Below are 72,089 nucleotides of genomic sequence, written 5' to 3'. Positions count from 1 at the left end.
GAGTGCTAACAGAAGTGCATCTGCACTGAACTCCATCAAGATATAAAGCACAGAGTTTTGTGTGGTCAGGGTAGAATAGTAAAGGTCATCAGGTGAAGGTGCTCCTCACCCACAGATAGAGGGAGATGCTGTCACCTTTCTGTAAATACAGCTGAGGCTTTGAATGGAAGCTTTTAATCAGTGTGTCATGTCTGAATGCAATTTTCAAGGGGAAGAGAGTACATTATCAGGAGCACAACAGTCAACAGAACACCTTTTGACATCTGTTGAAACTGATGCATTACTGCCAGGAGTCGTGTTACTTATACTGATTAACCCAAATGACTTTTCAAGCAATTTCAACATCGCTCACACATATCCAAGGTCAGAATAAAATCAGTATAAGAGATAGTGAAGCTTCATCAATCAGTCTGTAAGTATGGAACATTAAATGGGTTGGCCATGCTCTTCCACTTTGTAGTTAATCAAACAATCAATCAATAATTATTAAACAGTATCATGTGACTCTATGCATGAAGAGGTCTTTACTGAACGTCTTTATTATATTATTGAGAGACACCCAACATTATTCCACCAGAAACAAGAACTTGTCGATGGTGGCCGGAAAAAACTTTCTTCAAACAGCGAGATCCCTCGAACAGAACCAGACTTATACGTGAGCAGCCATTTGTCCCAACTGGCAGAGGACGTCAGAAGGAGGGAGTGATAAAAACAGACAGACAGGAAGATATTTACACAACAGTAACACCAGGTCATTCAGACTTATGGTAACAATGTCATTATGAATAATACAAAATGACTAATATTACCATTAATAACTGTAATAAGATAAAATAAACATAAATGCAAACAACAATTGTTACAGTTGCATGAAGCAGGTTCAAAGTCAATCATCAGTGATCTAAGTGATCCTGCAGGAGAAGGAGCACAAAAGCTCTGAGGAACGTATAGTTATTCACATGTTTCAATGGGACATGAATGCACACAGTGTGAAATGTTGTAACTGTTAAAAGTGATGTAAAATATTATCTATTGTTCGCCCATCTGTGAAGAAATATGACAAACGCCAAAATGTCTGCATTCCTTTTAGTTTCTGTGAAGTCTTGAGTCTAGAAACAGAATTATTCCTGCTCAGTATGAAGATTATTTCACTGCATGGGAAGTCTGAACAGTTCTTACTCTTCTGTTTCTGTGTGTGTGTGTGTGTGTGTGTGTGTGTGTGTGTGTGTGTGTGTGTGTGTGTGTGTGTGTGTGTGTGTGTGTGTGTGTGTGTGTGTGTGTGTGTGTGTGTGTGTGTGTGTGTGTGTGTGCCTGCATGTGTGCGTGCTTGAAAACATGTGATCATTATGCTTCCAGATTGTGAATCATTATTTTAACACCAGAAGCACAAATTAAAACATCTCAGTTTGTTGCTATTCCTGACTCTGCCTCTTAATCAGAGCTGAGTGGCAGATTTGAATTAATTTGCATTCTGAGTGAAGGAAACGGAGCTCGGAGATAAATACATGTTGACATGAGACGACATTCAGCAGACTCTCTTTTAAACACCACACACAGTTTACTGTCAAATGTAATTCAAGTCCTTCTGGGATGTTACTATACACATGCATACATTACATGCAAACATGCAGGTACACAAACATTGGCTCAATATCAGTTGTTAACATCTAATTTAAAGGAGATAGCAAGTAACGGTAACAGCTCTGCTCCATTAATGCACAATAAAAATCAATGGATTTCACGTAACAGAAGATCCAATTAGTGAACAATGCTTCTCTTTGTTGCGTTCATGTCTGCGAGTACATCAGAGAGAATGTTGTTTTTATTTTAGTAAATTGTGATCCACCGAATCATTAAGCTGAATTTACACGCACAACTTCTTAACATAATTAAGCTTACTGTCTCAATTTAGCGACTGTAATTCTTTACCTTGAATTAATCTGAATGTATGCTGAGAGGAAGGTGCATATTCCTGTTGCTTATGTAATTAATTTTTATTTAATGTGGCATTATTTTAAATTTACCCTTTGAATGTTCGCTTGTTTCAAAATATTTTTAATCTGAAAAAAAAAATAAAATGTTTCTGCTATCAAGAAAAGATCATGTTAAGTTGTATACCTCTTTAACAATTTGTATGTTTTAATGAGAACTATAAGGAAGGTTAGGTTGTCACGGCGACAAGTGACACTCATTACAGAGCTGTTCCCTGATTGGTTCAGACAGTAGGTACAAGGGATTTTTTTTTTTTTTTTTGAGCAAAACAACATATTGGTTGGTCTTTGTTTATCATAAATTAATATTATGACTGTAGGGGTATATATTTTTTCATCTGCCCTTTGCATTGAAGATGTTATGACTTAACAGGTGTGAACTCATCGCCTAATACAAAGTTAAAAACTCTCCCTGCTGTCAATTTTCCACTCTACATAACTCTATAATATTATATTAACACCTTAACTTTGCCTTAACCAGATCATCTATTTCAGTTTGTCTTCAATAGCAACCCTAATAAATATTTTTTATTGAACTTAAGTCATGGTATTATACATCAGTCAGTTAAGACTGGTTTAAGAATGAAAAGCATTGTTGAGGTCATTGCTATCATTGATTATGATGCTTATGATAATATGGTATAATGAGGGTAGATGGTTACATCATTGACTGGACATGCAGAAGGTGTGCTGCAGGTTGAACTTCAACCGTCTCAATAAGCCTCCACTTATTTATATAATGTCTTTATAGGCATGAAACATATATTCAGGTTAGCCATGATCATCTTTGTCACATTAAATGCCAGTATAACTGTGCAATCTGGATTACATAACCTAAAATAGAACTATGTCTAACACTGGTGGAGGTATTCTTAAAATCAGGGATAGATATGGGGAAAAAAACGACTATAGTATCAGTGCTTCTTATATTAGCATTTTACATTATGACACATCATTGTTTTGGGGTGGCTGTAGTTTTCATTAAACTGTAGAGTAAAATTATCATATCTAATAGCCTATGTCATCAAGGCATCTTATCCAAGCACTCCTCTAAAAGCTTTTCTTCGCCGGCTCCTCTGATCCCAGATCACCCTTCTGCAGGAGAGCAATCAGCACTTTGTTTGTTCCTGCTTTAGTGTGTGTGAGCTCTGTAATGAGTCCGTATACACATCCCGGCTGTGGTTGGTTTTCTCTCTAAATACACAGCGTAGCGTGTTAGCAGCCCATTTAGCTTAAATGTATTCAACTCTGCGAGTCATTTTGAACTAAAGAGCTGTAGTGAAACCATTTGATCTGATAACAGCCAAAAGTATGTGAAGGTTCTGTTATTGAATGGTGATCCTATTGGTTGGAATACAATGACATTTTAGAAATTAGATGTTCCACCATCGTAAAAGCACAAGTGTGTGAGCGCAACCTTGTTTCTTTCTTTTTCTCCAACATCTCAGAGTCGACCTGCACAAAGCCAGCAGGTCCCAACACTGTCTGTAAATAGAACCTACCTGAACTTTCTTTAGCTCCCTGATACCATTTGACTTAATCTCCATTCTTGGGTCACGTTATGAAACATGAGGTAAGATAAAAAGGTGGTGGAATAGTCTTCATCCAAAAGAGTGGAGGGTGTAATTAGAGCAGTTGATTAAATTCTCAATATGCCGCATACTTTTGGTCGTGTAGTTAGGTGATGTCTGAATTATCCTGCCAGCGTCAGACAGCAGAGACTGCCTCATTAAAAAGTCAATTATGTGATCCATAGTTGTGTGAGTGATAGAGAGAGATTGGAGGCCTGAGCAGTTTGTCAAGTGATTTGTGTGTGTTGAGTTTTTAAGTGGTAAACTATTCAAGCTCCCAACCTGTACACACAAACAATCACTGTCTTCCTTTTTGTTGGTGTCCACTGACAAACAAACACACACACATACACACACACTACTTCTCTCTCACACTTTGCTTTCCTCTGACACACACAGACACACAAAGCCCTTCTTCCTGAGGACAATGGCTGTGCAGCGAGGTGAGACTGAGAGAGGAAAAAGCATTTATCCGAGCGGAGTAGTGCTGATGACCCTCCCTGCTGGCTCTCTCTTGCTCTCTTTCTCCCTCGGGGCGAGCACAGGAAGCTTTTCTGTCGGCAGGAGTGGGGGAGGGGGTGCCGGGTTAGCAGCAGGCGGACCGCTGTCACACCACACACAGCTTTTTCAGTACACAGGCTGTACTTTTGACATGTGTCTACTGACATTACCCATGATGCTGCCCTCCTCCCCCTCTCCCCTGGCTAGGGTTGTCTCCTCGCCTCACAGGGGTAATGGTGTGTGAGACAGGTCGAGAGAGGGAGAGGGAATATGTTGTGTCTGTGTGTGTGTGTGTGTGTGTGTGTGTGTGTGACAGAGACAGAAACTAGAAAGGGAGCTTTTTGCTTCTGCTGTTCTAGAAATCACCAGTTTGACTGTTTTGCTATATGACAAGTTTTCTGTCAAGAAGAGCTCAGTAAAGTCCATTTTATTTTTTTGAGGGTGTATTTACAAATACTTTTATTATTAACTTTATTGATTATTACCCCGAGTAGCTTCAGTGTTTGTGCATCTCAGTGTTTACCTCGGCACATCAGGCAGCACAGTGCAGAGAAGATGTTTACAATCAGTCAATCAATCAATCAGTCAATCAATCAATCAGTCAATCAATCAATCAATCGTTCCATGTTATTTGTATAGTGCTATAACAAAAGCTATCTCAAGACACTTTTTATGTATTACTGATTGTTATACAAGATTTGCACTAAAAAAAAAATATATGAATATAAAAATTCCAAACCATTAACCTTAAGAGTGTAACTTTCAGTCGTAGTGTAAACCAGCAGTGACAGAGTTGGCTGATAAGTCTCACCGGCTCAATCCAGTTTTCAAAGCACTATTCTACTCAGTCTGATGTTTTGACCGCTGCTTTGAATTCCTGTTTTTGGAACTCTCTCTCCTCCGCTCTGCTCACACACTGAATGGACAGTTTCCTCTTTTGCCTGTCGCTTTGCATAGAGCCCATAGAAATCCCAGGAACAGGCTCACACTCATTTGCCTGTCACATTAACTTGACACCTCACTTTAACCACTGTGACCCCACCTTAACAAATGACCTGTTCATACAGCACAAAGCCTGCTGCCTCTCTGACAGGCTTCCGGCTTCATGTCACTTCTCCCTCTCTACACTAGCCCCCTCTGACCTCCCCTTCCTCCTCTTTTATCTTTGTTTTCTCTTAGAAGTTTGTCACTTTCTTCGTCATTAAAAACTAGCCTGATTTATAAATACGTTGAATTAAGTATGAAACATAAAAACATGCTATCGCACCACAACCTCTAATGCTATTTGAATACAGTGGCTCTTGTTTTGAAACAGAAAACAATTCATTCATTTAAAGCACGTTAGAATATTTGAATATTCCTGTGAAGCACTTTTCAAACCAAAAATACAAAGTGCTTAACAAATCTAAAATATGTCTACAATAACTATTAACAGTTTTTCACTTTGTAATTTAAAAAACTCAACAGCATCCTAAGAAGAATGAAAATGATGTGTCTTTTCCACATTAGGAAAAAATAAGTAGTCTTATAGTATAGTAGTAAAAAAGATGCATAAAATGACACAGACGTTCATCTTTGTAAAAACACCTTCAGGCAGAGACCAGTCTGTGAACTTGACTTCAGTTGAAGCTTTTTATGTGACAGTTGCAGCGTCATGTTACAGTTGAACAGGATACATAACGACTAGACAAAGACATATTTACCAACTTTATAATTTAGAAGTAACTCTGGGTCTCATTTGTTTAATGTATGACTGACTTACATGTAACCTACTGCTGTAGGGATTCATCTGAGTGACTTTGAAGGGTCAGCTTATACACATGCAGTCAATGGTCGTCTATTTCTCAAATCTACTACGGTTAGTTTCTTCATAGAAAACATTTGAAATGTAATTCTACATAGTCAACAAGTTCCCATTAAATAGAGAAGCATTTATCTAATTTAGTTTTTGTTTGAGGCTACCTGTGGAGTCTGAAGTCCAACACACAGCAGCTCAAATGTTGCCATGTTATACCGTTGTACTCCAGGTTGTTGGTCATATAAACGTTGACAATCTGACAGCTGTTTTAGATTTCATCATTCACTACAGAGACAACGGACACTGTAAATCCAGAGAGCGATCGGACCATATATCATGTTGGAATACATGTTTGATAAATCGTTAGCTTCCATCTGATTGTAGCTAACGTTAGCCTTCAGCCACTTACTTGCTAACATTTATGTTTGATGGTGAGGGATATTTTGGAAAAAGCACATGTTAATTCAAGATATTAATGTTCATTTTGAACACGTTTATTTGAGCCTGAAGGAAGTCTCACTGGATGTATTCATCATGCATATCTATCTTCAAGCTCCACTGTTATTTTCATGTTGCTGTATTATTGACGGGTTCATTAGTCCAACAATTCATAGATAAGTTTAACGTTTGCACAAACAAAATGAGTAACCATGGAAGCTGGAATGTAACAGCATGACATGATAACAACATTTGAGCTTCCCACCCTGAATTAGACGTCGCAGGAACATTGGCTGCTGTGGGAATATGGTCTATAGATTAAAAAAAGTGAACTGACTCTGTGTGGTTAAATTGTGAAAAGATGAAGTGAAGAAAATGTGAAGCGGGAATGATTAACGCAAGAACTCGTCAGTATTGTGTTAACTCTTCATGCCATGTTTCACTGAACACTTTCCCTCTTAGTCTCCTCTAAAGTGGCACTTTTGCCCTCTGATCCTAATTATCTGTGAGGACGTCCTTGTTACAGCTCACACTGATGGAGGAGGAAGGAAGGAAGTTTATAATCATGTTCAATTAGTGCTCCTTCACATTTTATCCCAGCCCTTACACTGGGCTAATTACTTATTTGTACCAATTATTTGCTTTGCTGAGCTTGTTAACCCTCATTTTCACCTTTGCAGTTCGAGCGATTTGTGGAAGAGAAACGTTTCACAGTTTCTCTTTCAGGATCCATGAAATGAAACAATGATCCTCTGTCTCTTAACGTTATCACATAGTAGATTTCTAACTGTGTACTCTGTGTCTTACTTCTTCCTCTCACCCCACCCTTATTTCTCTCATCATAAATGATTTCATGTGCATTCAGATGAAGCATCTCCCTAATGACATCAGAGTCATGATAATGAAATCACCAACAGCATGTGCATTTCTCTGTAACAAAAGACAAACAAGAAACAAAGAACACAGTATATTCCTCCTCTTTGTTGTTTCCACCTCTTCACTAAGAGTGGGTGATATGGGAGCTGATTGATCCTGTAGTCAATCGTCAGGGTGTCTTTGTCTTTGTTTCCCTCAGGCATCATTCTGCTGAACTTAATATTGATGGAGCAGTTTGACATTTTGAGAAATATTCTAAACAATTATTAGAAGGAACTTGTACAAATTTACAGACAATGATTTAATATTTCCATTAGTGAGCTTAAGAAGTGCTGACAGGTGGCTTTTTGTTACCTTTGAGGTAAATAGACTAGTTGTTTTGAACAAAGCTAAGCTAACAGGCTGCTTCCTAAAAGCTAGATATTTACCTTACAAATATACTCATACAGATCAATCAAAGACATTTCATTCATTTTATTTAGCAAAATATGTTTTTGCATTAAGTGAAAGGCATATTTGTTAAAATGTGGATTGAATGCTTTTAGTATAGAATGAAAAACACAATATTTTTATATCAATCAAAAATAGACATTTGAAATCTGCTTGTGTGGAGCTCATATAATCATAATGGTTTGGGTTTCAATTTTAAAAAAAGCGCCTAATTCATAACAAAAGTTATCTCAAGACACTTAGAGCAAGTCGCGAGCGTACTGTTTATTTAACTCGTGTTAGTTTTTTATTAATAGTGTAGAGAAATTCACAGGATGAAGGTGTTAGTACTGCTGTAACAATGAACAATATAAACTAAGACAGAGCAACAGTTGATTGGGACAAAGTGACTCAGAAAGTGGATTTAGATTTACACTAAGTTACTAGCTATAAATCCTGATAGGGTTCAATGTGTTCTCCAACATGTAGTGTAAAGTATCAAATCCAAATTCAATTATCGGTTCTTCAAATCAACACATCCCTTATATAATCATACGTCACGTCATATGTTAGAAGCATCAGATCTTAGTGATAGAAGTGTTGATCACGAATCGATAAAGTTGCATTGTAATGTGGGCTCATGTTCTTCTGGTCACACCCTGTAAACACATCAACACCATCACACTTGATATTCAGAGTACATTCAGGGAGCTGTTAGCTTTCCACAGGAAGCCTCCACCCTGACAAATAATTGATCAAATCCAGTTTAAGCATTGTTCTCACCAGGCTGTGTGATCAAAGACCAAAGGAAAGGCTTTTATAGCAGTAAAAGCATTGAATTATACATTAAAATATAAAAATACACACACACACACACACACAGCTCTCCTCTAATTTGAGCCCCTGATCCTGAGTGGGCTCTCGTGTCCGGCAGAGACTGATGAAAGCTTCTCATCTTAAGGACGGGTCAGAAGATGGAGAGCGGCCTGAACGCTATCAAAGGAACCCAAATGACCTCTGGGAACTGAAGCACCGGCGCTCCCTGCCTCTACACAAGCTCCCTTTAATCTCCACAAGCACTTGGTTATCCAGTGAGTGATGGAGAAAGGAAAGAGCTTCCCGCCTTTTATCTGCTCCTTTAGCAAAGAAGAAAAACACTCTTCTGTGTTTTTCTTCAGGCTGCTCGGTTCAGCCCTGTCAATGTGCTTATATGAGCAGATCCTGACGACAGGATGCACAGAAAAAGGAAGAAGAGGCTGGGAATGGAAGGGAGAAAAGTAGATGTTGGAAGTGAAATTTCAAAACATAAAAGGCTGTGTTGGTGTGAAAGGAAAGATGGGAGAAAAAGAGAAATGACTGATCATTTTGGCTCTCCATTTTGTCTTAGGAAGAGATGAAATCGGAGGGCTGTTGGGTAAGGTGAGCAATATATTCGCCTTGATGCTGAAATGGGCCGATGAGAGAATTGTTGAGTGCAAAGCGTCCCTTTTTCCTTCACAGTAAAAGCTCTCGACTGTCAAGAGTACAAAAACACGTTGCATCAGGTTGTAGGCCGAGCCTTTTTATAGGCTGACAAACAGCTTTCAACAGCACGAGAAGGAAAGTGTTTTTATGAATCGGTTGAAATGATGAGAAGTTTAAATGAAAATGTGTCTTTTTATTTTTTGTTAATGCATCAAATTCAGAAGAATGCATAAAAAGTTATATATCTTAACATTCCCAGTGTTGCCTTTTTCATGTTGAGTCAAAACAGCTGTGACTCACAGCAGGACTGCTTTTCTGCTATGTCAACAAGACAAGAGCAAACAGCCAATTTAGATTTGTATCTTTAGGGCGTTACCTTTATAACCGTGATACAGAAGTTGTTCATATTTTCAAAAAAGATGTCTTTAAAGAATACTCTCCCGCCAATATGTACATGCTTCTTTTCTGTATTATTTCAGTCGGTTACAGTAGCTATAAGTCTCTCTTCTGTACAAACGTTTTAAGTTGTTATTGCTAAGTTTTGAGTGTAAAAGTTTTTGGCTCCCTCGGCTCAGTGAGAAAAAACAAACAAACACAAAAAGACTCAAGTTTGCACTTAAAATGACCAAAACATGACAGTGACTTGATTGAACTCCACTTTTCTGTTGGAGCAGAGCGAGGATTTTCTTGCTGCACAGAATCAGACAAGAAGACGAGACTGTGAATGTTGCCCCAATAACTTGTGTTGACTTCAGTCTGGAGCTCCAATTTAGACGGAGCAAAAGCAAATCTAGTAAGTTTAAACAGAAAACACATTTTTTTTAAACCAAATTCTGCTGCGATTACATTTTCCATCAACAAACATGGATATCATTTTCATGATCACGTCTTGCACGCATTGTTCTTTTGTGGTGTCCAGAAATCATTTATTCATGGTTTGGTTATGTCGAAGCACTTTTTGAATGTGAAGAAATCTTCTTTTGTTTTGGTTAAATATTAAAGAGTCCAAGTTTCCACATGACAGGACATGTTAACTTTTCCATATTCAGTTTTCTCTCAATATTTAATCAAAACCACTTGACTTTTCTTAACCTCAACTTTACATTTCTAAACCAAACCACGTATGTAAGCCCTGGTGTACGGTCAACTGTGACCGCCTTTTTTATGACGTGTGGTCATTAAGAGAATGTCACTTTTTGACCTGGAAAATCTCTGGAGCATACAGAATAATCCACATAGCTATAATGTTTCCTGACTAAACGATTTCAAAAATATATAAAGACAATTTCTTGCAAGCAGGATCTTACACAGATGGCTGCCGCTTCTTATGTTGAGGTATTTGAGGGAAATATGTGCATGTATACATGCACAGCTCAGCCATATGTACAAAGGCTTCAGCCCACGCAGTCAGCTCAAATGTGTGGTAAAGAAATCTCCCCATATTGCCTCTCTAAGCACTAAATCGCCCTCCCTCTCTCTCTCTCTCTCTCTCTCTCTCACACACATACACAGTGAGAAATCACAGCCTTACAGCCAGCTCCCCCACAAAAGTGAAAATGAATGCACTTGCCACCTGTGGTGGGAGCAGAACAAGAGAGTGGGAAAGGACGTGGGAGAGGAAGAAAGAGAGGAGAGAAGGAAAAGACATGGCAACTGTTCAGGGCGATGAGTCAGTAAAACAGGATTCAAAGACGCTGACATTAATAGTGCACATCATGAGTAATTCTATGGAGGCCTGTGCATGACAAAATACAAAACAGAGAAAGTCAAATGTCACAGTTTCATAACCACATGCTGATTGTGAGACATTTCATCCTCACTCATCTCTGATCTCAGCACAAAGCAACAAATTCCCAAAGTGGTTTGTCTGATTCTCAGGTGTGTGTGGGAGTGTGAGAAATCTGAGTGTGACTAAATGTGTCTGTGTTGGTGCTGTAAACCAAGTGAGGCAACAGAGAAGTCACTCAGTCCGTGTGTGCGTGTGGTTTGGCAGGCCACACAGACCCTGAGCTGTGTGTCTCATCCCTCCCACCAGCAGGCCTGAAACCACAAACCATCCCGTCTGGAAACAAAGCCATTAACTCACAACAATCATCTCTGTCTCCCTCTCACACCTTTTAGATCTCGTCTCTCTCTCACACTTCACCACTCTCATACCAGTGTGTCACAACCACCACTTTAACTGTTCCCATTAGTTAAACATTACACCTGCAGGAACTACTTGATTTCTCTGTTAGAACTGGCAATTGGTGTCCGTTTTGTTTTATAAGCAATACATGTTTTTGTATTAGCAGCTGAGAACCAAATTAGACTGTTCAGACCAGCATTTGATCCAATATTTACACTGGTAGGCAAATGAGAAGCAACTCAAGGGGTTGTTATAACCTGCAAGATGAGAGTCACATGACTCTCATCTTGCATATTCTACAGTATGTTGGCTTTTGTACAGATACCTATAAGGGGCGTAACAGTAGAGGTCACATGTCTGTCCGTAACCAGGAACATGTCTTCTTTTGTGTGGGCTGTTTCACAACGGTTGCCATAGTTACGAGCACTGCCGCCACATGGATTGGGGAGTAGACACCGTCTTTTGTGATTGCTTTTTTATCCACTCAGACGTACCGGTATTCGTTTTATTTCTGCATGCACTGAACCGTGACAGTTCGGGACCAATACAAATACCGTTACACTCCTTATAAATAAATATTGTATTTATGTTCAGTATACAGGGAATTTTTTGTTATTTCCATTCTTGTTCTAATGCCTTCTTATTGTTATGTTTATTTTTCTTCAGTCAGAGAGAAGTGTATATTATAGAAATATAGTATTTGATGATCAACCTGCAGCTTTTCATTATTCCTTCAACCCTGACTGTCTTATATGAGCTTTAACTGAGAACATGCTGGCAGACTAAAAGTATCTTTTCAGTTCAGATGCGAAGAACAAAGAAAAACCAATGTTCAAATACAATTTCAAAGGTAAAATGTACTCGGCTTCAGAGTAGTTCGTAGATTCAGGGTGCAGGTTTATTGGTGCGTGAAATCAGTAGACTTTAAGCTGTGGAAGGGTCACTTCAACTTATCGACCTCAGAAAGTCATATTGGACTTTCAGGTGGGGGGGGGGTCATTGCTAAGGACATACTTAAAACTGACTGACTGGTGTACTTTACTGATCCCAAACTGGGAAATTGTGGAATCCCATAAAGCCTGCCTTGCAAGTTGTATTGTTTCCTTAAGCTTTTATCTAAATTGAATAACAAACTACTTTCACTCTGGTTTTCTCTCGACAGACATCAGGATGGAATCAAGGGACATACGCAATGAGGTTTGACCTTCGCAAATTAATTTATGCTTACATGTAATCCTCTTCTGCTTGTGCTTTAGAGAAACGAGACAGTGTTAAGTGGCCAGACTTTTTCTTGGTCAGCAGTCAGCTGTTAATTAGTGAGCTTTAGAGCTGCTGGTAGACGGACTGTAACGCAGCCAAGCTAGCAGTGTTTTTATTTTTTATGCTTTGATAACCATCTCTTGAGCTAACTCAGCAAACAGACACAAGTGTGAATTTTAATTTCCCTCCCATGTTTTGTTGTTGCAAAAAGCAAATAAGCATTTACCCAAAATGCAAAACCTCCCCTTTAAATGTTGGATTCAGAAGCACACAGGAAGCATACCTTTACACCTTTATGGGTAACATGGTCTATAAATAAACTAGGAAGAGGGCCATTCTACAAAAACAGTTTTATTGATTTATTAACAACTGTACATTTCTTTTCAGTGCTGACAGCATTTGCTACATACTTTGGTGTGATTCAGAGGAACAGGCGATTTTTGTCCTTTCTAATTTCTGTTGTTTGAAATGCTGACAGGATCAGGAGCACAGTGTACAAACCAGGAATAATCAGCGCTGTCTTAATGTCAACATTAGAGGACCTCGATTACTTCATGTGTTACCTTCCTCATGAGTTACACGGCGTTGCCTCCCCATCACAGTTGTCCAAACATGTTCCAGGAATATTGATAAGATACAAAGAGCAAAAAGAGTCCAACAGCACAGATTGGACTGTTTGAGTTTAGTCTGTAGCCAAGAAATCCATGGTGCAATTCAACATCCATATTACGTCAAGTTAGTAAAAAAAAAAGCACATTATCATCCAGTTTGTGCCTGCAGCACTGCTTCTGCTGCCAACTGAGGTCCAAGGGTTAGGCTAAAGATTAAATGTCCCCTATCTCCTGTAATCTAACAAGGTAAAACAAACAGAGAGAAATATAGCACAGACAGAGATGTACACTAAAAACATTGTTTTATAAGCATGAATTTAATTTACATCCATCTCTTCTCCTGAATCATAGAGTCCCGCTCGGGGTGCAAGGTGGTCCAAACCAGCTGAGGCTCTGCCAGAGTTAAAGGACTCCACATTTTCATAGTTCGGTAAGAGCACGGTGACAAAAGGCCATGTTTAAATCTCCACAAAAACGTCCTACTTGTAAGATTCATGCTCCTCTGTTTGATTTCTTCAAAGATCAGCCGGGAGAAGGGGCTTCAAAAAAATTGAAGAGAAAATTTATGTTCAGCTCCCCCACTCAAATATCATGGCATATCACCAAGTGGGCAAAAAACCCATCACAAGTACACCCAGGACATGAAAATATATATATTTTTTATAATATATATAAAATGTCTTTTATTTAATCCGATATGTACACTTTTCACAAGACATCTGGGGAACAAGGGTCTCAGAATTGAAGCGCTGCTTCATCCGATTTAACCAAACAATTCTAAACAAAAAAAAAAAAAGAGCAAAAATTCTGAAGTCACAAAAAGAGTTACCAAAAAATAAAGCCTCCAATGGGAAAAAAAATATCTTTCCAGCAGTTATCCTTAGGCCAGCAGCTCCGTCAATTCCTGTCAGATGACCTTGCTTAACCTGTAGTCTATCGTAGCACGTTGAGGTCCACAGATGGTTGGTCAGAGGAAAGTAAAGTAATCTCAGTAGAAGTGCTGAAGCAGGAGCCTCGTCTGTTCAATAGATGACCTCGTACACTGTTGCCTTCTTGTCTCCAGATCCAGTCACGATGTATTTGTCATCTGCTGAGATGTCACAGCTCAGGACGGAGGATGACTCCTTTGACTGTGGAAGCAAAAACAACAAAAGCCATCAACACATCGTCCTAATATGCTGCTATTGTTTCTCAAGATAGTGGACCATCACTTGTACTTAATTTGTGGAAACTCAGAAAAGAGAGATTTGTTCTGGAAATCAATCCATGTGACAACAATTACATTTTTTAATTAAGAAAATTAAAGTTATCTTATCTATTTCTTTTTTTAAATCATGCTAAAATCTCCTTCCCTTCCACATTTAACCAGTTAGTTTCATGAAATGCAGATAAAAGTTTAGAAAAAGCGCCAAACTTAAAGATGAGATTCAGAGAAATGTGTTGTGAAATGGGACTGATACTCAACTCTAACTGTAATATTCCGCTTTAACTTTGATTGTGGATTGTTTGATTGTGAAGTGTGTTCATGTTTGTCATAGTTACCTGGAATATGCTAGCACCATAAGGAGTCCTCCATGCGTTCAGCAGGTTGTCCTTCCCTGTGCTCACAAACCATTTACCTGCAAACATAGAACAGACAGGTTGAGAAAACAATCTGAAGGTGTGTGTGTTCAAACACACACACAAACATATTCTGGTTTGTCATTCAAGGCTAACACAAAATAACAGCACACATGTGACCATGAAAATCTTTTCAATGACTAACAAACCTCACAGAGGGAAGTACAATTACATGAATCGTCATAAAATACACATAATGAAGCAGAATCGCACCATTTCCGCCCTGATAAGTATTTTAATCAGCCTCTGATTAATTACACACTGACTAGTTGGCTAATGATTTAATTAGTGACAGCAAGGGCTCTGAAGCAGTGAGCATCATTTTGAATGCGTGGCAGTGATACGAGGCTGTGCTCAGGGGGTCTTGTGAGGGGAAATGAATACCGACAGTGCTGGTTTCTGAAATAAATAAGTGAGGCAATAGTAAAAGCTAATTTGTCAGAGCCTTAAACTTGAAACCAGCTGGTCTGCCCGACAGGCACATTGATTTAAACGGAAAAAGCAATTACTAAAGTCTCTAATGAGCAAATAACAGCTTCATTGTTAATACAGTTACGAGCTTTCGCTGTGTGCCGTTTCCACTGCAAAGAGTGTCAGGAGCAGTGATCTGACATTCAAACACTGAAAACAAATTCTCACAAATAAACAGCAATCACACTATCACTATCACCACGCAAGTGACTAATTAACAGGAGGACAGGCGCTGAACTCTTGAAACATTTTCAACATGTCATTGTTGAAGAGAGAGGTTGATTCAGAGACAGAACAGCCCACCAGTGAAAGAGTTCAGTATCTTCATGTCCAGGCCAATGCTGATAGAACATTGTGTACTCCTATGGAGGGGTTCAACAAACAAGTTCCTATCCATGATGTTCAAAACACTACTGAAGAGATTCACTCTCACTTTCTGAATTCCAATTCCCCCAATGAGAATCCACTTAGAAAATTAAAGAAGAGCCACCAAACCAGTCAAAAAATGTTTTCATTTGAAGTTTGATGTAAATCTTATTGCTCTACATTCTGGTCTTACAGTTGTTTCAAAGCCTTTAGTGCCACTTCTCTATTTACTTTCTCTCAGAAGGAGGCATATTGTCAGGTATACAAAATCACCTGACAATATACCTCTTAATATGCCTTAGTTCTTAATCATATTACACGGCAAGAAGATGTCAATTACAGTTCTCAAACCGCATGAATTGTCAAGCGTTGGACCAGGACAGAGCTCAAAACAACTTTCCCCTTCAAACAAAAATGCCTGAAGATGTTTGTGTTCCCCAAAGATCAGTGTCTTTCCACACATATTTAAAAGAAGACCCTTTGTCTGTTACTTACCACAGTAAGCAAACTTTAGCGAGAGGACACAGCTTTCATGCAGGTGCAGTTGGTACTTGTCAGGCTTGGTGTGGTGAAGCACCTCCACATTGCTGCTCTCCATACCCACAGCCAGCCATTCTCCAGTAGGACAGTAGCCCAGCGAGAAGATCTGCAACAACGATTACGTTATACACTCTAAAAAAGTCTGTTTTGCAAGAAGGGACAAACAAGAAGATATTGCATCATTCTCATATTTTATTATCGTAAGCTTCTCTGTACCTGTGAGGTAAAATCATGTTGTTGGAGCTGTCGCCCCTCCCTTAGATCCCAAGAGCGGACTGTGTTGTCAAGTCCCCCAGTCCACAATTTGGTCCCATCATGAGAGATGTCAATGCAGCTGGCTCCATCTGTGTGGCCCTGGAACTGCCTGCAACAATCCAACAAAAGAAACGATGGATTCAGAAGATGCTCTAATCTAACGAATGTCCAAAATTAAAATGAATGGATTGATTCTTAACATTTTCTGTGTTGGTAAAATCATATCCTCAGAGCCACAGCACTTACCTAACGAGGGTCTGGTTATGGAGGTCCCACACAGCGATATTTCCATCTGAGCAGCAGGAGAAACAGACCTTGGCGTCAGGACTAATGGCCAGGGCGTAGCAGGCCGGAGCAGAAGAGGTGAGCTCGGCCTTAATGCGGGGTGTTTGTGAGGCAAGGTCCCAGATGGTCAGTGTGCTGGCCTCACCACCCACTATAAGTGTGCGGCCGTCAGGCAACAGCTTGCAGGAGCGGATGTAATTGTCCCTGTTCTGAAATAGAAACAAGTATTGTCACGATCTAAGTCACAGGACATCATTAATCTTTAAATCTTACAAATATCTACATGAAGAGGACAATTAGAGGTTAAGAACATACTAAATTACAATTCTGTTGAGCAGGTCAAGACCATCTCTGCTTAAACTTAGGGAGAGCTTTCTTTGACAAGTCAAGTCTTAAGACTCCTGCTGACTCCTCTGTATTTAAGTGAAGATGTGGGTGTCAGCTTTAACAAGAGATGTAGGTAGTGTGTGAGGCTGCTGCTGTTGGCTTGGCTCCAGGAGAGCAGAAAGAAAGAGATCAATAAGACTGCTGAAGCTCTCGGTCAAATTAAAACAGCACCCTGATGGCTTTATAAGACACAACTGCACTCTGGACGCACCTTAAGGGTGCTGGAGGCTCTATGAGTTGAACGGCATGAAGCCGCAGTATCAAAATGAGAAATGGGAGGCAGTTGGGAGGAAGTAATGAGCTGGGTAATGGCAGACAGGGTCGGCCAATCAGAACATCATTACTCAGCAGGCTTTTTTTCTCACCAAGGATTATTTCAGCACAGCACAGAGATACTTTGCTGAATTATTCACATCTCTGTCAGATGGGATCTTGGGGAAAGCTATGATGGGATGTGGAGTCAGGCTACATTTGATGCTCAAGATAATCTTAATGAGGGAGGAAGTCTGCAGAGACCTCATGAAACAAGAACATTATGTCTCTGTTCTAGTTGGACACCTTGTTAGCACTTTGAAATGTCCACTTTAATAACACACAACTCTTGCACAAACATTTCACATTTTCCACAGCCATGACTTTTCCAAAGATAATACCAAGATTAGTTACCAGGCAGTCGAGTTGGGACACCGGGCTCTTGCTGCCTGGTTGGCTTATGTCCCAAATCTTGACACAACCCTTGCCGCCAGTGTAGACATGGCGCGTTGGGTTGCTGATGGTAACAGCGCACACGACTTCCCCGTGGCTCAGTGTGTTAATCTGGCGAGCATGGCGTGGGATGCCTGGGCCGATCAGTGCATCTGGAGGGAAGGGCACGGGTTGCATCTGACCATCCGCACTCACGTGAAAAGAATACGCTCTGCAGGGGACAGAGGAAGGAAAAGACTGTCAGTTAATACAAATTAAATGCTATCTGTTCCCAAAAAGGCTGAAGACAAATTTCAGATACTCACGGTTTTCCTCCAGAAATGGATGTAAGGCTGGCTGGCAGCCCAGGAGCTCTCATGTGAGGATGAGGGTCAAACCCTGCCTGTAGGTAAAAGAGGAGAAAAAAGTAAAAAATTAAATAAATAAAAAAACAACTAGTAATCTTCAAAGATACATTAGACTACTAAGCTAATATTCAAATTGAAAACTATGCTTTGCTTTATCTGATAACACCCTGAGGAACTCTTGTAGGAATCATTTGCAGGAAAATCCCTTGAAAGGAGCAGATTCATCTTCATTACATTCAGAGAAGCTTTACACAAGGCTACAACATCCTGCTTGCTAATGCTAATGAAAGCCTGGGAGACTTTTAAACACGGAGCTGCATTTTTTTTGGGGGGGGGGGGGGGGGCTTTTTAAAGCCTTTAGAATGCTAACTAGCTAAGATCAAAGTAAAGCAGCGCGGCAGTCTTTGTACTCTCTCATTATGTACACACAACAAGCAGCAGCCAGCCGAGCAGAAATATTCACTATGAGTTATGGAAATACAGGATGAATGCTCAAGTTTCTGAAAGTCATACTTCAGGACTGACTCTACCACCTAACACAGAGGAGGATCATTCATAATGCTGTTGGTGAGGACTTCTCATGTCAAACTAACAGAGGTGGAATATATGAATGAATGAATAAATGTGCAGATGAAGAGCTTCATTTATTCAGTTCATATACGCAAGTATATATAGATGCTGGTTTACTTACAATGGGAGAGCGTCCATAGGCGGCAGCAGCTGCAGCACTAATCTGTGGTGAGATGAGACCTGGATAGACGCCTGGGCTGGTCAGGGATCCATTCATCTCATGATGGCCCATCATAGCAAATGGGGAGGCATAGGAACCCGCGATGGACAGAGGTGTACGCAGAGCAGGCGCAGCTGGAAAGGAGAAAGGACCATTTGGATAAATTCATACTAAACCATGCAGAAGAAAGGCACAACAATTAACATTTAGAAGCACTAATTACAATAAGCCAGGTTTTTTTTCCTGCATAGAGAATTTTTTGGAGACCCCAAACAGATTCAACCCAGCACCAAAAGAAAATCACCAGCGGCAAAAAAATAGACAATTAAAATCCTCTCTGAATGTTTTTTTTTTAAATAGCAATTTGTTCTTTTTTTTGACAGAGTCTAGACGCTCTGCTGACACCCACCAAATGTGTGTAGATTTTCTTTTTGGCGAGTGAATTTCACAGAGCTATCCACTACATGGCGGGTAAATGGTTATCCCAACAGTCATGTAATATCTATACTACGACACAGCTGCAGCCACATTTCCCTGTTCCCCTGCTGTCTGCAGACAAAGTATCGTGGGAGCACCATGAACTACACCAGCATACGTTGCTGCACAAAACCCACACACACACTGGAACGCCAGCCACGAGCACGCACCTCGTAGTTCAACTGTACAACGGCTGTCCGCCAAGAGGACTATAGCCTTTGTACATGTGGAACACGAACTAACCACTCGGCCACCGGTGCCCCCAAAATGGCCTTTTTGTCAATCAATAATGCAGAACAGTTGTTTAAAAGTATGATATTAAAGATGTTTAACATACCAAGTGCCTCCATGCCAGGTGGTTTGCCCATTGTGAGGGGCCTTAGTCCTGGGGTGGTGCTGGTTCCTGGTGTGGGGGCCTCATTTCTTGGCGTCGGTGTGTTGGACTTCAGGCTTGGTGTGGAAGACTTGTCGTTCTAAAAACAGAAGAACTCTTTAACCTGTGGTTGTGACCTTGTTTTGTATCCTCTTACTGAAGTTGGAAGTTCACTCACTCTTTCTTTCAGCCACACTAACACTGAATACTGAACACTCAACGCTGTCCACACACATTCACAGTGAACCGTAAAAAAAAAAAAGTATATCCAAGTGAGTCAAAAATAACCCCACTGCCAGGGAAATCCAGAGTGACAATCTAAGTGGACGTGCTCATGGTAATCCAATCTAACACTGACACTTCATTACAGCCCTGGTGTGTGTGTGTGTGTGTGTGTGTGTATGTGTGTGTGTGTGTGTTGTCGGTAGGGGCATAAACCTTAGCTTAGAAGTCAAGCTTGTTAAGAATGGCTAGACTAGCAAGATGAAGGACCAAACGTTTTTTCTCATAATTAATCCATCTTTCTTCCTCTGTAGACAGAGGGGGGAGTGGGGGGGTTTATCTTGGTGACACACACTAATGAGGGCAGAAAGAAGCTGGTGTCATGGGAGGTGGAGGGGAGTAATGTGGACTATAAATCTATCCTAATCCTCCTTGAAGTGGGTGTTGTAAAACCAATGCATGAGGATTGTTTTAGCCTGGTTAGGGAGAACTTCAGTATTAGAGAAAATGGGGGGGGGGGGGGGGGGAAGATGAGTAGAGGCAAAAAAAGAAGGAGACAGCAGTTCCCTCACTGTGGTGTCTCTAGGTTATTTACAGCCTCGGGTAAGGGAAGAAATGACCATTTATTGGGTAAGCCATAAAGGAGATTGAGAGGAGTGAGCCATAAGGTTTGATTTCCTGAGAGTGCATCCACCCTCTGCCCCCTTCAACCCCTCATAGCAGCCGCCCGCTAAGCCTCCTGCGTATAAGTCCTTCACACAGACAACCACTTCACTTGACAAATGCCCTTTAATCTGTCAGCTCACCCTTCACCCCCTCCACTGTAACCTCCTTATTTTATCTCCTCCCTTAGACTAGTGTGTCGCTCACACTCACATGGGCGTGGTCCTTTGCTTTGGAGGATGGAGTGCTGCCTGACGATGCGACAGAAGCGGGGCTGTTGGGGGCAGCATCCTTCTTCAGGACTCTGGATTTATCCAGGCCGTTTTCTGGAGGAGAGTGAGCAGGGCTGACTCGAGGGGTAGCCGGATCCTGCAAAGTTAAACAAGACAGACAGAGAGCGAGGCTGAGCAAACAAGAGCGGAGGAAAGCCACTGGCATGTACATGTAGGTCAAACAAACCGGGGCCTCATGTGCAAACACAGATAAATATACTCATGCGTGCTCTTACTCTCCCTCACACACATACACACTTTTCCTTCACCTGTCACTCCCTTTTCTCTTTGTGTTCTTTGTCTTATGTTCTGCATGAATGGCAAAAGAAATGCAGCATGTGAGCACACACTCATTGCACATACACAACTAATATTATGACAGACTTTTTGGCAGTGCTGTAAACGTGTTGAGGCCCTGACGGACTAACTGCAAAAGAACATTGTTTAGTTTCTGTGCGGCGTTCACACTGTGGAATGTGGCTGAGCAGCTCAGTTCAAACAGTTCTTACCTCATTGGAAACATCCACCACCAAGTCGTCACTTTTGTCTCCATCACTGTCCTGAAAGAAGGAGTGACAGACTTTACTGCAGGAACAACAACAGTGGTGAAAGACAATCAGCATAAATAACTGCTGTCAACTTGTCTGGCTTCTAGATCAAATAAAAGACCATGGTACAGTCAACTATGTCATCTGTATTTGGTAGGATACTGTATACTTGTTGGAAAATAATTAGATTAGCATTTAATTGGAGTAAATTCATTATAAATATTATGCTTGACCACTGTGTATTTAAATACAATAAGAGACAACATTTTTTTACTCCTTTTTAGGACACTCCCAGCAAAATAATTAGGAATTTACTGACCCGTAAAAAAAAAGTTTCCAAAGGCCATATTGTTTATATAATGAAATCACAGGCAATAGATTGGTTTGCTCGTAAATTTAAACTTTTCCTAAGGAGTAACAGTTTATCCGGAGTGGCCTATTAAAGTTTACACTCGCAACAAAAACAACCAGTAAAAAAAATTCAGGATCCAACCAGCAGCTAGAGTGGGAGAGCTGAGAACTCATCTCTGTGAAATTAAAGAAAACCTAAAGACAAACACTCACATATCTGCTCATGCTGTCTTTGTCATCCACTTTGCGTTTCTTGGAGTCCAGACTGTAATCTGAAGAGCCGCGGTGCTTCTCACTCGCTGCCCGCAGGCTGTCAGACGGCGACACCGAGTTATTCTGCCAACAACAAAAACAACAACATGCAGGCACGTCAGTCTCCACTTTACTCTGTGTGCTTTACCGTTGACTTCCTGAAACAGACTGTCAATAACCACATAATATATAACATACAAAAATATGCTTCAGCTCGTATGACTATTAGTTTAGTTGCAGCGTGTAGAAGTGCAATTGCAGAAGAAACTGTGAGTCTTAGAAATGATTAACTTCACTGTCGTCTTAGGATTCAAGATTTTAACTATCACAAAGTAATATCCACTACTGTACTGACGTTATATGCCCTGTCAAGTAAGCGTTTGGGGCTTAGATGCAATACTTAAAACTTCGGCAACTTAAAACTACCAAAATGGTGTATTTTAGTCCAGCCACTGCTTCGGGGCTTTTTCTTTTGTTGAAGCAGTGACAATATTGACTGTAAAGCTAAACGCACAATGCTCCTGGACTGAGTTGTGATAGAAGGTGCAGAAAAGGATTCTGGGACAGCTTAGCTCTGCTGTTGCTGCCTGGGCAATGGAGCAGGGTGGAAACAGATGAGACAGCTGAGCACACACAAACACACAAAACACCGCTGGGAGACAAAAGCATTAAATCACAAGCTAGGTGATACTTAATGGAGCAATATGTAACTGTGACATGTAGCGTTCAAAATTGGTACTGCAGTCTAAATTCAAAACATTGGAGAGAGCTGTCTCTCCCTTGCCCCCTCCCGCCTAGAGTCGATCCACATGCGGGATGCTACATTTTTTTTAAGATTTATTTTTTGGCTTTTTGTGCCTTTATTTGAGCCATAGGACAGTGGATAGAATCAGAAATGGGGGAGAGAGGAGTGGGGAATGACATGCAGGAAAGAAGCCACAGGTCAGATTTGAACCTGGGCCACATGCTTGGAAGACTACAGCTTCCACACATGGGGCGCGCGCACTAACCGCCACCAGCGCCCCAACATGCGGGATGCTATGTGGGGGACACAGAAGCATCAGTGTTTAACCAGCTCTGTATTGGTCTTGAAACCTTAATGTGGTAACCTCTCCCTCTATTTTTCAAAAGCATCTTCAATATTTATCCTTGTTTTGCCTTGTGTCTGGTAGTGGAGCTTATTAAAAGGTTTTTTTTTTTAGGTCGGGTAGAATAATTCATATCTGAACCAGTTTGCTTGCCTGCCTCCATCACTGCAGCACCTGTGGATATGTCGCGATAACTGGTCTCATATCTGGCTGATAAACGAAGGTCCAAAACAGCTGTGTAGGGGTGCCTTAAAACCGCCCAGCTTCTCTGATCAAAAAAACAAACCATTCAGGTTCGGAATCCAAACTTAAGAGGATGTACTGGCTGCTGTGCTGTTAACAGAGAATCCAACACTTCAACATAGCATGTTTCATTAATGTCTGATGATACAGAAAGGTCATTTCATAATTTGATTCAGTAGATATCTTGCATATTGCTCCTTTAATGCAGGCTTAGTAGAGGTGAAGAGGGAATGTGAAGATGAAGCAGAGTGCTTCATGGGATATCGAGGTGTGTGTGTATACACACAACCTAACAACTAATCCTCTCATACAGCCTCTCAGTGACCTGGTCAGAGACACACTTGAAACACCTCTCACTATTCAAACCAAACAGCTTACTAGCTTACATTCCTTCTTGCACTTTGTCTCTAGATGATATGGAAGTACGTACAAACATAACAAAGAGTGACCAGGATCTTTCTGTGTAACTGTAAAAAATGTCTTAAAGACTCCCAGACAGTCTGTGTGTTTGTGTGTGGGCTGTGGCCGTTCAGTGACAAAACAGCAGAGAATGACAGCAGAGTTCATGAAAATCAACCAGAATTTAAAAAAGAAAAAAGAAAGGAATAAAGAGGCCATTGAAAGAACCTGGACAAGTGTGCAATGTGAAGACACAAAGAGGGTGTTGCCAGCAGAGAAAAGAGCCATGAAAGAGGCAGAGTGAGAAAACGAGAAAAAAAAGAGGAAGAAAGACAAGAGAGCAAAACAGGAAAGGAACTTGGCAAGCCATGAGAGCGTAGCAGTGTGGCAACGAGTTCTCCCCACTAGTGGGAATGCCCGGACAGGCTGGCACTCTCTCAGAAGCTGCAAACGGGGTTTTTGTAGTCTGGGCACTGGTGTGGAGGGCTAGCACTGCCAAACAGGCCGACAGGCAGAGAAGGAGGGGGAAAGGAGGGGTGAAGCAAGCAAACCCTGAGGCCATGCCACACTGTCAGGCAGCTCAACAAATCCCTGCCTTCAGAAAGAGGAAGACTCGGTTAAAGAGGGAGAAGATGTGTAACTTCTTGGTTGCAAATTAGGGGAAGAGAAAGATGAGTGGCAGAGAAAAGGGAGAAGTTGAAGTCTAAGTGAAGGGATGACAAAAAAGGGAGAGATTGAAAATACGTAAAAACAACACTTTGGGATGTAAGTTGTTTCTACCATTTCCACATTTCTCCTTCTCAGGTCAAAATATGGAAATCCATTCAGCTGCTTTACGAAAGTATGAGGATGCTGCCTGTCTGTGTGGTTGAGCCTGTGACCTTTAAAGGATTCCTTAGACTCAATAACCCTGCACTTGCCTGCAACTCTGGGATCAGATGACCTGAGACAACAGGACAGGACGTGCGAGTGTGTGGGTGAATTAGAAAGAAGATCAGGTAAGGTAGCACTGGCAGCTGCTCGTCACCATACGAGACGGGGGAAGAGTTTGGGTTCCCTTCAGACATGAGTGGGCTCATTCAGGATGACCAGTCAATGGGAACTCAATCTGGCCAAGCAGATCCAGCAGGTCGTCATGCTCCAGCTCACTGAGAGCTTTAAGCCAGTCCAATAAACAAGGACTTCAACATGAGAAGGAGAGAGAGCGAGACAGAGGAGGATATGCTAGGAAACGAGCAAATGAGTGAGATAAGAGGAAGGAGAGAGGACAGAAAATAAAGATGTATGTAAAAGAAGAGGAGAATGGTAGATAAAAGGGAAAAAAATGGAAAATGAAAAGCAGTAAGGCATTGTTCACATGCAACAGTGAATCCTCCAAAGTGGCGATGGAAGAAGAGAAGGAGAGTCAAAGTCGCTTTTAATTGTGCTGAAATTAAAGGAGCTGGCTGACTGCTAATCCTCGCCCAGTGATTGGAGTCATTTTCCACCTGGATTAGATGGCACTGGCTTATTTGGCCAGACTTCATTATTTGATTTCAGTCAACCTCCTGAGTACAAAAATGTGTGTGTTCTTACAGAGAGAGCATGAATTTCTATTGAACAGGGAGCTTAAGTCTATGTAAAGTACACCTAATCACCAAACACAGTTAGCCAGAGACCGGCAAAGTCAAGACACACAGGAGTCTGAGAAGGTGAGAGTCAACGTACCGTGCTCGACTCGCGTTCTTTCAGAGGAATGGCCAGAGGAGAGTGAAAAGATGAGGGTCCAGGAGAGAGGAAAGCGAAACACAAATTAGTATACGTGTCACCAAGTGTCAAAACTCCAATAAAATAACAGTAATAACATTGTTTTATAAAAAAAAACTCAAGTATGTGAGGCTGCATTATTAAGCTTGGTACCATGTTCTAATAATGCTCCTTAAAGAAAGGGTTGATAAGCTTTATTCATGCTTCATGAGTCATTTACTCTATATCAATAAATCATTTAAAAGCAGTTATTGGGGATAGTGTAGGCTTTAGGTTGCCTACATGAGAAAACTCATAGCTTGTGTTTAGAAACTTTTATCTATTTTTCAGATCTTTGAATCAGCTAGACCCAACTGTTTGAACTGTGAGCTTCAGAGAAACTGTTGTTGGGCATCCAGATTAAATATGTTTGTTACCTCTAAGAAAAGCCTTAATCAATGACTTCATACTGATAGAAAACGTAAAACTTCTCTTTTGGCTTATATGAAAGTGATTAAACTCATGACCCTTAAATCCTTTACTGTGAACATGTGGATGTGCAAAGTGAAAGTTTATAACCCACATCCAGTTACTCCATCAATGATCTAAAACAGCAGAATGAATGGCTAATTAGAAAGTGAGAGACTCATTTGCTTTAATAACGACTTGACTAATGTTTTTAAATTCATTAGTCATTAGATGGATATTGTTTGTTCTTATAGCTTATAAATAATATGTTCAGCATTAGTGAGGAAATATTAGCAAAATTAGTTGCAACCTATAAACCCTTTGTACAGGTTGACAGTACTTTAACAAATCAAAATAAACTTTTTTTTTTAAACCTTTACAAATATTTGTTCACATAGGGATTCTGAACATACACACTTACAGGTAGAAACATACACTGACTTGTTTTTACGATACATGCATCTGGCTGGTAGAACCAGTTCTTGGAAAGAACAATTCCCACATCAGCCGTGAAATCCTGCAGGCAGTATACGTGTGTGTGTGTGTGTGTGTGTGTGTGTGTGTGTGTGTGTGTGTGTGTGTGTGTGTGTGTGTGTGTGTGTGTGTGTGTGTGTGTCTGCGTGTGTCAGGCAATGCTCCTCCTCACCTCTGTGCTCCAGGTCGTGGTGGTTCTTCTCATCCTTAACAGGCAGATGGGCCTGGCTGCCAAGAGCACCAAGAGCCAGCAGGCCAGAGCCTGCGCCCGTCACAGGGGGGATGCCGGGAGGCTGCAGGCCTGACGGGTGGGGGGGCAGCTGGACTGGGGGCCCGTGGGCTGCGTGAGAGAGGTGCTGAGCCTGGAGCTGCTGCTGCTGTAAACAAATGCACGGAGACAAGACAGAGGACAAGTGGGTCGGCTGGGAAATGAATCCATGGATGACCACACTCCACTCATGCATTAGAGCGGGCTTTGACCACATTTAGTCCAAGGCCAAACCGTTTATGCAGAATAGACTGACAGAGACTGCCAACATGCTGATCCAGCACATTCACCGGCTCAGGGGAAAACTGATTCTGTACATTCTAGTTGTACAGATTGAGCATCATCTGACAGTAGAAAATTCATTTCCCAACATTGTTTTTTTTTTATGACTTTATCTCACATGTTCAAAGTATTTATCATCGGGCTATTCATTATTATCCTAAAAGAGGCTGAACTGCATCATGTGGCACCAAAAATGCAAAATTTTCTAACTTCATACAGTACATTATAGCCAATACTTAACATCAACGCTCATTTATAAATTGCTACATGTCTTTAGATATAACTCTGCTAAGATGGTAGGGCAAAGTAAAGCTGAGACTAACTGATATTTATACCACACACCTGACACTCTTTTTAGATCATGACCTCGTCTTCATACAACTGTGCTATAACTTCTTATCTTTTCCCACTTAAGACTAAAGATCTTTTTGTGACAACTACATTCGACTCGACAACACGTCTCCTCTGATTGCCAGAGAGGATACAGAGTTTTGCTCCCTCCCAAACCCTGCGCTTCATCATAGCTGGGACAGTTCAAAATCAATAGGTCTACACTCTAAAACCTCAAACCCTTTCAACACTCAGGAAAACCAAGCAAGCACGCCCACTCCTCCAGCAAAATGCAGTTAAGCACAGACACATTGGAGAACACACATACACCTCCCAAGAGGCCATGGATGTGTGTGTGTGAGAGGCAGCCAGAGAGGAGTGAGTAGATAGACAGGAGTTAAATAGCCACTCAGGCAAGAGGGAAGCAAGTGCTTTAAAACAAGGTTAAATAACACTTAGCACATCCATCAACCGCCTCTCGAAAACAGAAAAAAAAACATGATTGCTATTCTGCTTGCTGGATAGAACTTCAATACCCTCATCCATACATTCATTACACGAGCTAGGCGAGGGTATATCTAGTGGCTTACCACATTTAAAGGTTTATTTAGCAGCTGGCCATTATTCAGTCAGCTCATTATGTCGAGCTGGACCTGAAATCGCACAATGGACATAAGCGACTGAGGAGCAGCATTGTTAATCGATATTGTGCTGGTGTGCAGAGCAGCCTATTTGTTGTGAAAAAGGAAAAGCGAGCAGAAAGAGACGAAGGGGCGGCCAGAGTCGAAAAAGGAGGGAGAGGCAGAATCAGAAAATAACAAGAGAACGACAGAGAGAGGGATGGAGGCAGGGACGTCCCTATTGAGTGTGCCTAATGAGGAAAAGCGTGCAGGGATCATTATCAAGAAGCCTCATTAACGAGCTATGGCTGAGAAGAGCGGCGAGGAGAGATGAGGGGGAGGGAGGAGAGAGAGAAAGAGGGAGAAAATTCAGAAAATAAATTGCTTCCAATTCAATATTCATGGATAAAGAGCTGGCTTCCTTTCACACTTATCTTTTTTCATTATGTGTAAATGCCGCCGCAGCTCAGTCAACTTCCACAGGAAACAGGCAATTAAAGTTAACTAGGCGAAGCTGGCTCCCTGCAGAACAGTACTGTCAGGTGGAACACGCATCAACAGCACCAGCACAAACCAGCTGCCAGACCGGCTTAATAAGTTTGGCAGTCCTCGCCACATTACCTACTTATCCAGTGCTTTACAACGACTTCAGTGGAAGGTAGCTCCTTCAGTCATCACAAAGGTGGGACTACCTCTAACACATCGGATTGATTTCAGTCTAGGAATCAGATTGAAGTGCTGGATTTGTAGCCGAGATTAAAACTAAAGTGGTTAAAATCTGTGTTGTCTGACCGAGGCAGACAAAGGACATAATGCAAACAAAATATACACACACCAAAGGCATGCTCTGTCTCAAGGAAACATCATCTCCCTAAACAAAGACACATGTTAAGACTACCAGAGACCAGTTCACAATGCTCAGGGGGGAATAACAGATTCACTATGTTTAGTAAATTCTTTAAAAAACTGACCATGAAGGCTGGGTAGACACTATGAGGCGGCTGCTGCTGCTGGATCAAAGGGGAGAGGGAGAGGAGATTCAGCCAAAAAAGAAACAAGCATGAAGAGGAAAAACTGAAACTATAGCTTCAACCTGACATTATTTTATCTGCTGATTTACGACTGATCCTGTGTTAACAAATGGAGAAATAATCCCTTTGAGTCCAAGGTATTGTCTTCACATTGCTGGTTTAGTCTTAGCACAATCCAAATACGAAAATATTTCAGTTTATTATCACAGGAAGCAAAGAACATAATCTAAATTTATTCCGTAAGAGACTCGAAACAAGGACTTTTCTGACACCTTTCTTGTTCTTTGCTGTTGAGTTGACCTCTATATGTCTCAGTTAAACACACAAATTGTGAGAAAAAAAACCTGCTATAGTTGATGATGTTCTCTGTAGCTATAGGGCACAGCTGTAAATATATCCTACACTCACTTCATTTGATGTATTTGGAGGTACATATTTAAAAATGCATCCCTAAAATAAGATAAAATAAAAATAACAAGATCTAATGGATGAGGATGCATTTCAGAGTTTATATGTAAATGGATCACATCCTGACTTTGAACAAACCTCAGTAACATATTGTAGCACATGTGTAGATATTAAGACAAGCCATATACACCTGAAGACTCTCAATCAGAAAGCCTACACACTGAAAGCTACATTCAAAACATGACGTTTTCTAATCAAGTAAGTATACATCCTGGAATAAAACAAACATTTTTTTAGTCTTTGAAATGTAATCAAATGATCCAAAAAAACATCAAATACAAAAGCAGGTAGTGTTGAAGTTTGCGCTGTGTAACATTTACATAAGGGTTGGTGATAAGCAGCGCAGCACCTGTAACTGACTCGTTAAACATTGTCTCGATACAATCTTGGCCTGTGTTGAATCATGAAAAGGAGAGCGGGAGGATGGAAATGAGACGGCACCTCTGACACTCAATCAAACTCAATCATATGTCGCCTCGAGCCACAACTTATGCAAACTATAGTGGAGGAGAGAGGAGGATCATTTGCATTTTGACCTCAGACTTTCCATCACCTTCACACACTTCAGCGCACTGAACTTACAGGTAACTCTTGTTGGATTAAGTTTGATATTATGTTGCCTGTATTGTTTATATTTACAAGAGCAAACGTTTCTTGTAGAGTTCATTGTACATCTCACCTTTTCAATATATATTTTGAATATAAATAAAAATCTAAAATTGGGGCTGCAACGTTACTTGTTTTAATTCATTCTTTTCATTTTAGCAATTACTTCACCACAAACATGAAGAAAGCCCAACCCGATTGGCTGACAGTCCAATGTGTTGTTTTAATGTGCTCGCTTTGTTCAGCCATCAGCTAATACAAAAAGTTATCTGCATTTAATTCTTCTCGACGTGGTGCTGGTCCTGGAATATCTTTTGCAACTAGCCTGATAAAATTGCACGGTTTTATAGGTAATCCGAATAGTTTCAGAGGTGACTAGTTTACTGTCACTTTCACAACTCAGTTAGCCAAATGATGATTTGGCCTCTGATGGTGTTGGCTAATAGTTTGGGCTTCCAGTTTAGCCAGTAGAGATCAAGATGACTAATAAACAGGCAAAGACTTCCCCTTACAGAGAAAGAGAAGAGAAGTTATGAAACGTCTGAAAGACATTTTGATAAAGCTGAACATCGTCAATAACCGATGGGTTCTGGGAATCCATTTCAGCCAATACATTCAACTCATTGTTCTTTCTTCTAGAGTTCTTTTCCTGCAACTAAAACCTGGTTGGTCAATACTCCTCACATTACAAAGAATACATTTATATATAATCTCTATTTGCAAGAATGACATTTGTTTTTTTACTGTTTATTTCAGCCTAGTTGAAAATAACAATATTTGATCCTATGTACTACTTGCACATGAAGTGACCTAAAACCCTTCTGACCCTAAAGCTGAAATTAATCCTTTATATTTGACTTCAGTTGCCTGACCCTGAAAGTAGTCAGGGACTTTAACAAACTGAGGCTTCATCATAACGTGTCAGAACTGAGTCCAGCGTATGAGTGTGTGTGTTCGCCTGGACTCAAATCTTCTGATCTAGCTGCTGTAGTTGACTGCCAGAGTCTGATGCTCTCTGAATATCTCTGAGACTTTAATGACACCACAAACACACCGCCTCACTCACACTGTGGGGACATGAAGATTGATCACCTGCCAGGCTCTGCATCAATGATTAAACTCTGTTTTCTTTCGTCTGTGTGTGTGTGTGTGTGTGTGTGTGTGTGTGTGTGTGTGTGTGTGTGTGTGTGTGTGTTCTGTCTGGCCCTGCCCACCGTTAATGAAGGCAGGGTCACTGTGCACAGTCTGACTGTGCTGAATGGAGGAATAAAAATAAAAGGAAGTAATTATCTTGAAAACTGTGGGTTGTGCTCTTGGCTCATTTACCTTAATCGAATTTCGATATCTGCCTCTCATTAGGCTTGACCCCCAACCAGTGAGAACAGCTTACAGACGACAAACCTCTGCTACAGAGGGCTAATAAAAAGGGTCAACTATCCATCTGGGTCCAGGCTGACTATTGAGAGCATTCAGCACATAGCAGTTAAATAAAACCAGATGAAAGGGCGAAACACCCTCCCCCCAAAAAACCCTTAGGCTGGTGGGTTCAGTGACTGTTTAGGGTTGTGGCTCCATTAAAAGGTCAATTACTGATTTAAAAGTGAACTCTTATCCTCCATCACACTTATGTGAGCTGCAGATACTCTCCGTTAAATCAAACACAAGAAAAGTGCTTCAGGTATAATCAGTGTAATACAAGCTGCAAGTTAAAAGCCAAAAGAATACTTTAATACTGGAGCAAGGAATATGCAGTATATATTTGTATCACACATTTGAATTGTGAAGATGACCAGCTGCTGAGGGGAAGACAACATTCACAGCCCTCGCACAGCCAGATTACAACTAAAGTAGCAAATATTAATTCAATAAAGAATTCACATGTATACAGTCATCATTAAAACACCAATGCTCACATCAGACGGTGTCCTTGACTTAGGGAAGCATTTTGGTTATTTTTATTTAGAGACACTATAATTAACTGATTCATTAAATGACAAGAAAACATTTCAGACAAAGTATTGCCTTGTTGTATTTCGATGGTGTGAGTGCTCCTGAGTCAGAATATTGGGAGTTTTTCCTTTTCTTTGTATTTTACAATAAGTTCTTGAGTGTAGCTGAAATCTTCTATCCTCTGCTGCTTACAAATGTTCAGTACCTGCTACATCCTCCATGCAGTAATCTCTGCTGCAGTCACACTGCTTGTCCCAACTTTACTGCTCTTTAATCCTACTGCTACAGGGTCAGAGGTTTGGGTAAGTCTGTTGGCTGGAAGCTTTTATCTAATTAAAGTGCAGCCAGAGTGAAATCTGAGAAACCCCACAATCTGATCTCAGCCTGGACTGTGTTACTTTATATCAGATGTTCTTTGACTCTGCCTCAGAGGAGAAAATCAGAGGAGAGCTGCTGCTAAGAGCTGCACACTGGGTGCTGACAGGTCACGGTTAACCAACAATCAGTGGAACGACACCAGTGAACAGCATATTGCCAGCACATTGCAAACATTGTGAACTCAAATAAAACATAATAAACCACTGTAGATGGGGGCAAAACTGCACAAGAGAGCAGGACATGGAGTTGTTATTTTACATTCGTTTTGAAACTCAAATGCCACAATTCACCTGTTTTTTAATCCTGAATCTATCGCCCTTCAAACTGAAGCCCTTAAAGGCGAAGTAAAACCTTGATCATACTGTGGCAAGCTTACAACCCCCTAAATGTTTGTATTGGATAGCCTGTGCTCCTCTATACATGCAGTTTTGCCCCTTGCTTCAGGTGAAATTAAGTAAGAAAAGGGGATATACACACAGTGAGAGGCAGATTGGGAAGTCCACGTACCCCGATGATAGCATTTAGCTCAGTCATTGTCACCTGCTTGGCCCGTTCAACAGCCTGAGCCACCTGCTGTTGGTGCTGCAGGACACAAAAACACAAAGGTTAGATTCCTGTTGAGAAATATCAGGTTCAGAAAAAAAAAAGCTATTTTTCCTGCATGGTCTAAAGGTTTACCTACACAAGTCTAGAACTCTGCACTCAAGGTGAGGGGGGGAAATATAGAGCCATTTTATCCCACTTAACCCAAGTAAATACCACAAAACCATTACTGTCCATTGCAACCATTCAAATTGTAATTACAGTATGATATATAAGAACCAGGGTTTAGGATTTACCAATGATGAATCAATTATTGTCAATAATTTGACTTTCTATTACTATCTGCATTTCAAGTACTTGGATAAGAAGCTTTCACATTCCTACATAAACCATTGATAGGGTCTAAGGGCACAGCCCTCACAATGTCTTGTACAGTTACTGAACATAATGGAATAAATGAGTTTCATTCATGAAAAAAGGTGCAAGCTGTAGTGACACTCACCTCTTGTGACAAGAACGGCATGATCTGAGCCAGAATTGCATTGAGACGTTTGGCAATCTCAGTCTGTAAGGAAGAAAGAGTAGATGTAAGAACCATTTTAGTGTGCTGCATGACACGGGCAACATTATAATTAAACCGTTAAACTACCTATAAAACACAAGGGCAAATGTTTGCAGCGTCCTTCTGGACAGATCATGTATTTCTTAACTAAATTAGGACGGCCTTTAAACAAATGCACCTCTCTCTCTCCTGCCTCCATTAGACTCAGGCCTTATTTCATTAGCAGGTTGAAATATGCTAATACCATCTGGCTGTAGAGACCATAATGAGATCCATACTTCATAATTACGGCCCATAGAGAGGGGGGTAGTGCACACTGAGGCAGACAGGTTAACTCTCTGTATCTATCAGAGGCATCTCCGTATCGACCCTGGAATATTAGCTGGGACAGAAAGATGATACTGCAGGCTGGACGAACATAGAGCACTTTACAGCGCTGTATTCAGACAAATGGATCTGCTGTGCTGTCAGTCTTATGCACTTGAATGTCCCAAGACATTTGGCCTAAACCCATTTCCTTTTTTAAATCTGTATTTTCTACGGAGAGGAGCAGTAGGAGGAGAGAAACACAAAAGTAGAAAGCAGAAGAAAGTAGAACCGGTGAGGCATGTGGGGGGGATGGGGGGGATGGTGAAGTGAAACGCTCTGATTTGACACTCAGGTAATGTAGTTTGACTGAACCGGGGGAGGTGAACTAATTGATTCTGAGAGATTAGGGGTGGAGGCCCAGCAAGTGTGTGTGGGGGGGTTTGAGGTCCTTCCCGCCGTTTTAAAGGCTTCTTCATTCCACTAATTTTCTCCTTTAACATCTTTTGACTGTGAAAGGAGGAGGGAGGAGAACGAGAGTGGAAAAGGGGGACAGGAGGTGCCGGTAGCCTTTTGCACAACCTCCTGTGTCACTCTCTTCTTTTAAGCGGAGGGGAGAGGAAAAGAAATAAAGAAGAGGAGGGGGGCGGACCTTTGCTGGCCTGTCAGGAATTATCTCACAACCCCCCGTCTGACCTTATACGCACTGTGCATTCTCTCTCCATCTAGCCTCCCCACTCTCCCTCCTCCTCCTCCAAATGCTTCTTCACACCCCTCCCTGCTAATCTCCACTCTTCTCCTCCGTGCCCTCCTTCTTTCCTCCTTCTCTCTCATCTCCCCTCTCTTCTGTTGCTGGGGAAACGCTATCTGGCACGGCTGATCGTTATGTAAATTGGGCTGGGGCCCTGACCAGAACAGCCTGTAAAATCATATTAGGCGCAGCAAAGAGGCAGGTCATTAAATTGAATTTTCGGCCTGTCGATCTGATCGGCACGGGAAATTAATGAGGGATAACAGAGAGTGGGGAGGATGGGAGGGGGTCTCACTAGTGGGAGGGGGGGCTTAGAGAAAGAGTAGGAGGGAGCTCTGTGGAGACTCATAAACCATCATCATTAGCGGGGGCTGGATACAATGACACACAGTAGGATTAGAGTGTTTCAGTATCACACCACTTCTCTGGAAATGGCTGCAAGGGGAGCAACATGGGGCTTGTAGGACACAGCGGTGCTCTGCTACACTGCTATTACAGCAACAATATCACAAACCCTCACCAAAAAATGATTCACTAAGACAGGCATCCATATGCTCATAGAAAATCCCCACTTCAGAGCCAAAATCATTCACGGAATTCAAATGCACATGTCGACAGGTGAGTTGCAGCAGGTGCTTTCAGAGCTGAGATCATGCAGAGTTGAGTTTTACTTAATTGTTCCCAAACACTTGGCTCACTCTGAAACTTGAGTTAACATGTTTTGGCCAGGAAATAAAACAATGGAGCAGACTTCCTCTGCAGCCTTTTGTTTTTTTCTTGTCTCAGCCCAATTCCTAATTCATAAATTTACCAGCCTTATTTAACTCAAATTGAGGTTATATGAGGGCAAACATGACTCACACATTAAGCTGAGAAACACACTGTACAACCTTGTAATTGCCACCTACATTAACTACATCTTTTCAGAAGTAGTCCCTCTGCTCTGTTCTGACATGTTAGAGAGTTTAAATGGGCACACAGTTTACTTACCCTACTTTTTCACTGACATTTTGAAGGGAAAAAATACTTGCAACACATCACATCCAATGACTCGCAGCACCCTTAAATGACTCCCACTTTACTGTGGAGGCTCTATTTTCCACAGTGCTTTTAGCGGCACAGACAGGCACTGGAAAGAGTTTATTGTCACTTAAAGCCACTGAAAACAGAAGCCTTTGAGCCGGCAGAAGCTTTTCACTGCAGCTCCACAATTACAGGTACTCAGGGTTGTCTAGTAGCACCACAGCTCTGAGAGTCTCTCTCTCTCTCTCTCCATTGCATCCCTCTGTCAATGGTGCGTTGAAAGCCATTTGGCTGTTTGTCGCTGCAGGCATTAGCCCGCAAGTAGAGAGCAGAGTCACTGACGAGGATTCAATTGGCGAGGAAAACAAGTGGCATATGACGGGGGGGAGGGGGTAGCAGAGATGGGCTGTTTGGGAATTATCTTCTCAGCCAGAGCAGAGGAAGAGAGAGGCACTTAGAGGTATCTTGCTCATTACAAATGCATGAAGGATATTTTGCATGTGCATGTCTTTCTATTTTGAGCTCATACACACAAAACTGTAGTGACATCCTTTTTCTGCAGGGGAGCGTATGAAGATGGGCTGTTTTCCAACAGATTACATCCGATTCAAAAGCATCATGTAAACATTATTTTATAACTTTCATTTGAACGATGCAGTTTATGTGTACACACACACACACAAAGTATTTTCTGCCCTTTAACCACAGCAACACCGTCCGACACACAAAACAATCATCAGTTGGCTGGTTGAGTACACCCAAACACCGAGACACTAATTGTGTAAAACTGTTTCAAGCAGCCCTTGTAGCCCGGCTATCAAAATCCAGCATGTCTCACAGCCTCCACTAACCTTGTCAACCTCCCTCGAGAGACTGTGTGTGTGTGTTCTCGTAGTCAGTTTGTTTTGGCTTAGAGACAGGTCGGCCATCATCACCTTGGCAAACAATTCCAGGAATCCTCGATAAATTATTCATTTGTACAAGCTCCCCCATTCTCCCTTCCTCTGGTCCTCCTCTCACCCTCTCCCTCCATCCAGGAAACGGGCATGACACTCCACGATAAAGCACTTTTTGTGTCTCTTATTCATTCAACAAGTGAGGAAATTAATAGATCAAAAATAACAGATGTTCAGATACAGACTGTGATTCAAAAATATGTATAATAATGGTGGGGGAAAAAAACACTATTTATAACTAACACTAACTATTTATGTTTCGTTTGCTTTCACGACACCAAAAGAGAGAACTGAAATCAAGACGCAGGCAAGGAAACAAGAGATAAACAGGGTCAACAACAGAGAACAGAGGTAGTGAAAAACAAAGCAACCAACACCACAAAGTCAGCAGGCCATGTTGCTGAGGCAGCCTAATGAGCTGCGCTAATTAAAATCACTTATTGACAGCAAGCGAGGGTGATTACTTCCACCCTGCACTCTCATGCCATCATAAGAGACACTGTCAAAACAAATTACCCCCCGGCAACGGCACACATTACTTCGTAGGAACAATTCAGATCAGCAGGCGTATAGGGGAAGTTGTGTGTCTCTGTGTGTAAAGACACAACTGGTATTACCATTTAAGGGATGCAAGTATTTGTTAATATACTTGTGTGTGTGTGTGTGTGTGTGTGTGTGTGTGTGTGTGTGTGTGTGTGTGCCCATTTGCCTGGTTTACAATCCAGCTTTGTAGCGATAACAACACAAAGTGGGTTTATCAAGTCTTTTTTTCACGCATAAATCTTCTACAAAGTAATATGCCCGCCTGCATCTAATAATCCACACACCCCCCACCGCCTACCAATAACAGGGACCGCTAAGGGCTGTCTGTTTACCTCTCACTGATGTCATCACAAACACTCATTCACCAGAGAGGGAGAGCTAGGGGGGAGGTGGCTGGTATCATGCATTATTCAGAGTGGTCCGTCGACTCCACCAGGCTTATTGATAAACAAAGAAGATGCACAGGAGAGGACCAGTCGATTAACTCATTTACCCCGAAGCCTCTTGCTCCTTTCCTGTCTCCTCCTCCCCTTTCCTTTGCTTTGTCCACTGTCACCAGCATCCACCCACAACAACCAGTCCTGCCCCCCCAATCCCTGCATTGCCTCAACCTCCTTGTTGGTGATAAGTGCCTGACAGAAAACGCTCAAGAACAGGGAGGAGGGGGGTGAGGCAGTGAGCTCCTTGATAAACAGAAAACACCTAGTTAGCACACACACACACACACACAGACACGCGCATACACACAGCACGTGCCTGAAGAAATCATCTAAAGCTGATGAATTGTGCAGTCTGCTGCTGTTCCAACTGGGCCTCCCTCCCACTGATGCCATTAACCTTCTGGATCTGAGGGCCATGCAGTCTCCACCCCACCTCCCTTTTCTCCCCCTGCCCTCATACATCATATCATACAGCTTATAACACGAGGGCCATCATTCACATCACATCACTGGGGTGGCAGGGCAGACGGAGGAGGGGAAAGCAATGAAAAGACATAGGGCAAGAGAAGGTTGAAGAAGAGAATTGAGGGTGCGAAAGGTGAGACAGAATCAAAGAAATGGAAATGTAAGTGTAGAGCGATTAAAAAGGGGCGTTTTGAGATCACATTCATATTTCTTTCCTCTTATTAAGTGAACTGGATTAAAGATTATGCTGATGCATGTTGATACAAAAGAAAATGTGGGTGTCACAAGGCTGACTAAACGTCCCTGGGTCAGATCTTTAGCTCAAGAGAGATTGGTTTTGCTGTGCTTCTGACAGTGGTGATCTGACTTCTACAGAGGGCTAGTGTGTTTCATTAAGGAAAACGATGTCTTATAACATGAAAAGTCAACCTGCCAATCACAGAAGCTCAAAATTCATATACAAACCTATTATGTTACTACTATTAAAAGTAGCTGTTTTTCTTTGTACAAAATATGATTCATCTTAACTTAGATGTTAAAACCACACGCTGACAAACTTGTCTCTATCCAACCAGCCATTCGAATATTTAGATATTCCACCATTCTAAACAAAACAGAACAACGATTGTGTTCATGTTCAAAAACCTGAACCCAGTTAATGTATGACTTTTTACTCTTATTCCACTTCAAATTTTCAGCTAATATTCTCTATTTATGACAAAATGATTGTTCTCTGCACAGGGAAAAAAAAAAACACATACACATTAAATCCAAGAGACAACACCTTAAAGGGAGAAGGGAGGGCCAAAACTGTGTTGGCGCACACAAAGTTTTCAAGCACCAGGACGGACCAAAAGAACCGAACAAAGTCAATGAAAGAATCCAGAGGAATATCAGATCACAGCTGACATAACGTCTCTGCTTGATCTCCTTTGCTTTCAATGCCTTGCTCTTGGAAACTTCAGCGGTGCACATTGTCTATGGTGCAGGGGGCTTTAACCCTGACTTAACATTAGGGTTGAGGGTTAGACCCACTAGCCTCTAGAACTCTAGACTTCATAGACCAATGATCAACCGGAAGCACAAAAAAAATATGAGAAGGATTTGAAACACTGTCACTTTTTCTTCAGAGAATTTGATTTGAACACATACAGTATGCCCCAAGCTGCCCCCATCAACCCCCTTCTCTAGCCTTCATGCCTCCAGCTTACTGAATTGGCTCCTTGGGTGGTGCGGAGGAGCTGCAGATATTTTTGCCCCATTCATCTGTGGAAGTCTTTCCACTGCAGCATGATGCCCAATACTGGGTGGCAGCTGAACTAATGAGCTTTTAGCCCGCCTGGCACTAGGGAGGCAGACACAGAATAGTGGAGGCATATGTGCACACACAAACACACACTCACATAATCAGAAGGACAAACCACACAAAAACACATCCTCTCAGACAGTCTGCCAAATACTTTACTTTAATCTTATCAAACCATCCCCATCAGGCAGCGTGCCCTCTATGTTGTTGAGCCTGTCAGCCTTTTCACTACAGAAAGCTGGTATGTGTTCGCCTCCCAAAGCCATTTAAGGATGAGGGTAGACACTAAGGTCAGGTATGTGTGTGTGTGTGTGTGTGTGTGTGTGTAGGTGTGTTTATATTTCTCAATCACTAAGGGGGACTATACACAAAACATTTATGATATGGCTGCATACCTGTTTGTGCATCTCAATGTTGAGCCCATAGGACATCTCGTAGTACTGTGAAGAAAAGACAGAAAAGGTTATTATTACATATCACAATCAGCTGAAAACATTTGAAACAAAGACATGTCACACATGAGGGTTTCATTTTCAATAATTTAATAATTATTTAGATACAGAACATGATTCCATCATTTTATGTGGTATTATTTACGTCATGTTATTTCTTATTTGTGCACAAAATTAACCAAAATCGCAAGTAACTGAAGAGTTTTCTCCTACGAGACTATAAAACATGTTGGTTCACTGGTCTGATATTTTTACAAGTTTTCCAAAGCACCCAAACGATAAAAGAGACACGCTCAATCCTTTCTGCAGCTCAGGGGTGAGCCGTTAAAAACACACTGACATGAAACAAGGAGGTTGACAACTTCATGTTCTTTGTGCAACCACAGCCGACAGTCTACTACTGGCTACTGTCCTCATTTACTTCCTTCACACACTGCCAGTCTTCGAGCTACAAACACAGTCTATGGCTTCAAAACCCCAGTAGAGAGCCAATGCTATTATTGAAAGCAACATTATCTGATGTTGATTGCCAAAAGCTTGTGAGCCCACCAGCAGATACAAACTAAAGCCGAGCAGTTTGTCTGTCTTGTTTATCAAACACACAGTTAACAGCTTCCATTTATTATAACTACTCCCACCACCTTCTGGTCCCTCACAGGGAAAATAATATTTAACAAACGTACTGCTGCGTTTGGTTGAAGTCATTCCTTTCATGTACAAACAAGATAAGCATGCACACACAAACTTACAGCGGGGTCTGAGTTACATCACTTCTAAGATAAAGATTGTTCTTTTTCTTTTCCATGCACACAATGCAGCTTTTCCTGTATTAGAAAGAAGCTTTGTGTTGTTTTTTTTGTTTTTTTTACAGAGGCACAGGCTTCATTGTCAATGTGTGATCATCAGGAAGCGCTGAACTGAATGTCACATGTTTTAATTGCACTTTGATGGTTGAGAAGTGTTTTCTGAGCTCTGGAGATAAAGAGTGAAGTGTGTAAAAAGTATCTTCACATACAGTAGAATTTTACATATCAGGATTTAGAGTGGTTTATTATAATGGTGACAAACTTTAATGTAGCACAATCAACTAATTACTCTATAATTATAATTTACTTGAAACTAAAAATAGGAAAAAATGTAACCAAGGGTTAAAATGTCTTGTGTCACCAAAAGTAGAAGATGTAATCTGACTAAGTCTACAAGACAAAAGACTGAATTAGATGATGAGATAACATCATCTTGTTACCTCAAAAAGTCTGTGATCCTAATGAGTGATTCAAAGAGGTGATTCTTGTCTGATGCCACTCAAAAGAGTCAAGACAAGTACATGATCCACTGAGCATAAAATGCAGTAACTTCATGTGGAGCTTTGCATATATCTCACATAATATATCAATAGTGAAAAAAACATCTCAATATGGTGATGTTTAGTTTTAGAATCACACCTGGTCCTAAGTAGTAGTGTCTGTGGTCTTTATTGTTGAGGGAAAATCCCTGAGAAGTCCCTGGGAGAGTCAAAGTGTCTGAATGACCCCCTGGTTCACCCTGGGGGAGTTAAGTAAAAATAAAACATGCAGGAAACCTCTGATTCATGCACAGAGCCGGCAGACCAGTCATTAACCCCCAGGGGGTCATGTTGGGTGTGTTAGGGAGGGGTGGTGGGGGTCATAAAGAAGACCCCAGAGCCATAAAGGGGGGTCGTCACACCCCACAATCAATGGTTGGACATTTGACCCCTGCTAGAGCCCCCTACCCTCCTCCACACACACCCAACCTGCACCTTCTTATCCAATGAAAACACAGCCATGACTCAACATACCACGCAGGGAGAAATACTAACATGGCTTTTGCAAAACACCACCTGTGACTGTTCACCTGAGGCTAAAGGGAGGATACGGCTCTAAATCAGATTCACAGCAACACAACTGCTCTTACCATGACGTAGTGACGTTGCATCTCCGTCTTTTCATTAGCCAGTTTGTCGTACTCCACTTTAAGACTTTGGGAAATGAAGAGAGAAATAAATTAAGCTTTGTGATCAGTTTGATATAAGGTATATAATCAAATTAAAGTACATGCTATACAAAAGGAGAATATATGAGTCTAACATCAGAGGACATCTGTTGTATAAAGCTACTAAAAAAAAAGGACTAAACAAAGACAGCTTCCTCTTCTTTCCAGGAAGTCCATGCTGTTTGCAGAAGGCTGATCATTACCTGTGGTACTGCGCCTGCAGGAATTGAAACTCGTCTTTGATCCTGTCGCAGGACTCTGCTACCGTGAACTTGAAGCCAGGCTGTCCTGGCTGGTGAGGTGCCTGAAAAGGGCAAGGTTAGAGATACCACCGGTGTAAACGATGCCATCACAGTGCAGATAATAGTTTCATATCGCTTGCTTTCTCATCTTTCGAGGTAAACTGTATGTGCACAAGTTTTTTTTCTCAGTAAATGTGTCCTCACATTTCCCGGAGCAATGACTGGTGGAGGAAAGAGCTGCTTTCACACATCAAAATTTGTAACGACAAAAGGCAGGTCACTTCATCCTTTCTGAGAGGAATGTTACACTATAACATTGTATGGTTTGGAGAGTTAAAAAGCATACTCAGTTTTAGGATTCTAGCACAATTAACATTTTCTAAGCTAATAATGCAGCTATGACAAACTGTCCTGAAATACATGTAATTTAACAGAATGAGGAGATGATCTGCTTTGAACCAAACGCTTTGATCTTTTTTTTTTTTGCAAATATACATGATCTGCCAGTCTCTCACCTGCCAAAGTGGAGCGTTTAAGCAGTACTGGTGCAGTTCATAGATAGCACTGTGTGGATCAGCAGCAGCTCCACTCTGAAGAGCTAATTGGGCTGCTTTGAAGGGCGGTGTATTTGCATCAATTTACAAACAGTGACATAGACAGCTACTTACCGGATGCCGGCCTTGTGGATACATGTCGCGTCCTTTACACAAGGGAATTCGGTTTGTTTTCTCTATTTCCGTAATCCCAGTGAAGGTGCGGTAGATCACCGCCGCCCCCTTCCCTGTACACGCAGGATGGCGGCGGACAAAGCCCTGCTCTCGGCTACGATGAGCACACTCACAACCCGACCACTGGAGGTATCACCCCGTCAGCCTCTCCTTTGAAACCTAAACAAACAGGAGAATGGCACAGCTCAGGAGCCGGAAAAACACTTTACAAGCAAAAAAATAAATAAATGCTGCGGATCCTTGGGTTGTAAATCGACAGGAATCTTAAAAAGCTTTATGAATTTTAAAGCACTTTTCTCGTGTTTACTTCACAAAATTAGAATAAAAGTAGTTTTTATCTGTTATTTTGACATCCCCCCCCCCACACACACACACATTTTCAGTCTAATATGTTAATCAGACGTCTTGATTTGCATTACAAAAAAAGGGGGAAAATAAAGAGTGCAAAAAAAAAAAAAAATGTGTTTGATCCGTGGTATCAAATAAATCCCAAAGTTGATACTTTCAAATCACACGCCCTCAACGACATGAGCCTTTTCCTTTTCTCCTTTTTCTCGTAAATCTAATGAGTTGTCTTCCACAAAGGAAACAAGAAAAAACACCAGAGCGGCTTGTTTTGGTGGTCCGGGAAGATCAGAAAACAAGGAGCTGCTGCTTTCAAAGTCGGCTGCCATAAAGCCACACCACCACCAACACCACCAACACCACCACCACCACCCGTCTTGTTAGCGGCTCTACTCATGTCGCCCTTTTTTTTTTTTTTTACCTTTGTCTGGACTGATTCCTCCTCTCTCTCTCTCTCTCCTCTGCACAGGTAAAGAAAAATAGTATCCAAACACAGCGCTTTATATCCTCCAGTTGTATCCGTCACCGCAAAAAACGATATGGGCGGATAATGTCCGTCGTCGTTTCTATTTTTCTCGTCTTCTTTGCCCCCCTTGAGAGTCCTTTAAACCCCGGTGATCCCGAGGCGGAGAGCGTCTCTCCGTCCAGTCGGACGCTTGGAAACCCCTCAATCGGCCGCCTGGTTTGTTGGCCGTTCACAACTTCAAAAGAAAGCCTTTTGTTACATCCAGTGGTAGTAGTACGCGAATCTTCGACTAAAGTCCAAAGATTATTTTCTACGGCGAATAACCGGGTTAAAAATTTTCTTGAAAATGTCGGCCGTTGTGAAACGCACCACTCGCTCGCTGTCGGGTATACCCAGCTCCTCCGCCGCGCGCTGTACCACACACAGACTGTGCACTGACACGAGGACCCGACTGCCGCGAGAGGCCCCGCGCTGGACCAATAGGATCCTCGGAAGGAGTTTAGCAAAAAAAAAAAAAACGGTGACCAATCGCGTCGCTGCATCCCCCACGTGGGGTTACCCGAGGAAACCGGCGTTCTGATTGGGCTTTGCGAAATGTGACCTCACACCGTTCGCCATTTTGGTATCTGAAGTGACATTCAGTTGCGTTCAACAGCTTGTTCAAAAACAAAGCAATAATTTATATATCCGCGGAATATGCAGCCGGTGGTCCATGTTTCAGGTTGTGAGGATAAACTTGCGAGTCGTTATCATTAAAAACTAAGAAGTTTCGGGCGCAATTTACTTGTTTAAACATGAGAAAAATCCCTCTAACCATAGAAGGACTTCATCATGTAACTACATCATTTGGAAGGAAATGTGGTGTTTTTTGGGTTTTTTGTTTTGTTGGGGGGGGTGCGAACCATCAGAATGGGAGCAATACTCACTATGAACTCATCTTTTCAGTATGAAACGGGAAGATCACACTGTCTGTTCTCAGTTCAAGGGGAAATAGAGATGCCTAGACAAAAAAAAAAAGAGACCAGTTATGTTTCTTTGCCAGGAATAAAAGGAGGTCGCACAAATTTCACTCAAAACCCAAAGTGTGAAGACGATGTGAATACCGCTTAATCTACAGCAGAGTGTCCTTTGAGTGACTTGAATTGATCGACCTATTTCTAACGAGACCTCAAGCATCTACACGCTTTCCTATCAGCAGCAGTAGGTGGGCTTACAACACGTCTTGCGCGTGAGGATGTCAGCCTATCAGGTGTTGCTCACTATGCTCGCCCCCACGTGGGTCCCCTCTCCCCACCTCTTCGGAGCGGTTTTATCCAATGGTGCCACGGCTGTCTCTCTGCTCGGCGTGCGATTGGCTGAGAGCTGGAAAAGCTGTCAGTCAGCAGCCATGGTTGTCAATTAAACCCACGTTGGGTCCGGCGCTGACAAATGCCTGTGCTACTCTCCCTCCTGCCTGCGAATAGTGCCTGGAATGGCTGCTTAATTAGCTTCGAATGGCTTTTCCTTTCAGCTCAAACAATCTGTCACTACCATGTGGTAAAAAGAGCCTTGCATAAAACAAAAGCAGGAGGGAAAAAAAGCCAGTAGGGGCTAAATATCAGTTTGATTCCCCCATCTTCAACCCCCCCCCCCTCCATGAAAACATTTGCTGCAAAACAAAGCTTTTACCTCGCTCAAACATGAGCTTGTTACACTCATCTGCTTTTGTCCTGTTTCTTCTCAAATTGTGTCTGTTTATTAATCTCAGTGTCCATTTGAAGTCTATTGACGTTTTACTTTCAGTATATTGTTTGTGTATATCCTGAAACAAGTAGATGTAAGTTTGGCCAGTTCACTTGACATTTATTAATACGTTGATTTTTTTTGGATGTTGTAAATGTTAGTGGCTGATGTTTAAATTACCAAATAAATGATTTTACTATTTTGTTTCAGCTAAAAATTTTTTTTTTTTTTTTTTTAAAGCAGCATTATCATAAATTTGAAAATTTGAAAATGTTTTTTGCAGTGCCTACACAGTTAAAAGTGTATCAAATGCATGTCATTATTTTTTTTGTGTTTTAGCACAAGGGTCACTTAAGTATTTCTAAAATGCAGACAGAACTACTCAGACTTTAGTGAACCTCAGACCTCCACTTAATTATGTATTTTTTGGAGCAAAACAAAAGGCCATAAGGTTCAAAAAGTATGGTCTGACCAAATTTTGTTCATAACTGAAACTGGCACGCTGTGAGCTTTAGCTGTTGCTTAGCAACAAATGTATCCCTCCTGCAGATGCTCTGACATGAGCCGGGATAATAACTCATGCACTGAGGGCATGTCAGTGAGATATACACTCACTAGGAGACTTTAAAGTTGTTGCTTTTTTTCAGCGCAGAACTTCCTTAATGATAAATGATCTGTGTAGTTTGAGTTTTAATCATAGTAGTTTGAGTTAAAACAAGCTGTAAACATTAGGAGTAAGTCATATTTATTAGAAGCTGTTCTTTCTGTTACAAGCTCTGACAGACAATATTGTGGTTTTGCAGACAAAATAAGTCTCAACACATATTTTTTGAAGTTTGAGGTTGAATTGCCTGAATCTTTGTTCAATGAAAAGCTTTTTTCAGAATCGACAATTTCTTTCATGTTTTAGCTTGTGTTCTCATAGTGTGTGAATCTGCTATAGGCACATGGTTTCAACGTTGGTTCAATAATAACCGTGTTTCTTGAAAACAGAGAACTGCCAGATATCCAGTGGTAACTTTGCACAAATAAAATGTAAAAATGTTGGAAAACATGTCTGTCCTTACTCGTGATGCACATGAATTTCTATCAAGTTGTGGTATCACACAATAACACAGGTGCAGTGTAACCATGCACAGAATCAGACAAATATTCATACTTTACAAATGAGGCTTTAGTAAGACATGACCTTGCCAAAATATGTGAAGTTATACGTAAAAGTTTTGATGAAAATTCATAAAATAATCATAGATTAATATGTAGATATATTCTAATCTTTTAATATGCTTAATCATCTTTTATTAAAAAAGTATTGAATGTTCATTATTGCATTATGGGGAAAAATCTAATTTGGTCATCTTTCTTGTAAAGAAAAAAAATCCTCTGAAATAATTTCCTCTCTGTCTCTCATGGCTTGACCTTTGACCTTGGACACACATTCTTGCAGGATGCATGTGTGATGGCTGTACGTTTAAGAAAAACAGTCCAAGACAAGAACAGATAAAGTTCCACCTTGTACCTTGTTGCCAAAAAGCACTTTAATGCCATGAAGCTCTTAAACACGATCTTATTAACATTTTTAGGTTTATTGGTCATTTCTAAATGCCTAGAAATTGAAAATGCATGTTGAAACGATTCTAAATTAAAAGTGCTTCCTATCCACTCATAAGAAGCTTAAGAATCTCCTAAACATGAAGGAAGATCAGAAGTTCGGCACAAAACCAAATCTTCTTTTCATGTTATGGTTTTGTTCACCAATACATTTTATTATTAACAAACTCTTTCTGTGATGGGATATAAGAAAAGTAAACGAACAAACTCCCATTAATTCAATTTGTTTCCATAACTTTGTTGTAAACATACCCAAATCTTGCATAAAAATTGATTAAAAAAAGTAAAGACTAGAGCTTTGAAAATCCTGTAGATACTTAAAGGACAACCAGAATAGAAGCAGTATGATGAATCGTTATCTAAGCGTGTAACTTTTCTTTAATTTTCACTGTTTACACTCTTGTTTTTATCAATAAACACATTTCACCTGTGACGAGTGAAACTACATTTCTTGAAGATGTATTTCCACATTAGTATTCTGTAAAACACAAAGCCTGCACTAATACAATGGGAGGCTACCTGTCCCAATTAGACTGAATGCATTAAAGACACTTTCCAAATCCAGGCTCTGGATCAGATCTCAGTGAGGTGGAAGTGGTCTGACATGTATTTTGCAGTGAAAGGCAAAGTTCTTATGTTGTCTCATCAAACATTTTAAAAGTTGATAAAACCAACAGTTATTATCAGCATCATCATCTATTCATTAGATGTGTGTATTTATGCAGAGTTGTTGATTATTGTGTTCTGATATTAGTCTGTTTGCTCTCACTGAGGACCCTGGTATCGGTATGTGTGGGTCCAGCAGTGTGAGGACATGGGTTATCTGGGAAATGGCAAACACAGCGGCGGTCTCCACAGACTCCGAGACTCTGATTCAAGAACCACATACAAACAGACATTATCATACAGCTTCATCTCACACACAGAAGACATGTCTCACACACACACACAGATCCACTTTTCACCTCACTCCATTGACAGTGGTCTAGATCAGGCAGCAACAAAGGAGTGGGCTTCACCTCTGGGATAAGGAGGGGAAGGGGGGGGGGGGGGTCCACCCTTGTAGACCTCTGCACTGTTTATTTGCACTGGAAACCCAGACGCTGTGAAACTCCCACTCTGAGGCGCTACACAAATATTGGGGCTATTTGCAGAGGTGGTTTTAATTCTTTACAGAGCAATGATTGGCTCCTTCCACTCCCATCCTGCAAAAGCCCGACCAATGGACTCAATTGCTCCCTCCCCAACTCGAACCAGCACCAATATAAACATTACTGATGTATATTTTTAATGGCTTTAGTGGCCACTGAAGATTCAAATCCCATTTCTTCTGTGTACAGTATCACATTCTCTGCTCAAACAAATCCTCAGACCGCAGCTTCTTTAGCAAACCAGTGCTGGTTCCTGCTTCTGCTGCACACGAGGATCCTGATACTTCCTGAAAGGAGAGCCCATGTTCAGACTCCTTCAGTGTGAAAACATGGAGGGGCTGTGCAAAGCAGCAAAGCTGTTCTGGATATGTTTGGTGGGGTGTGTGAGAAGGTTCTTTATAAGGAGGGATTGTACACTGCTGAAAAACGTTGATTAGTGCTTTGTTTCTCGTGTAAAAAGTTTCATCTTTTGTGGAGAAGTTTGATTATCAGCATCTGTCAGGTTAATTACTTCATCCATTCCCGTCATTTTTTCTCCAGAGGAGTGCATCATGGGAGCCTCTTGGTCTGGGTGGTGGGATGGTCGCAGCAGTATTGTGAAGCACCCACTGACTAGGGATTATTGACATGCTTTCACAGGCGAGTTGAGGCCATGAAAGGAGACATTCCTCGCCACAATGGACCCAGTGTGTGTCGTGGGGGCTGCAGACATGAAAAGGGCCCCCGAGTGTAACACTGTGACTCGTCAGGCTGTAATCAATGCAAACAAGATGAAAGGGCCTTATCAAAGGAGACAAACACGGACATGAGAAGTGTCTGGGCAAAAACAGTGAAGGCCTTTTTTTGGCTGAAGTCCATGCACTTGTTTGTCAAAGCAGCTGGTGTATATAATGTATGTTTGTGTGTATATATGGGCAATAATGGAGCTCAACACACGCAGTCTTTTTTCTGATATCATCATCCGTTTCATCTTGCTTATAAAAGGTAGTATTGTTGTAGCCAGTGGGCTGCCTATCAGGTAGATAGAGACTTGTGTAAGAATATTCTCCAAATCGTATTTTATTCATTAACAGAGGAAGCGAGTTAAACAGAGCCGAGTTTCAAACACAGAGAGGATGTTGAGGAATTTCTTGTTTTTAAAATCCTTTCTGGTGATTTGCTGTAATCCCTCCTTGAAAGAGGGCCCCTTCCTCTGCAAAGAAAACCTGTGACTAGTAAGCTCTTTAAAAACTACAGCTGTCTATCAGGACAGGTTGTTAAGATAAACAAGAGTGAAGAAGTGAGAACATACAGGAGGGCCCTTCAAACTACCTTGACAATTGTTCCTTTTGTTCCTTTCTTTTAAGGAGCTGCATTTATGTAATCTAGAAGCAAAGACAGCTTTTTCTGTCTTGTACATTTTTTTGTGCAAGATGTTCAGAGTTATTCTTTGACACAATGTGCCGTCAACTGTTGAGTTGAAAAACTATACCACTACTATTCAACAGTTTAAAGTGGTTAAAATACGATAGCGGAAATTTGGGCTTGTTTGTTTTTAAATGATATCATTTGAATAATTTGGATAATTTGCTTTTTATTTTAGTAAAACCATCTCACTTGTTAATGCAGGTTATTTGAAGTGTTTTTTGGACCTGATGCCCTGGAACACAATATTCAGCACTTAGCAATCTGAGTGTTTGTTGTACTCGCAGCACTCATTTGAAAAGAGATCACGGTTGTCGATATCAAAAACATGATTGAGTCTTTTTTTTTTCAGACTGTTCTGCTGAGCATTAATGAATTCAGAATGGCTCTGCCTCTGGAGCTTTCTGTGATTAATAAGCTCATTTAACCGGCACTCATTGTGACCAGGTCTAGAGGCCGGCCCAGTGTAAGGCTCTTTAGTGGGTTGGTGTTATTTTTTGTGATTACCGTCCAAGTGGCTGCTGTAAGAAGCAGGTCAACAGAGCGACCTGATCCCGTCCTTCAGCTGAGAGTGAAAGGGAACCCAGTGATGACTGTGAGGCCCACTCTGTCTTTACCAAGTGAATGATAACACACACAGGGAGGTGACAAGTACCCCTTGTACTGCTGCTACTGCTGCCAGTGGAAAACAGGAAAGCACATGGTCTAGCAAACCCTGTTTCATAGAAATAAGGCAACTGTAGATTGAGATCTCGTCTTGATTTATTACAAAGCGGGTGTATATGCTTCATTAATACTGTGAAATATTAAAATGGTCAATCAATGAAGAACTGCATGCTATATTGTACTGTCACTCTAAATGAGCCACCAGGACTTCTAAGGTGTTTAAGTCACAACTATTCAGTCTACCATCCAGCCAAGCTCTCAGTACAGCACACCAAAACCCACAGTCCAAACTTTGTTTCTGTTGTTACAACAAATATGCCTCCCCAGGGTTAGTGCCAGAGATCATTGTGTCAAGTTTTTTGTCATGTAATGCCAGATCATTGTGTTCAAATTTTATCATTTATTCAACGTATAACAGTCCCCACTGCTCCTAAATCAGGCAAATACAAAGCCTGTTTTTCCCACTGATCAAGTCAGAACATACTGTTCCTGTTCGAGGTCCAGAAAGATGCATGGAGAGGAAATGCTAATCTAATAAGGATGTTAATATGGTACTTGGTACTCAAGTAACATATCTTCATTAGGAACTAAGAATGAAACAAAGGGAAAGTGTAAAATATAAAATTAGTCAAAACAGATTTCTAAATTAAGTTTATAATAATAAACATAGTCTTTGGCTGGATTATGTTATCAGGGGGGCTTTAAAAAAAGAAATGGAGTGAAACATGTACCACACAACCTAAAAGTGCAGGACTGTGACTCCTGAGACCTGGCTAACACTCCTATCTGTTTAGAAAAGGTAGCATACACACTTTGGTGAAGGATAGAAAAGATTTAAGTTTCAGTTTAATGTTAACATCACTTTGTGTTTCTTGATCCATGAAGTACTGATGGCGGTATTTGAATGGGCTATGTTACAGCAGGCTAAATAAAAATAAAAAAAAGATTGTAAATTGTCCTTCCTGCTTTTAATCTCTCTATAAATATCAAAACCAGCTTGTATTTTGTGACAAAACTTTGCAGATGCTTTAATGTTAATGTTGAGTGGTTTCCTTTTACAAGCCCTCAGGGCTTTCTTTTTTCCCACCTGTGCATTTGAGTGTACAAGTCTACGTCTGTCTTATTTTAATCATCTTTTGTTTCTAATGAACTAGAAAAAACTGAGTACAAGCATTCCCTGGTGATAAGATTAGTTATCATTTATAGCTCGTAAACTTTCAGTTTTGGTGGAAATGTTGACCATCTTAACAAATCAAATTATAAGAACTTTAAGTTTAAAGTAGTTGCAGAGCTCTGTGTATTGAACATTGTTCATAATCTGCAGAGGATTGCACTCGGCTGCGTGCTCTCTTGTTCTGATGTAAAAAATTCGATTAAAAAGAAGAAAAGGGGATGTACAAGAATGTGAGAGCAGCCTGACATCTTGGTGACATTTCAAATGTCTTCCCCGTGTAATGATCTTTTTTTCATCAGTCACTCAGCAGGCTACCAGCGAACTGAGTTCATTATGGACCAGAGCAAAATGTGGTTTCCAAGGGAACAAGCCTGAACATGCAGAGCCTCAGGACTGTAGGCAGGATGAGATGTTTGCACACATGTTCGCTTCAGAGGGAACAGTGTAGCATTTATGCAGGCTTATGGAGGGTATGCAATAAGGTGCATGGCCTTGTGTGCGGCTACGTGCATGTTGAGCCACTCAGCCTTGTGAGATAAATGGAATGAGGTAAATCACCTGGGAGATTGCAACCAGGCCATCGATTTCATGGGTCATCAGATAATACTAGGGCTTGCTCAGCACATGCCCTTCAGCACTAGGCAAAGGCTATCATTTAGACAGATCAATAGCTCTAATTACCCTGCTCCACCCACTGCAATAAATTCAGAAACGATCATATTGCCTTCACAGGAGCTGGAATGGGAGTTACTGTGTTGTTGATTTAATTCTTTAAGACGTTTTGCTTCATAGTTCCACTAAATTGAGTTTTCTATATAACTTCAACATACAGACTAACATTACCCTCATGCTAGAATTTTCCGCCAACGAGAGATTGGATTTTGCCTCAAACAATCACCAGCCTGTTCTAAATTTACTGGAAGTCAAACTTGCACCAGCTTGATAAGTTTTGGTTTATTAAACAATACAAACAAAGTGTCAACTTATTCCACCAGTCAATATGGAGTTTAATCCCAGATCAAAGTATGTTGAAGGCCTCTAAATATTTGTTTATGTTGTACATAGGGCTGCTGTGATGTAAGACACATTTCAGATTTTGTCTGACAATAACGTTCAATCAATCAATCAATCAATCAATCAATCAATCAATCAATCAATCAATCAATCAATAAGGTCATTTTCAATCAACTCAGGCCATTAGTTTTTTCATAATCTTCAAGAGTAACAGCACCAAAGACACACAACCTCTTGGAAACAAAAGTTCCCTCCACTGAGTCTACTGTCCTTACTTATTTAAAAGTATGGAGAGCCTTTTTAGAGGAGTAATAGGCCTTAAGTCAAATGTACGAGTGGTTGTTCGGAGGTCTGTAAAAATGCTGAGATTCTGACACTGAAATGTGTCTTTGTTATCCTGAGAATGAGAGTTAGCAGCTAATCACACCAAAACATGTTTTTTTTAATTCTTACTTTTAAAGCAAGGTGCGGTTTTTACAATGTTGCATGGGACCTTAACTTAGAACAGAAAGTAAACGTGAGTTTAATACAGGCTGTCAGTTTGCAAATATGGTTTGTGTTTTCACCACCTCTGTCTGCCTGATGTGTCATACAAACACTGACAAACATTATCTCGTGTTAATATCCTCGAGCAGTCCACTTAAAAAGTAGTGCAGTTGTTGGTGTTACGCCCTTACTCTCTCTGTCCCTCACCTCTTACATGCTGAGTGCTGCCGTCCAGATATCAGGTTTCTCCACACTCAGAGCGCTGCAGTGCTCCACTTAACACTGAGGCTGGCACGCTGCCCATCAAACATCACTCTCTGTCTTTTAGCCTCATTCAAACAGAGGAAACAGCTCTAATGCTCACATGGAGGTAACTTTAATGTTGTGCTGTAATGTGTCCAAATAGTAATGCAAGTCTGACCTTTCAGCAACTATTTTATTTGCAGTTCAAAAGCAACAGCATGTGTGAAGTTTGAAAAGGTCGACACTCAGTTGACTAGTAATGACTTCAAATATTTCACTTCTTTAGCCTTCCTTTGAGCTGTTTTCATTTAGTTTTTGAACCATAACAAGTTTCTTTTTCCGTGGTTAAGTTAATGTCGTAGCCTTCGATCAACCAGAAGGTCCTTACTTTATTTCAAAATAAAAGCAGTGTTGAAATCAAACAACAAGTTAAGTACTTTAAGCTCAGGACAGTACCAAAATTCAAAATAAAAGCCCAACAATTCTTATTTGTAAATACATAATATTGGAATTTTCAAGTATGTGGTTAAACATGGGATTAATCATGAATAACTATTGAAATTTAGCGATTAATTGTGTTTTTTAAAAAGAGTATCGTTTGACAGCCCTAGTTTGGTATTTCTCATTTTGTCTGAAAATGTTCTTTGTTACCATTAAAAACCAAAGGCTTGCTAGGTAGCAGACACAAGTGACTGTGTTATTTCAAGAAATGGTCAAAAAGACCAGGAAGTGTTTACAGAATAACCAAATCATGGACATCTAGTTACCAACTATTAATGACTGTGACTGTTGGGCTCTTGGTGTACGCAAAGAAAGTGTATTTTGAGTGAGTGCTTATTCCTTCAACTAATCTGACTTAATCTGACTTCAACACCAAAATTATTTTTTAATTTTGATTTAATTGTTTAATAATCGATGACAAAAGACAATACAGGTTTTTTTCTGAAGGATGTGCTGAGTATGACGGCGGCTGTTTGTTCCTGATGCATTGCAGAACGTAGCTTCTTATAATAATGGTTATAACTATGTTCAAGCCATGTAACTATTGTACAGCAAATCAAAGTATAAATAGTTTAAATCACTAACCCCCCCCCCAGACCTATTACAGGAAAAGGAGTGTGTGTTTGCAGGTGAATACAGGCACACGTGTGTATGTGTTAAAGGGATATTAGTAAAGCAACTACTTAAAGCTGTCATCACCTGTCTTGAAGGCCAATATATAGTTTAACACATTGTTTGTTTATTTTGATCTGCGTCTTGTCCGTGTTTATGTCTTTGTGTGTGTATATGTGTGTGTAAGTTCATTAAAGGTCCATCATGCTGTGCTGCCCCCATGCTGGCAGGCCTTTGCAATGCAGGCTCGTATCCAAACACATCCAAACACGTCCAGCAGCTGGCCTCAGGGCCGCTGTAGCTGTTTGGCCCATAATAAAGTCTGATTAGAATAGCAGTGGAGAGAGCTGAGCTTAAAGCAGTTGTTGACAGGGCATATTAAGTAAAGTGGGGAGTCCAGCCGCAGAGATTTGATGATGCCACCAGGGAAACGTGTGCTGGCCCACACAGAGGCTCTTTAACACCATAACATCCAAACAGCTGATAACTCTATCCAAGAGTCTAGAGGGGGTCACACTGCTTCACCCTGCAGCCCTGCAACAAGACACTGGGAACATAATGATGAAGCTCGATAATACAGTGGACCATGTCACCATTCTTACACAATTTCGTTCTTAATATACTTTTCTTGATTGTTTTTCCTCCATTTTTTTAATCTTCTCTGTCTCTACTGTGACACTCTGAGTAAATTGACACCTTCACTGACCCTACAGGATCTTAAGGAAACTGAGATCAGAAATTAAATGTCATAATGCACCTTTTAAACATTTTGGCAACTAAAGTAAGCTCTTAGTAATATTTCAAGAAATTATTTTAGAATACAATTTTGTTTTGCAGGTCATATATAAGAAGTAGACATAGCCTCTTGATATTGGGAGGAAAGAAAAAGCAAAAAGCCTTAACCTAATTTCATAATAATTAGGGTGCGTCTTCACTGGCTGAAAAAAGAAGTCTGAAGCTCTGTCACAACCCTCCTCGTAGGCCAGGTATGCATGGACATTCAAGGAATTTGCCTCTGGGTTGACATTACGCTCTATGTACAGACAAAAGAAAAGACAGAGGCAGCACCAGAATTGAAACACAGAACTACTATTTACTAGCCTATAGATGGAAATCAATATTATACCAGTCAAGGAGCCATGAGTGACATCACAGAAGCTGCTTTAACTTCTTATATTCTTTCCATTTTTTCTATTACTTTCCGTATTCCCTTAAAGTTTGTCTAAAGTCTTGAAGAACTGTATCTATCAGAGGGGAAACACCGTAAAATATAATCCCGAAACATGAAATGCACTAAAACATTAATGAGATTTTTGTCTTTAGGGAAATTTAATGTAATTCATTTTGTCATTGACAGAGAGCTATTAGCACCTTCCAACACTCCCCCAGAGATCCATCCTCCATGTTTGATTGTGTTTCACTGCTCTACAAAGTGCCACCTCAGTGTAATGAGTTGTTCATAATTTGTCACCACTCTGCTTCTTTCAACAAAATAACCTTTTGTTCTGCTTTGCTGTCCACTTCACTGCACTCTCCCAGGAAAGGCTTTTAGGGACATCCACATCAGAGAGGAAGAGCTGCACGCTGCCTGGAAAAGGAACGTGCAGAGACGTCTCTGACTTACATTATTGATGCAGAAAATGCATTTAGCTCCAGACTTTTCAAAGCTAATATTATGTTAATAAGGAAAAGGAATCGTGCGAGATATAGTGCACTCTAAAAAAAAAAGGATGAATGTGCCCACAAACATAAGAGACTAATGTTAATGCACCTTGCTGCCTTTTTGCCCCTGTATGCAGCTGTTTGATGGTAATAGTCTGTCGAGGATGATCTGAAGTCAAGGTTGATGCAACGGGGTCTGCACATTATTCTCTTCTGAGCAACAACAGAAATGATAATGTACGAATAATAACTAGGTTTCCCAGGAAACTCAATAATGGTCAAGAAATAATATTAAGTCACTTAAAGGTATAAGGTAAAGATACCTTCAGTATGAGATATATTACTTCTAGATATATTACTTCTAAAAAGAGCCAATAGCTTCTTATTTATAAGTCTAAATAATGTCATGTATCTTTTATCTCATTCATGTTTTGAAATATGTACAATGAAGGTTAAATATGATTTGTTTGTGTGGCTAAAAATATTTCAGATTTATATTAAAATTCAAAAATTCAGCATTAACTACTTAATCAGGATTAAGTAATGTCTGAAATTAAAGTATTCTTTTTTTTAATCGTGATTAATCGCACGCTATTTTGTCCCTTTAAGAACACCGTGGATAAGCCTCTGCAGTGTCTCCCTGTAGTCACAGTGATGGAAAATAAAGACAATGCTGTCTTTGAATGTGTCATTTCACTTTTAAAAAAAAATTCTAGACAGCTCAGTTAATGAGTCAAAAGTAATATCGACCTCATGACTTTTACCCTTCTTTGAGCTGATTTCATTTGTTTTTGATACATTCTTTCTCTGTGGTTAAGTTACGGATTAAATTAATCGTGATTCACTCTTGAAGTTTAGCGATTAATCATGAAATGAAATTTAAAAAATTGGACACGTGTGATTTTAGGTACAGTATCCCCATTAATAAGATTAAAAAACACATAAAGTTGACCTATTATGCTGATCCCTATTTTAAATCTCACCTATAGTGTTACATTGCTGGATGCCTGTACTAAACTTGAGCAAAGTTTCAGTTTAAGAGGTAAACATTTGCTAGAGTAATCCCAGTCTAAGTCAATAGAGTGCACTTAATGGCTTGCCCTGCTAATCATGGATAGTTCCCTGATATGACAGTAAGAATTCCAATAGAGGGTGACAAGCCTCTATGTAGGCCGGAAAAACTGTATGCAGACTGTTCTCCCAGCATTGGAGAGCAGCCCTCCCCTGGCAGCCCTGCAGCGCTCTGCCCCCCACAGGACTTCCAGAGAGCTGGCCAATCAGAAGAAAGTGGGCAAGTTAAGAGGGGAGAGTTAAAGAGACAGCAGTTTCAGACAGAGCTTGAAATGAGGGTTTTTATAAGATAAATAAGGAGTTTTCATGCAAAACTTACTCTTTCAACAACATGAAAGGTGGAAATGAGTATAAAATGAGATCTTGAAAGTTTCAATTTTCTCCTTTGAAACAATTTTCTACTGAGCAAAAAGTCCTAGCTGCAAAGAACTGTGAGATCCTTCAGTTAAACTCCACTACAGTAGAGAATAGTTTGTGAAACAAATGAGAGGTATGACTAAAATGAACATGAAGTTATCTTTAAAATGTACAATAGGCCTGTACCACATTTACAATAGTAGGCCTCTCAAGCCTGCAACCACACAACTCTGTGTTGTTTGTTTATTCCCTGTCTGTGACTCTCCTCATGTTTCTCCCCCTTGTCAGTCTCTGTGGGTGAGTATAGGGGGCGTGGCTTCTTTTGCAGGCAGCAGCAGGTGAAACCATGGGTGAAACTCATTTCACAATCAACCCATGCAGTGCAAAACCCCCACTTCATTCTGACTCATCACCAGATCATTTTGTCACCTAGTGTAGTACTGGTCTTTGTTTGGATCATGGCTGTAACTTGTGCTTGTAAGGTATGGAAGCATTTAGGCTTCCCCAAGACAGTAAATGAAAGAGGTGAGAAGATAACAGACGAGACAAAATGCGTGCAAATATTGCAAGAAGAAAGGGAACTACACAAATATCACGACCAACGTGATGCAGCATGTAACCGACACCACAATGAGAAGCTCCAATCACCTCCCCTTGTTGTGAGAAAAAAAAACATTAAAAGGCCAAACCACATTAACGAGTGGGTTTGCAGCCCCTAAAGAACCTTTCTCAGTCATAATTTGTCTACAGTAACATTTTGTAACACAAAGAGAGAATGAGAGAGAATGAGAGCATGATATTGTGAACCCAGTATCGTGTTGAGTGAATCGTTACATCCCTATAATTGCCAACTGTCAATAAGCCATTGACATGGTGGACCCAATGTTTTTAAATGGATAATGTCTTACTGTTCAATCATTATCAAAAACAAATAAAACATTAAGTACATTCAAAATGGTCTTTTTGTGGGATATAAAAAGTCAAGTGTCTGAAAAAGATATACTCCTGAAGACTCGTCAGATGTGAATTGAATGCAGAATTACATTATCGTATCTGACGTCTGTATGAATGCGTCTGTCATCGGCATATTTATTCAAATCAAGCATGAAGAGAAAGTACATAATGGCTCCATGCCAGTAAATACACAACTACATAGCCTGCACACATCCTCTCAGCAGACATGTTACAACTCTACACTGTATTCACTTGTAGCTAAATGAATATGCAAAAGAAGGCTTTCAGTTCAATCAGAGCACAGAGCTGTCAAGTAGAGAAGATTGTTGCCAGGGGGGATGCACCAAAATTACAATTAAGCTGTCACAGCCAGAGTCAAGAGCACCCTCTCAAAGCCTTTCTCTCATTAATTGGGATTTGGGGAGTACCTGGGTCTCCTTGGTAGCGAGGTTCAAGTGGTTGTTAGTGAATGACAGAGCAACTCCTTGAGCTGTTCAATCTGCCAGGGCTAAGAAGATGAGATTGTTACGAAATGTGATCAACAGCCTCTCAGGGGTCACGATGTGGAGCTTTGGCAGCTACAGGAGTGCGTATTTTACTTCATGCTCTTTGTAGTATCTCTCACAAATATGTTTTAGACACTGACTGAAGTGCCCATCCAACGATAGACGCTTCGCTCATTCAAAGAGCCACACATACAATCTCTCTCTCTCATACACACACAAACACACGCACACACGCACGCACACACACACATACACAGACACACACACAGAACACGACTACATTGAGGTTGAGGCTGTCTCTAAGTGGCAGTGGCAGCAGATGTCTTTACAAAGTGCACAAGATCAACTATTCTGACATAAACACAAAAGTACAGCAGGAAGACAATGTGTCATTAGAAATACTGAATAAAAGACTAAAGAGTCTTCAGCCATGCTAGCCTTGCTTAGGCACAACAGTGCTTTGAGCCACATGCTAACTGTAGCATGGCAACAGGCTCAGCAGGTCAAAAGGCCAAAAGGTCACAGTTTCAGTATGAATAAAGAGATGACCGTTTGGAAAGGAGAAGATTTGGCTTTACTGCCGAACTGTTTTAAGCTGTACGATAGCAGTTACAATAGCCTGAGTCGGGGGGGGTTAAAAAACAATTAAATATGTACTAAACCAAGTCATCTACCTTAAAGTCATTTAGATGTTTTCCCAAAGATAGCAGTTAATGAGATTAAAGAACAAAGCTGTGAGTAGCCAGCTGAAGTAGACGGACTTAGCTGGAGACAAGCTGCACTGGCTCACAGAACTGTTACCAGCAGTGTGGCGAGATTATTTGATATCAGCGATCCCTGTGAATATATGTGATCCATTATTAGCAAATTAGAATATAGGATGAAACACGTGTCACTATTAGCCACTTCAGACGGCATATTGGACATTTAGTAGGAAGTCTATGTAAGAATGTAAAATGTAAAAGAAAGAGTGTTTTCTTAAAATTGGAATTCATTATGGTTGGGAGTTATATTTTTAATAAAGCTACATTTGATAACATGAACATATATATTAATTTTATTACGTGTTGGTTTTAAACATGGGATAGGAAAAAAACCCACACACCGTTTCAAGTGAGAACAAACTAAGAAGTAAAAAAATCTGGATCATTCTCAGCCTTTAACAACTGAACCCAAGCCAGGATTTTTTTTCTCCCATAAAAGTATTTATAATGAAGATTATGACGTTGGCTGCAACCTACTTCAGGCTGAGAAAAGATCTAATCTTTTCTGTCTAACTTTCTACACCTTTCCTTTGCTACATTAGTGTCTCATAGAGTATGGACTCAGGCATGCTGTCGGCCAGATGAAACCTGAAAAGTTGAAGGAAAACTGAGTTGAAGAGGAGAGCTGGAACATACCGGGAACCACAGATATTTATTATGTCGGAGCTGTTCTCGAGCCGCTGTCAGGGGACCAAAAACTCCTATGGGCACCTCTGTGAGTGAAGGTTCTGCAGCAGCATTATGCCTATGCAGATCTATCCCACATCTGCCTACAGTGCAAAACACAAAGGCTATCTGTCTCTGGAGGCTCTCCTGTGATACATTTCTTTGTGTCAGTTCCATAAACCTTGCTGGAGAAAAAAAAAGAAATCATCCCCCTTCGGCTTCTCTACTGTTCCTCGACGAGTTTTTACCACACAGAGATACAACCAAAACCCCTGCAGGCAAAATACTTCACACAAGCCCTTCAATGGTTGGCAACTGACACAGGGGGCCTGGTTAAAAATACACTTGTTTCTCTAACAGCAAGTGGTGGAAGAGCGACATTGCTCCCCAGACAATAAAATTACAAATGTACAAGCAATGATCACCAACAGAACGAAATAAAATGAATATGTGAAAAACTGGCAAAAATAAAACTTATCCTACAATCATTGATTGCATGTCAATAATATACACAGATGGAGGCATAAACAAACAGACACACATGCATAGATACTTGTATGCTTACATCCACATACACACACCAGCACCTTCTCAGTCCCAAGTTGTCAAATAAAACAGTGTGGCCAATTGTCCAACCTGTCAAAAAATGCTTACTGTTGACTGACAGGGGATGAAGAAGACGGCAAAAGTCCTCCCAGAGCTGTGGTGAGGCATGATTGATCTATCAAACAAACACACTTCAGTCAAGGAAGCTGGGGGTCACATTATTTATGAAACAAGTAGTAAGTGTTGACAGCTCTTAAGAGGTGGACTTCTCTCAAAATGAGGTAAAGTGCAACACACATGTATGTTAGTAAGTCAAATACAATGCATTATTAAGTAAGTTGATGAAAAACTAAGCACTCAGTTAAATGCAGGACATTAAGGACAGTTTTGGACTTCTTTTCCTGAAAACTAACCTTGTAGTTTTTGTGCTGAAATAAAAACCCAACTAACTATTTTAAAATGTTAACTACCTGTAAACGACTAATTCAGACGCAAAATTGATCAAATGCGAATATTTTTTCAGCTTAAATTTGACCCCCAAGCATGACTGCTCTTTTAAGTCCTTGCATCTTTTCGACTGCATCACTTGTCACAGGTCTGCACACATGCCAAACTGATGCTAGAGTAATAACATATTTTATGCTTAGAGATGATGTCTGAGCTGCAGTATTTGACTAGTGGAAACTGAAAATGTGACACACACTGTTATGATCACTATATGTGCACACAAAGTGTATGCAACAACATGTAAAATGGATGCAATGTAAGCTAACTACTGTATTTCGTGAAATGTTGACTGTTGAAACCAAATGATATTACATTTTTGCTAAATTAAACAAATTGCTTTTTTAATTGGTTATAAGTTATGACTTTTTTAAAGAAGAAAAGCCTTAAAGCCTGTGTCAAGTTACTGTTTAATTGACAACAACTAATAAATAAATGTAATTATGGAACATGGATATCAGTTTCTGACTTCTAGTGATTGCAGTGTTTCCCTGTTTCCAATTTAACCCCATTACACATCTAGCACTCTGGTTTAATTAAGTGACTACACTATTATAACACCTCGCTTTGCTGAGCGTCGGGGCTGTAAACATCTTGATGTGATCTGGGCCTGACACACTCTGAGAGTGATTAAGCAAATCAACATAAATTAATGAAACTAATAAATCACTGCATGTGATGGCAATTTTCTCGCTTGTCTATGCTGATGAAGAGCTCAAATACTCATTCCCTACAATGCTTTAATTATGTGCTTGTGCCATGAGATTTCTGTAAAACAACCCCACTATGATGCTGCCACAGACACACACACACACACTAACAAACAAAAGCAGTAATGATGAAAGGAAATCTGGGAACAAAAGTAAGATTTAGTGCTCTGGCTAATGAGATTAATTTGCTTTTTGAGAAGATTCTCTTATCAGACATCATGCTGTGTTCCCACACGTTTTCTTTAATTCATCCAAATTCTTGCATTTCAACTGAACTTCAGAATCATATTCAGTGTTAAAAAAAAAAACTACAAGAACCTTTTAAACCTGGTTCCCAGCCAACTATGACCATCTGTGCTCCACATTTTGAGCAAAGGTTGAAAAAGCCAAGAGTATCAAGGAGATTTTCTTCAGACGCTCAAGCAGCCAACACATAAAAGGATTGGATGAAGAAGCACAGGCACAGTCTGGATAATATTTAGAAGATAGTTCCATTAGAAGCAGCAGCTGACAAGGCGAACAAGCCAAGAGTCTCCTCACTGTCTCAGTCCTACTTTTAAAAACAACACTGACAGGCTGGGTTTGAACGTAAATGAAGAAGCAGCTGATAACATTTACAGCTGAGTGACAACGCACCAGGAGAGGAAATGAAGTCATGAAAGTTTACTCTAAGCAATTTTTTGAATCATTACTCTGAAACCAAACATTTGTTGGCCCGCTGCTGAATGGTCAGCACCAAACATTACATTTGGGAAATATTAACTTAAATCTATGATACAAGGAGTCCATATTAGTGAGTGTGGTAGGAGTTTGTCAAATGATTGTGGGGACAGAAAGTCCAGAGGAAAGAAAGTAAAACAATGTCAACATAGCAGAAATGTTAAGCTGAATGTCGCTAACTTTGCCTTAGATGTCCTCAGCAATTCTATAATTTGGTTTCCTATGAGAGCCAGAGTACTTATCCTGGTTGCTAAGGCTGAGTGAGCAGCTTCCCCTCTGGACACCTTAATGAGATCTGTGCAGGTGTCACCATAGTTTCACAGCTGCCTGGTGGCTCATACAGAAAAAAAGACAACGCACAGAAGTGAAAAATAAGGGCATGCAGTATATCTCCAATATTTCCCTTTTGTCTCCATCACTGATCAAAGAAGACTGAGAACAATATATTGAGAGTCTATATATGCTAGCTGCTCTATGAAGCAATATGAATGCACAAACATGCAAACATGCTATGTTTAGCAGGTTTCATATATTAGCCTCAATAGCATAGCATGTTTATCATTGCGTGCTAAATAGATCCTGATGGATATTTCAGTATTTTGCAGGTATTTTTTCAAAAAATAAATTATTGGACAGGGTAGTCAATAGATCTTGAGTCAATTTGCGAAAAAGAAGTACATGATAAATGAAATGAAAAATGTGCAAGACTGATATTTTGGTGGTATATCCTCAGGTGCTTATGAATGTTCCATTCAAAATTTGTTCAGATATTTCAGTTTCTGTTAAACTAGCAACACTGTCTTCACTAGAGAGCTCTGTGGCTGAAAATAATTCAACATAAAAATACTAAATATGTCTCTTATATTTTCTCTTTATAGTGCATCTATAGACAACATAAAAAGAACATTCAGTACTGACAGAAATAGCTTTCTGAATCACCATTGCTGTAGTCTTTTTAGTTAATTATCATTCCACACAGGAATGTATACACTTCAACATCTGTTCATCTCTATTCAACAAGAGGTTATCCATTATTTCTGAGAAGAGTCAGAGAATTATGCTCTGCGACCACTTGTATGCCATTTCAAAAGACAAATGATCTTGTTATTTATAAAACATAGGACAATGAAGCTGGTTATGCATATGTGGTTATGGTTATGCATAACATAAAGAAGCAGTTAGGACAGAGATGCTGTGCTCTCTAATACAAGTCTGCATAAGAAGAGAGGCTCTCATCAATTTGATGCACAGCTTCATCTTATGTCAGCATGAAAAACGTGAAAACAGAAGCGGAAAGCTGTTTACCTCTGTGGAAATCAATGCATGGAGACTTCCAATCAAGCCAATACACCACAGATCAGAGGAGGGAAACTTGGCTTGTTTTGTTTTGACTAGATTGACACGCTCAGCACTCCTCTCTCCGTGCAGGAGAGTGTGTGTCACAGCACTTTTTCCTGATGAGTCCAATGTGATCTGTCATTCTCTCTGTCATTCACTCCCTCTCTCCCTCTCTCTCCCTCTGGACTCCTTCCATCACTCGTCCAAGTAAGAGAGAGCGGCGTGACAGTGATGTGATGGGGCTACACAGACTGTCAAGATGGATTGCTACCCTGGGAGATTTGCAAATTCCCTCTCTCTCTCTCTCTCACACACACACACACACACACACACACACACACACACACACACGACACACAAATGTACAGACTCACACATGCATGCATTGACTGCATTCACCCATATTCATACACACAATTGCACATATGCGTGACCACACAATCACAGATTGTGCTGCCTGCACACACACACAAACACACGGTCCAGCGAACTTTCAGGCCTGTCAGCCGAAGGTCGCTCAATCTGACAAAATGTTCCAGTTGGAAACAGGCCCAGCGAGGCATCATGGCTTTACTGCATCGGCTACATTATGAACACACACACACACGCACACCCACGCACGCACACACGCACGCACAAACACACATGCACACAGCCTAAAAATAGGTCTGTCTACCAGTCAAACACACATTATGCAAAGTTATTAAAGTCTGAGGTCAATTATTGTTTTTTAATTGTCTCATGCAAACATGAGCTCAAGTCGACTTAAATGCTTCCTTCATGTGACCTCTGACATTCCCTCGGTACAAACACACATTTCACCTCCGAAGAGACGACATATGATGTTGCGCGTGACTCTATGATCTGATATTTCACATGAATCTTAGACAAGTGTAAAACTGTCACACATCAGTTTGCCCGTCTTTATACAAACACACCTCTATGCCCTTTAAACCTCACACACACACACACACACACACACACACACACAGATACACACATAGACCAGTCAAGGATGATCAGTGTGAATCTCTGCCAAGCAGTGCTTCCTCTCCTCCCTGACATACACACACACACACAAGCAGGAGTCTAACCCCACAGGACAGCATGTCAGGCAAAGATCTGAGAACACATTTTCGACTTGGCTGAGCAATCGAGCGGCCCGGGGGTCCACTCGGGTGCTGGTCTCTGCCCACCCTTCGTCTGCCCCTCTTTCTGCATCGCCAGTCAGCAGCGAGCAGCCGATGAGGTCAGCCAGACGGAGATGAATCCATACTCCTCTGGCACAGATGCCTGTAAGACTCAATTCCTGTTTTTCAGTCTTTATCTGTGGCCCAAACACTGCTGCTTTGTAAGACAGTCTTATCACAGGTTGTGACTTTGGCAGCTGATGTTCATGTGACGGATACTTTACAGCTTATGTGGTGCTTTGAGGACAATGTTGAGGGAATATTTAAACAAAAGATACAAAGGAGTCGGGTATTTTAAGTATTAAAGGAACAGACTGTGATCACACAACACAAAAAAACAAGTGCCCCACCACAAAACATGTATGCCCGAAAGTGTGACATTTTATTATCAAATAAATTGAGAGGTTTTTAGGTTTTCAGCATTGATAAACAGCACACACACACACACACACACACACACACACACACACACACACACACACACACACACACACACACTCACACACAGCTGTTTAAGCAGACCATCTATAAATTAATTAACAGGCCATCAACAAAAATGTAATTACATGTTAGGCTCAGCTGCATACCTCGAAATGAACAACAAAGATCTTTGATTGGTCTGTTGAGCTGCTAAAGTTTTTTGGTTTGATTTTGGGGACCCCTGTGGACTTTCATACAGACTTTGGTCTTAACTAGCATGTGCATTTGTTTTACAAGCAGGTGAAATAAATATGCAGCTTCCTTTATAAAAAAAAAAAAAAAAAGCTCCCACTCCTTCTTGATCTTGATTGGTCGCTGAGGGAGAAGTGACATTGACAAGCGACGCGCTGATACAAAGTTGAACTGTTTTCAACTGAGATGCTGACATCAAGGATGTTTTAGCAATCAAGACAGTGAACGCTGAAAGTGCTGACTTAGATTTGTTTCGTAATGAAAATAGGCGCTGCCAGTGCAAAAAACGCCATCTGTTGACACAGGCCCTAATATTCGGTACACAAATGTCCATTCTAGTCTTTACTATGCTGGACGCCATGTAGAAAAACAGACAATAGCGAACAAGCTCAATTACCAATGATATAAACATTAAAGCCTTTTTCCTCATTTGTGAATAATTAACAACACATTAGTTGAAGTACTAATTAGGCCTCAAGAGTGTGTGGACCCTGTTAATAGCGCACACTTGTCAGTGTTGCACAGAGGAGAGCACATTTCCATCCAACTAGGAGCCAGGTGGCCTTTGTTTGTGAGCTGCAGACGCTCTCAACAGCAATCTTTCCTCTGAAGACCCGTCTGCTCCTCTGTGCTCCACTTAGACCTCGAGTCTGACAACCACAGGGGAGATGAAACATGACACACACACACTCTCACAAACTCTCTCACACACACACACACACGCACACGGAGGAAGTGGTGGGGGAGGTCACTCTAGTACACAGGCAGTTTATGGTACAACATAGACTGCGTCACAGACGAGACCGTGTCAAAGCACCTCAGCCACCACCACCAGCGCTGTGCTTGTGCTTTTTAGTGTGTGTGTGTGAGTGTGTGTGTGTGTGTGTGTGTGTGTGCGTGTGTGTGTGTGTGTGTGTGTGTGTGTGTGTGTGTGTGTGTGTGTGTGTGTGTGTGTGTGTGTGTGTGTGTGTCAGTGTCATTGAGCATGCAGATGTGTGCATTCGTACCGTGAGAGATGGAGTCAGAAGCTCACAGTTCCTTGTCGTTATTTTTAACCAGAACTGCGGTGGTTGAATGGGGAAGTCTGTCTGTCTGGTTTTGTGTCTTGCTTTAGGCGCACCAATCATCTCTTTCAGTCTCTTTCTCCAGCTAGCTCTGTGAGAGAAAAAGTCAGACACAAAGAGGGAGGAAATGAACCATTTCTTAAAATAAAAACGTACACACAAAGCTAAGCTGCTGCTACCTTGATGTTCATCTGAGCACTACAACGTGTTTAACAGTGTTTTATATGAGGCCGAGTGTGTTTCTGTGGGAAAGGAGAGCGAGATAGAAAGTCTGCTAATGAGCAGTGTGTGTTAGCTCTGTGCTGACAGTAGCTAACACAACCACTTCTAGACACACTCACACTTGCACACACACACCAACATGCACACATGTCCTGAGAGACAAGTGTGGAGAAAGTAGTCCCAGTGTGAGAGTAGTAATTAGACTCCCATCCATTAACACAAGGGGCTGTGGAGAGGGATGAGCAGCAGGTGTGTGGGTGTAGGGGTGTGTCTCTGGCAGTGTGCATATGTGGATGTCTGTGTTTTTCCTTTGTGTACATGTACATAATAATCATGTGTGAATACATTGTTAATTGTGAGCCGTGTCTTACTTTGACTGAACAGGATGCCTGTGAACGTGTAGCTGTATGCTAACAACAGAGTGCACGTTGACCCTAAAGTATGGCTGCATCTGTTACAGGAACTCAGCAGCAGGTGTGAACAGAGCATAAAGAGCGAGAACAGGGTTTGTTTACACAGTCAGAGTCAATGAGGCACAAAGGAAGAAAAGCACAACTGCAGTGTTTCCTCCTGGCTAGCCGATTTCACTACCTTAAAACAAGTCAAAACAATCAGTACTTGCGAGATATTCTCAAAGCACAGCAAAGAAATGATACCTAAAACTATTAGTTCTAGAAAAATGTAATAAAAATATTGATAGCAAAAAGAAAAAGGAAGCCAAGAGTTCTGGTTTTGAGACAACACTGATATAAAATGGGATGTTCCTAGCAACTAACTTCCCTGTAGATGAAACAAATATTTTAATTCAGATTATTCGTTCAGTCTAAAGATAAGAAAACACTAAGAAAATACTTTGATTCATACAGCACAGGCAAACACTGTCACAAACCATGTTGCATATAACGTATTTAGTTGTTATTTCAAACATGTCATCACATCAATAATGAAATAATAGATATAATTAATGATGTTGCAATGTGTGGCACTTTGCAATGTGTATTTTTCTGTGGGTAAACAATGTCAAATTGGTTTCTCTAGTGTGGTTAATGCTAGCAGTGCAAACATCACCAGCCTTTGTTCCTACTCGCAGATTAACGTCCACATATGCTGATGACGCTTCGTCTTGATCTGTGGTTACACGCCAGTTGTCCAGTGCCGCTCCTATGAGTTGCCATTGGTCCCCTGAGCTGTTTTATATCCAGGTAGTAGAGCATGGAGATTAGAACCAGAAGCTACAGCACCATCTAATGGTGAGGAGCTGCTTTAGCGTTTAGACACAATATTTGACTGGCATTGTGGGCCTACGCTAATCTAAATATTAATGATTTGTTTAATCCACTAGTAATTCTGGTGCTGGCTAGTGTGGGTGATGACATTTAATTGTTTAGTTGGCTAGTGGAACACATCCCTAGAAATAACACTGATAAAATATCAATGTGCCATTACTTCACTTTCCCTAAGCCTTATTGTTGATCATCAAACAAAAATGGGAAATATTTAAAACACGCAAGTGTACAGCTTCCTTAGTGGCCTATTCTTTTATTATGAAGTCTAATCTACAGCATATATCACCATTTTACAGTAATATTTAACTATCAGGAACAATGACCAACTCCAAATCCAGGGTTGAACCATAAAGAGTTTAACACCCGTGACCACAAATCAAATCCCTCTTGTAAAACACATAGCAGTAATGCACATTATCCACATTTGAAGTGAAGGCGGTCCCCAAAAAATCTATGTTTTATTTATAATATCACAAAGACCAGGTGTTATTACAGCACAACAGCTCTAGTCCTTCAATCAGCATCCGTCACAGCTTATCTTATTTCACCTTCAGTAGGAAGTCTGGCTGAACTTATCTCTGATTAGCCCCTTGGGTCAGACTGGGTGGGAATACAGCATGATGCAACAGGGAAATGTCACCTGATGGGAGTCTTTTTTATTCTCCACATAATGAGGCCCCATTAGCTTAGATCGCCTGTAGAATTTGAAACGGATAATTTAAGAGATTACTGGTCTCCTGATGAGGTCAGTAGGTTTGTTGGTTGAAAGTCCTGCCTGGGGGGATGTTGATTGCTTGCCTCGCTTTGGAGACACCTGTGGGAAAGGGAAGAGCCCACCCAAGCGACTGCATGTGTGTATGTGAGTGGCGTGCGTTTATGTGTCTAACCTGAACAGTTTTGTTAAACCCTCAGAAAGAAGAACAGACCGGGGCGAGCCCAACATGTGTGTGAGAGCAAGAGTGAAAGGAAAGCGAGTGAGTGTGTGAGTGTGCTCTGTACAAACCACAGCTCTGCTCCATGCTGTAATTTCCCCTGCCGCCAAAACCACCGCTGCTTCTGCTGTTGCTGCCTAGTGCTGCGGCAGAGTTTAGCTTCTCTGGCTGTCTCGCTGGCTAGCGCTTGTAGACATGGGTTACACTAACCCTATGACTGTTTGTTTATCTTGCAGCCAGAACCAGCCATTAAAAGTGGGCCCTCAGTCAAAAGCACAAAAACAGACGCTTGTCATGTTCGAGGGCTGTAATTGTAGCTCTCGCGTGATGTTTTTATTTTCCCTCTGACCTCGCTGGATAAACTCTAGAAGCCACTTAACATCGGGCTTGGCTTGCCAGAGCCCAGAGAGAGAATTAAGCAACATGCAGTCAAAAGAGACACATTCTTTTCCCCTCCCTTTTTAAGTCATAGCTAGGAGCACTTTCTTTTGCATGTTTTTATCTCTCATCTCTTGGCTACTTGTATATAAAAGACTAGGCACCTATGGATGATTATGACATACTACCTTTTAATCCCATGTATTTTCATTGACAACAACTACACTGCAAACTTGTTGAAAGCTACCACACAAGCTGTAAATGCTTTGTTTACAATGAGTAAAGAGCGTTGTTAAATTATCCTCCAGCAGATTGCTATGTGCATAAAACAGTCCTTCACCACTGCTGCAGGGATCTGGACAAAATATAGCTTTTACTTTAACATCATTCAAATACAATTGATCCTGTGCTGTCTTGCTTCTTTGAATTGTTGACAGAATAGAGCTCAGAGGTTCCAAACTTCACTTGTGGTTGTCATCAATTAAACTGGAAACACAGGGTGCTCTTGGGACATGATCTCTCCCCTTTTTTCTCTTTATCTGTGTCTGCTTAGCATCATTATCAAATGTGCAATTAAAGTCTCATGGCAGAAAAAAAAGACAAAGCAATTCAAGAGAAGAAAGAGAGTGAAGGAGAAAACTGGCTTGGTTACCGTTTTCCATATGACAGACATAATTGACTATTTTGAGTGAGGCCATAGGAGTCTCATCTGGTGAGATTAAAGGTTAAGACAGGCAGACATGTTCAATGCTGTTGTTACATCGACCTTCCAGCGCTGACGATACATTTAAACTCCAGTTCACAGAAGAATTAGGGGAAAGAGAAGTAAATGCTTCACAGACACAACTTGTTGACAGCTAAAAACCAGTGAACTTTAAATCTCTCTGGATTTTGTAGAGATTCTGTGTTCAAAGATGAGCTGGGAATATGACTGTTAAGACAATCTACAATTTAATTATGTATCTCACTTTAACGATTCTGATTCTTTTTGTATGACAAGATTCAGCTCGTAACTTTTACTGTAAAGATCACAACATTGTTAGAGAGCATTTGATACATGTCAATAGGACAGAAAAGCTCCACCTCTTTTTAAAAGATTGCTAACTGCACGTGAGTAAATTGCATAAATACTCATTATGTGTACCATCTTTTAACATTAATTTCTGAGGAAAAAAGTATTAACTTTTCAGTCCCATTACGCAGTTATTCAATTCCTGTTCAAGTGTACTAAACAGCCTGCAAGTATTGAACTGAAGACAGTCTGAGGCACAGCAGTGCCTTAAGCTAAATGCAAATATTAAATAAAAACACATGCTAACAGCGACTATGCTCACATTCCTTATTACCATGGTATGATGTTAACCATGTTCAAGAAGTAAACCGTATAAACACTGGAACCTGCATTACATTCTGCCACCACATGGATTTTTGTTATACCCTCGTCACAGGTTTAAATGCAATCGGTTGGTTGCAGAGGGGCGGCTGTGGCTCAACATGTCCGATGTGTCCTTGAGCAAGAAACTTAAGCCCGAATTGCTCCCGCTGCTTCGTTGGGGTCGTATGAATGGGATTAGTTACTTCTGATGGTTTTACTACATGGCAACCACTGCCATCAGTGTGTGAAGGGTATGAATGGGGTAGGTGTGACATGCGGTGGAAAAGCGCTTTGAGTAGTCTGAAGACTGGAAAAGCGCTATACAAGCTCAAGTCCTTTTACCATTTTAGAGCACACACGTAGCAACACTGGTTACTCAGCCTACTGACTACAGTGACAGGTAAATAGAAGTGACATCAAACAAAGATTTGTGACTGACAGCGGCTCAGATTAAGTCCTGGTCTTCTCCATGTTTTGGTTTGACGTTCAGAGTAGAGTCTGTGGTCTCACAAGCTCACTGGTCAAAGGCACCACCAGAACAGGTGGCCGACTCCTCAGTGTTTACAATAGTGCGAATTGTGGCATAGAAATCAGGTAAACTTGTATTCTCCAATCTCTATGATTCAGCAAATAACAGCAACATTACGTTTTTCGTGCTCGCTTGCAGCGCTCTCTTTCTCTGCCTTGGGCAGGAACAAAGGCTATCTGCTGGAATGGATTAGCATATCCTGACAACCTGATTAAGCTGTGTTGAAACTGATTACTCGTTTTCTTAAATCCAAGACAATTAAATGAAGTGCGCTGTGGCTCTGACTCGTGGTCACGGGAGCGGCTGTGTACACTGGTACTTCCTACAATGTTGTTGAAAATCTCTGTATTATAAATCAAAATTTAAAAAAGACACGCACAAATAGGTAAAGAAAAGCAAACAAGATCCGCACACAAAGAAGCGCCCGTTTTTTAATGATTCATGATTTAGTGATAAGTGACGTTTTGAGTCAACATGCTTTTCCTCAGACTTTAAAGTGTATTTCGTGAGTAGCCCTCTTAAATATACATAGTATCTATATATATTTAAGATGGTGACTCACAACATTTCTTCCATTGGCAGATAGACCAAAAAGTTAGTTTTAGACCCTGTTTACAAACTACAAACGTACAGAATAGTGAACATACAGTGACTTTT

At 40.8% G+C, this 72,089-nt stretch overlaps 1 protein-coding gene across 15 annotated transcripts; it reads right to left on the bottom strand.

The window, feature by feature from the left end:
• Positions 1–12,787: 12,787 nt before the first annotated feature.
• tle3b (TLE family member 3, transcriptional corepressor b) lies at positions 12,788–43,833 on the bottom strand. Of its 15 annotated transcripts, none has more exons than XM_020641181.3 (22): positions 43,358–43,833; positions 42,532–42,750; positions 41,825–41,925; positions 41,544–41,607; positions 39,552–39,596; positions 33,307–33,369; positions 32,739–32,843; positions 28,800–28,838; positions 26,501–26,705; positions 25,369–25,385; positions 21,893–22,015; positions 21,290–21,340; positions 20,722–20,877; positions 19,588–19,723; positions 18,735–18,907; positions 18,002–18,078; positions 17,658–17,907; positions 16,566–16,813; positions 16,281–16,428; positions 16,020–16,170; positions 14,610–14,686; positions 12,788–14,197 (listed from the first exon to the last, which is right to left on the bottom strand). In XM_020641181.3, exons 2-22 carry the CDS (start codon positions 42,553–42,555, stop codon positions 14,090–14,092), a joined length of 2,361 nt encoding a protein of 786 aa, XP_020496837.1. In that variant the 5' UTR covers positions 42,556–42,750; positions 43,358–43,833; the 3' UTR covers positions 12,788–14,089. The 15 variants fall into 15 exon arrangements, with proteins under 15 accessions (XP_020496837.1, XP_065808830.1, XP_065808832.1 ...); XM_065952758.1 differs by having other exon boundaries at positions 25,369–25,428; positions 26,502–26,705; XM_065952760.1 differs by having other exon boundaries at positions 25,369–25,428; positions 26,502–26,702.
• Between the last annotated feature and the right edge of the window lie 28,256 nt (positions 43,834–72,089).

Source organism: Labrus bergylta, chromosome 3, assembly GCF_963930695.1.
Source record: "Labrus bergylta chromosome 3, fLabBer1.1, whole genome shotgun sequence".
In the NCBI taxonomy this organism is placed as follows: Eukaryota; Metazoa; Chordata; class Actinopteri; order Labriformes; family Labridae; genus Labrus; species Labrus bergylta.
Note: the sequence above shows the minus strand (reverse complement) of the source record. Positions and strands in the feature narration are given on the sequence as shown.

Excerpts from the sequence above, each read along its gene's own strand:
- tle3b (XM_065952758.1), bottom strand. The coding sequence starts at position 42,555 with ATGTATCCACAAGGCCGGCATCCG. Across the intron at positions 28,839-32,738 it reads TTCCCAATCTGCCTCTCACT|CAGCAGCAGCCGCCTCATAG; the intron begins GTGTGTATATCC and ends CCTTTGATCCAG. Across the intron at positions 17,908-18,001 it reads TCCATTTCTGGAGGAAAACC|AGCGTATTCTTTTCACGTGA; the intron begins GTGAGTATCTGA and ends TGTCCCCTGCAG.